Below are 60,948 nucleotides of genomic sequence, written 5' to 3'. Positions count from 1 at the left end.
GGTGCAGGAGTCAGAGGTGTGATCGACTCAGCAGTCGTGTTTTTATGAGAGCAGCCCTCACCGCTCTTTTGGATGAAGCAGCTCCTCGTACTTGACTGGCAGTAAATGACTATCAGGAGCCCAAATCTGATGGCCAGTCAGGCAAACAATGATGTTATGTTGTTGTTGATCTATAATCTGCAACACTTTACAAAAAATGTTAACAAAGAAATTGATGTTACGACTGGCTCCAAGGCTGCAACAAAATATGGATAATTGACGTGGGATGAAAACAAAAGAGCTATGTTTATTGATTATAAACACAAATTAAATGTACCATGGAGTGTGAAAGTGCATATCAGTATTGTAAGAGGGTGCTTGTATGTGGTGTCAAATGTGAGGTGCATGTTGTCCAGTGCAGAAAAGAACAGAACAGAACAGAACAGAACAGAACAAAACAAAACAGCTGCAGCAGCAGCAGCAGGGTGTCAATCCTGAGGAAAGAGAGAGAGAGGACTTAAACCAGCCGGCTTAAATCAGCTGTGGAGCCAGGCCCAGGTGCTCCCAATCAGCCATCCCCTGCAACCTGCCACACACAGACACATCCACTACACACAGGACACAGCCATGGGCTAAGGGCCGTAACAATGTAAAAAATTAACTTTGTCTAAAAATCGAGCTTTGTATTGTCCTCTTCTGAAAATAGTCCCAGTTGGGTTAGTGGTGTCAGTTCTGGTCTTGAATCTCAGTGGAGGATTCTCATCACGTTTCATCAACAGAAGAAGGCCATGGGATACGACCAAAGGCTTTGGCAACAGCTTAACAAGTTATCTTACCCCACGATCATTACTGAATGCTTGAGCAGTGTATTTGCACAACAACAGGTCAGACTCGTGTACCACAGTGTGCTCTGAAAAACCCTCTACATGCTTTATTCTTTAATTCTTCATTGTCAGGTGCAAAAATCTTATCTAGTTTATTAGAAATAATATTAACAATGAATGATGATAAACATCTAGAATAATAAAAGGAAATGAGAAAAGTAACAGGTTAGTATGGTGGTACACATACCTACTGTATATTCATACATATGAAGGATTGATTTATATACATGCCATCTGCACAAACATGAGAAAACAAAGTGAGTCAAACAGTCAGACTCTCGACTGAATGCTTTAGTATTATTAAATTGTGTTCCACATTCATAATCTGCTTATTCCATCTCATCTAATATTACATATTTGAAACAGGTGTGTATTGTTAGCGGTTACTAAAAATATAATTGTTATAATAACAATAAAAAGCATTTGAGTGAACTGAAGATTAAATATAGCTTTAAGAGATGAGGGAGGGCAGCATGCCAGCAGCTTTGACAGAACACTCATGATATGTTTGTTTAAGACTTGTTTTCAGGTATAACATGTTCCTGGTACAGTGGGTGTGTCGACAGCCAAACAGGAGTCACTATATTTTACATTTCATGCTCTCATTCATATGATGTGTTTGCAGAAGCATGCGGTCCACTGCAATAATGATAATTATGGTTTGTTCAGCCGACTAGATCAGAAGTTGACAAGCCAGAAGAATGACATTTGGAAGTATTTTCATGCCTGCGCTCGAGTTGGGAACCCAACATCTTAGAAACACCTCGAGGTAATTTCCTCAAATTGAACTGATTTGACTTTGGTTGTCAGATGTCTTTGTGATGTCAAAAACAGGTTTATAGCAATAACACTTGAAATGCAAATGTCACACTTCCCACAAATGTCTCATAGAATAAAATTATGAAGTGGCGGCATTTTTTTCTAAAAGGTCAACCTCACTGTGACTTTATCTGAATCTGCTAAAATACTATTCTGGCTATTATTCATCCCAGAGGTCGACGGGTTTTTCGGGGCCAGTACGAATTATTGGAAATCAAGAAGACTGAAAACTGATATTTGGGACTAATGTTCTCTGGGATGAAGTACAGTTTCCTCAAATACTGTCCTTAAGTACAATTACAGATACTTTTCTTGAGTATTTCCATTCCATTCTGTCCCTATCCATATTCAGTGCCATAACTCAGGAAAAGAAGGGAGATTGTGTTTCACATTTGATCAGGTACTGAATCAGTGACATTAACCTCGGGTGCCTACCTAGAAATCTTCTGTGCTGTCTGATAGAACATGAAGCTACATATTTAAAATATGGATGTTCCACAGACATTTTCAACGACAGTTAGATTCATCAATTAAAAACAGGATCACACACAAGTATTATTGTTTATTTCTCATAATGAACTTGGTTTTGCTGATCTTGATCTTCAGGTGATTGTTGTTGCACCATGTGGTGAAGCTCTCTATCAGTCCTGTGTAGTCCTCTGTAAAAATGTTGTCCCCGTGCAGACGGCATGTGGCTGACTGGAAGTTATTCCCTGGGATCATTCAGGTCAACACTGCTACTTAACTGGTGCGTGGAGGCATTCAAACGAAAGGTGTTGATTCGTTTGTGAAGATGGTGTTCCCAGAAAGAGCCGACAGGTTGCCCTTGAGGAGCAACCTTTATTTATGTTCTACCTAAATTTATTGATACTAGAATCAAATTTCAGATGAAACACCACGATGTGTATCTGTAGACAGTGTACCGCGACAGTCCACACTATTGTTTTTACGTGTCGAGTGGACCAAACCAAACTGTAACCAAATGTTTTTATAGAATTGTTTAAGGAACACATTTACTCAGGGCTGCGGCAATATGTAAAATAATACTTATTAAGAAAACAGACAGTCTTGTGTTCAGTGGATGACAAACAAGTTAAAGAAATAAGCCGCCAGAATAAAACTATATAAAGGCTGCGTTCCCTTTGCCAAGACATCCTTCAACCTGCTACTGCACGAGCAACTTGAATCTGATCATCATAACGCGGTAAGGTTTTAACTTTGTCTTTCATCACAGCACCAGCTTCACAGAAAAGACTTTTAGAAAAGGATAATAACCCAGTGCTGATTTACAGGTAATCGTAGAAAACCTAAATATATCAGCTGATTGCATCGTGTCTACTTAATGAGGCAATCTCTCTCTAGGTTGTAGGTGTTTACAGTGCTACCTTCCCTTCCAAGAAAGAAGTTTATTTTACTTTTTACTTTTTAATACTAAAAGTATTATTTTTCATGAACTTATCAGAGATACATTTAACAAAACTACATAACTATACACATGTTTGGAAAATATATATTACTTAATATTTTGCTCAAGAATTAGATTCAGAATTTGTATGTGTGTTTAACTTTATTCTTTTATTTTTCATGGATAAGAATGTAAAATTATACATAAATAAAAAACCTGTGATACTTTTACAAAATAACATATACAAATATTAAAAGGGCACTATGTAGTTTCAGAAAAGAAATTTAAACTCAGAATTTTTATGAAGTAATAATACAATCTCAGGAATATTAATTGTTTCCCACTAGTGAATAAACAAGCTGGTCGCAGAGTTTGTAAACCTAGAAAGGTGGCAGGGTCCGCCACATATTAGCAACGGAAAACAGTATAAATTGTGTTATGTATCTTGTACTCATGAAAACAAAAAGAGGTTGATTGTCAGCTTAGGTTTGGCAGTTTTTTCTCTTCTGATTTTTTTCACCAAAACTACAGTTTTCCTTTAACATATGTTGATATTAAAATATTTCAAGTAAACAAGTTTACCTGCAGTATAAACTATTGAACCAGAAGTTTAATGAGAGTACTTTCACAAATAGAAGTATATAACCAAAACCTATAAGTTGCTGTAATTTTTATTGTTAATAGATATCTGAACAACCTAAGTTCTTTAATATAACTTTCTAGAGATGGGGTCGGCTCTTCCTGTCATTGTGCTCCTCTGTTTGGCCATCGGACAGCTGGACGTAAGTGATGATTAAGTTTGTTTTATTTAGACCTACATTAGACCATTTCTACTTTTCTGAAATTATTATTCCATCCTCAGCAGTATGAAATTCACACTTTATTTCCCTTTTTTCTTAACAATAATAATCAGTAAAGATTTTCGTCTACTTCTACTTTTTAATCTAACTACAACAAACCTCTTCTGAGCTGATTTAACAAATATCTTCTTCATGTTCACAGGGGGGACGTATTCACGTAGGAGCTCGTCTTGGTTTGAAACGTAGGTAGCTACAACTTTTAATTCTGTCCAGTGACAGATGTCCATCCTAAACACATCATCTGGTTTGCTCGATTCATTACACACACCACCACCTACTCTGATCAATGCAAAAAATGCTGTTGTCACTCTGGGATGGAGCAATAAAATGACACAATGTCATCAGACTGTTTATATAAACCTCTGACACAAAGTTTGTGAAGTGAGCCCAAGTCATTACAGCATCTTTCAAACAAGTCCGACGGTGGGAGGGTGTTAAAGTCAATTTCTTTTAAAGGGGAGACACCACAGGAGAAGCCATCATATATTCATACATTAATCCATAACATGTCTCTTACAGACTATAGAAAACAACTAAAAACACATTTATGTGTCTATTTCAGTTCAGATTTCTGTTCTAGACATTTAAATGCTAATTATTGTACAGTTTATAGACAGATCCTCATTGGTGATATTATTTCATTAATTGTATTATTTTCCTGTTTAAGCCTACCATTTCTGAAAACTCTGAGGTAATTGACTTAAGGTGCAATATGTAAGATTTTTTCACCAGTTAAATTTATACACAAAACAAATACAGGCAGCCTACAACCAGAGTTAAAAACAAAAATGTAGACATATTTCAATGTTGATGTAAGTGATCAACTGGGGAAGTTTCATGGCGATGTTGATTAGTTAAATTATTTATGTAATTCACCTGTAGTATCTTGCCAGCTCCAATGAATATGATGTAAAACTTCTGACTCAGATTTGAGCTTCATCCTGTTTGTCTGTCTAACATGGAAACTGTGATGCAGTCTGTCCTCGTCCTGTGAATCCTGTTTGGACTCGGTATGGCTCACGCTATTTCATCGTTCAACCCAGAAGACTGACGATGGCTGATGCAGAGGTGCGTAGTTAATCGCTCTTTCATGGCCTTCAGGTAGTCGATGATCAAGTTTTAGCTTTTCAGAACCAGTTTGTATTCTCTCCTCTATCTTGTATCTTCTTTCTCCTGATTTTGTTTCTCTGTTTTCTCCCACTGTCTCCTCCATCAGCTCAACTGCATTCGTCTTGGTGGGAACCTGGCCTCAATCCGCAGCTACAGTGAACATGCCTGGATCAGGGGACTGATCAGAAGAGTCCTTCGCTCTAATAGGGCTACCTGGATCGGGCTGTTTGATGCAATTCAGGTGAGTCCTTTTTATACTTTGACACTGCAGACAAATCTGTAACCTGCAATCAATGCAGCTGTTCAGCAATCAGTTTTCTCTTCCAGGAGCGAAAGTGGATGTGGACTGATGGGTCAAAGGTCCGGTACACTCGCTGGGCTCGCAAGCAGCCTGACAACTATCGTGGAAGAGAAGACTGCACCCAAATCAACTCCGGTGATATGAATATTACTTATAAACTTCCCCGTTTTTTTTTTTTTTTTTAAGAACAAGAAAAAAACATACCAATTGTGTTCATGTTTCATCTTTATTTGTTTGTGGAACAAGTATAATATTTAAATTTACTCTGACTCAAGAAGAAGTAATTAGCTGCAAAGACATTTGTTGTACTCAGTCACTCTTTTCTTTTTACAGGGAACTACTGGAATGATAGACCATGTACCGATAGGGTTCCTTCCGTTTGTGTGAGGAGACGTTGATGCCTCCATCCCCCATCTGCCCTCATGTGTACCGAGATGATGCCACTTCCACCATGACGACTTTACTTTGTGTTTGATCTTACACTTAAATAAGAGTACACTTTCTCTGTTGATTCACTTTTCAATTAATGCTTTAAATCAAAAAATCAAACCAAATCAGTAAATGGCAGCATATGAAATTGCCTTAACATTTTTGATTTTTTTTCTCATTTACTGTCATATATTCACTATCTTTCATTTCAATCACAATCAATACAAAAAACAAAAATACACTGAAATAAAAATATTTTGTGTGTGTGTGTGTGTTAGTTACCAAACTGCCATATTTACTGTCAGAGAGGTGATGACAGACAAAACTAACCGCAGTGATGTAACAAGTACCTTTAACTTAAAGCCCCCTATCCATTGTATTTTGACATTTTTATGATATTTCTCAGTCCTTTCTTGTCAGTGTTGGTGAGGCAAATATTTATAGACAAATAACATAATTTTGTGATCAAAGTAACAGTCCTTCTATCAGGGTAAAAGCCCCTTTGTGTCCTGGTAGTAACTTTCTTAAGATTAATAAAATGTTTGGCCCCAAGGTTCTATTCCAGGGTCATCATTAATATTTTTACGATGTGATCACTGATAAGAAATGAAAGACAGTGTTGTTGTGCACTGCCTCACACGGGGCACCATCATGCAGTGATCATAGAGCATTAAAAGGGAGCTTTGGGTTAAATTTGGTGATCAATAATAATGAATGATTAATGATGAAGATCATCATGGGGGGGGGGGGACAGTCGCCCCCCCTCGTGGCTCAATTGTTGAAAAACGCACGCTAAAGTGCCCTCCTGGGAGCCAAAACGTGTGCTAAAGTGCCCTCTTGGAAGCCAAAAAAGCGTGTCAAAGTGCCCTCTTGATTGGCAAAACACACTAAACTGTCCTCTTGGCTGGTTAAAACATGATAAACTGCCCTCTTGGGAGCCAAAACACGCGCTGAAGTGGCCTCTGTGCGGCAAAAAACACGCGCTAAAGTGCCCTCCTGGGAGCCAAAACGCGAGTGTAGTACATCTATGAACAGTATTTCTACGGGGACTAAAAAGTTGCACCTGCTGATTAAAAACCTTCACAATTGTTTAATAAATGGTTTATACCTGTAGAGCTTTTCATTGTCTGTTAACAGTCAAATAACTATTCAGCATCATTATGTAGAAATTGTCATTTTGTATGATTTGTCGCCCCCCGCAGTTTCTGAGTACAGCACCACTTTGATAAAAACAAATCCCAGGTCTGTAACAATTTGTTAGACATAATGAAGGTGCTAACAACAAACAAAACTTATTACTTCACAACAATTTCATGTGATGAAAATTAGAGATGCACCGATCGATCGGCAACCGATCGCAATCGGCCGATAATGCCCCTATCGGTTTTGATCGGAGTTCTCAAAATAGATCACATCAGGCCGATCAGATGATGTTCAAGTATAAAGACAGTGCATTAACTGCATGCAGGGAGGGAATTTCATGGCCGCTGTTGCCCTGCACTTTGGCCTTGATGCCCCGTGAAAAAAAAACTCATCGACGGCCACAGTGGCCTCTGTGCCCCTGGCCCGGTCAGCGTAGCGAGCTTGACTTTAATTACAACCACCTGAGTGCACAGTAGTCACTCACAGTAACTTCAGTGAGTCCGCGGTTTGCGCAGGTGGAGTCTCATCATCACATCGATGATCTCACGTGAAAGCCTCTCAAACAGCAGCAGCCTCTCGAAACAGAAGTACGAAACTTACAGCACAGCGAGCGAGCGCAGCCGGTTTTGACATGATACGTAACTGACTTATGTGGTAGGATTTAGTTTGGTAAAGTTGGAAATACATTCACAGATTCGAACTTCCCGGATCAATAACTCATAAGTGAAACCTTGTTAAAACACAAACGACAGCTCTTTCCTACCGTAGTGAGGAAGACAACGAGCTACAACCGTATGTTAATCAAAACGAGCGTCTGGACATAAACTCTGGTCTGTATGGTCAGCCAGCTGTGAGACGAGGGCGCAGGGACCGTCTACAAAGTGCAACACCGAAAAGAGAAACTACAAAAAATTCAATAACTTCACTATTATTCAGAGTGTAGTGTCACCAAAATCATTCCACACATCAGTGGTCTCCTGCTGGTTATTCTACTATTTTTAGTTTGGAAAAAATGTGCTTTGCCATAATTTTGGGGAATTTCTATGAGGAGAAATATTCAATAACACTAATATTCAGTGAGGTGTCACAAAACCCACCTCACCCTAACCCTACTTAACAAAAACTACTTTCTAATGTAACTTTAACTTGATTTTGGTATAAAAAAAATTTGTTAATACATAATCCATGTCTTATGATAAATTGGGATGTTATGGTGTCAGTCTGAAAGGTAAATCAACAAATTTTACTCAGTGGCCTTTGTGCCCTGTCATGTGGACTTGGTGCCCCTGAAAAAAAAAAATGAAGGCCAGATGGACTTGCCCCTAAAATGACAAAATTCCCACCCTGACTGCATTCCCACTAGTAAGCTACAGTTACTGTATGTAAGCAGAGTCCAAGTTGTCTCTAAGAGTCTCTAGAGTGTGAAATATTGCACATTGCCTCAGCCTGCAATAAAACGGTGGTCAATTCATGATACTTTCTCATCTCCTAATTTTTATACTTAATAATACAATGTCAATGTTGTGTAAGAAGAATCATTAATTAAATATATGAAAGTTACACAAGACAACAATATAGAAGAATCTATGGATTTGACGCTGTGGTCGGTGATCGGCAATATCGGGATCGGCAGATATTGCTTTCGGTGATCTGTGATCGGCCCCAAAAATCCTGATCGGTGCATCTCTAATGAAAATATGTATGTTGAAGTAAGCATGTATGTTACGCTGTGATTCTCTCAATGAGGTTACATAGTGCAGAAACAAATGACACTGTCAACTCTATAACAAGACACTTCACCATCCAAATGATTCTGAAGCTGTTATTTTTAGGAAAAAAATGCTAAATAATGTTGCTTTAATTAAAGTTTAATCAACTTTGAATCTACCATTCATTCATTAAAAATATCACATAAGTATGTTATATTATATCCTTCCAAGCTGACTTCTGTATTTTGATTTCAGATTATCTTGAATTCAATTACTTTTGATAACAAAGGACAATAAAGACATCCAGCTAACAGCTAAAGGACTCACTTCCTTTCTGAAGTCTTTTTTATTTGCTCAAACATGTGAAGAAATCCCAATAGAAACCTGATGAGGTGTCTTTATAGCCAAACCGCCCTTTATCTTAATAATTCCATTTATACTGTATGATATCAATTCGTTTTGTCATATTTTGGGAAAAATAAAATTTTCGGGGATTCATATCCTGAGTACTGTCTTTATTCAGGTTCGTTCAACAGGTTGGGTGACCTATAGCAACAGCTGTGAGTTCTCTAAACAGAACCACGAAAAGCATAAAGCATGCTTCAACTGATACATTGTCAGTGAAGCCGCCAACACACGTTTATAGAATGCTTATGAAGAGCATTTCCTCATTATGTTGATATGAAACGTGTTTGTGACGTATTTGCTGTTGTAAGTGGAAGTATATAAATCATGATTCACTGTGTGAATAAAAGACCCTGCGAGCTGTTGACAAGCGGAAATATGAAGTCAAAGATAAAATAGTGAAATATCATCAATAAGTTGTGTACTTTAGTAAATATGTACTTAGTTATTTACTACCACTGTAGAACCAGAACAGACCTGGGTACAGAGTCCTGAAGCTGCCACCTGAATATTAATATAAAACATTATAATGATATTTTATTAATCTCATATATGAGTTAACTGACAGAGTTAACTAAAAATGAATTTACCACATGTGAAATTATGCATTAAAATAACCAAAATAACAAAATTATGAATAAATCAATAACTTGTGTTAGTTGTAAGTCATGGGTATGTTGTTTTACTTATTCTGTGTTCAAATTTGACATTTAAACTTAAAAAATGTAATGTATTTTATAATTTAATGAATGAAACTTTCTGCTGTTGTAAAGTTCAATTCTTAAGTAACAGAATAATGACAGAAAATTAGTCATAAAATCTTTTTAAATTTGATGCTTATCATCAATAAATCACTTTCGAATTGTTCAATTTGATTGGTTTATTAATGAGTTGTAATTAAATTAGAAAAAAAATTTGGTTCAGTTTTTTTTTGCTTTCGTAACTTTTTTTGTATTTGTGTGTTCATGTGTTAGTGTATTTACACATCAAGAAAGGTTTGTTGTGGAAAGAGTGGAAAAACAACGACAAACATGAATTATAAAACTAATATTACAAATGTCTGTAAATTAAGGTTCTTAGGTTTTTTTAAGAATGCTCATTAGAACTGACAATGTGCTGTTTTACAACAAATACATGTGATAAGAAAGTCCAAACTATTTAAATGTGAAAACAATCAAATGACACAAAATGAAGGATTATATCATAGTGAAAAAGCAGTAAAATAATAATCAGAATAAACAGAAGATGAAAAAACACTGAATATATGTGAAGTATATATGGATGAAACTAAAGCAAACAATGAAAACAACAATAAGAAAACAGGAATATTAAAACAACACGTTCAGGAGTTGCTCATTATGTAATCTGAGCAGATGTTTCTGTGTGTGCTTCTTGATATTTTCTTCATGACTGACTGTAGGTTTGATCACTGAGCTGCAGTGCGAATGTGACGACACAGCAGTCTGACTTTAAACAGCGAGAGGAGCAACAGGAAGTGAAGATGAACACTTCATTCCTTCTATCAGAATAAAAGCATGTTGGTGTCTCCAGGAGAAGTCATCATCATGTCTGTGCTTTTCCCATGCTACAGTCAAAGGTTTCACAAACGCCACACACAACTGAGAATACTAACAGCATGTCAAGCTAACGTAACCTGAACCATTGACCATAACATCTTGCTTTAACGTGCTGACAGCTGATTATCTTTAGAAATGGGCTTATAGACTAAAAGCTGGTCTGAGACTCGTGTCTCTTGCTTGGTTGCTCTTTCTCTCCTCAGACATTGTCTTCTTTGGTCGTGTTCACCTCTGTCATGTCTGTAGAGGCTGCTGAGCCTGGTTATGTTGCTCATCCTAAGGAGGGTTGGCCCAGTGTAAACAAATGACATTAACCAAATTCAAAACCAGAATAGTAATACAGAATTTCAGCACTAGGTGGCGAACGTTCCTCAGCCTCTTTTGAGAAGACCTTAATGAGTGTCCTGGCACCTCAGTCTGCCTCAGGCATGTTCAATCTGAGAACTGTTAAATCTTTGAGGTACATTTTCTCTGGTTAGGTGGAGGAGTCAGAGGTGTGACCCACTCAGCAGTCGTGTTTTTATGCAGCCCTCGCCTCTCTTTTGGATGAAAACAGCTCCTCGTATTTGACTGGCAGTAAATGACTATCAGGAGCCCAAATCTGATGGCCAGTCAGGCAAACAATGATGTTATGTTGTTGTTGATCTACAATCTGCGACACTTTACAAAAAATGTTAACAAAGAAATTGATGTTACGACAGGCTCCGAGGCCGCAACAAAATATGGATAATTGACGTGGGATAAAAACAAAAGAGCTATGTTTATTGATTATAAACACAAATTAAATATACCATGGAGTGTGGAAGTGTATATCAGTGGTGTAAGAGGGTGCTTGTATGTGGTGTCAAATGTGAGGTGCATGTTGTCCGGTGCAGAAAAGAACAAAACAAAACAGCAGCAGCAGCAGGGTGTCGATCCTGTGGAAAGAGAGAGAGGAGTTAAACCACCCGGCTTAAATCAGCTGCAGAGCCAGGCCCTGGTGCTCCCAATCAGCCATCCCCTGCAACCTGCAACACACAGACACACCCACTACACACAGGACACAGCCATGGGCTAAGGGCCGTAACACCCCCCCCCCCCCCCCCCCCCCCATAAAGTCAGGGTCCCAAACGGAACCCTGGCATCCATATGTCCCCGACTCCATCCTCAGCAACTACCCTTAATGCTATTCAACCATAGCAAAAAACAATAATAGTAATGAGAAAAAGGGAAAAACAAAAACCTCACATCTGTCCCTCATTGGCCCCCCAGCTCCCCTCTCCATCCCCAGCAACTGGTACCAAGAAGCTCATTTAAGCGGAAAGAGGGAGAGCAGAAGGCACCTGGAACAGAGCAGAGATAAATTAATACACACAAACATTGATCACAGGGAGCCCTGTGGCCCCGCCTCACCACCTGTCAAAACCTTCTCAGAGACCGGCGCGATGCACATTGCCGGTTTGGGGGTAAAACTGGGCTCTGTGTGCTCAGACCTAAAGATAGCAATCACGCCTCCAGTGGCCCCGCTTATGACAATAGTTACACACTTTGTCAGACTCAAAAGCACCACGTTCGTTCCCTTGCTGCTCCGGTCTTACCGGGCGCCCAGACCACACTCACCGCCCACTGTGGAATTGTCCCTGTGCCCGCTACCGCGAACAGCAGGACCAACTCGCTCATGCCTCAACACGTAGTCATAAGCTAAAGCGGCCGCCTCAGCTGCTGTCTTAACCTTGCGCTCAGATATAGACGCTGCAATGCGCTCCGAAACCGAGCTCTTTAACTGTTCCAATATAACCAACTCGCGCAGAGCATCATTTGCATCAACCTCAGCAGCCACACACCATTGATCAAAAGAAGTGGATAAGTCCCGTACAAACTCCATATGAGACTTTTCACCCTTCCTCCAAGTCCTAAACCTCTGGCGATAAGCCTCAGGGAACAGCTCAAACGCCTTAAGAATACCTGATTTTACTGATGCATACTTCCTACACTCACTGCTACTCAAGGACGAATAAGCTTCCTGCGCCCTGTCAGTTATCACACACACACTACAACAATAACGTATGCGTGGACTAAGACCGACCCCGAGCGTCCGCCAGACGCTCAAGCATTAAAAAACGTCTCCGGATCTCGCTCATTAAATTTAGGGACAAGCTTCAAATCATTCACAGCAGCAGAATTCACCTGATTTCCCTCAGACACAAAGGGATCATCAGTCAAAACATCAGACATTGCTCTCCCCTCACGAACCAACTGCAACTTTTGTTTCTGCAGCTCCAGTCTTACCAATTCAGTTCCCTGCTTAATTTTCTCCAAAGACAATTCCTTCTCTGTCTCCCATTTCCTGCGTAATTCCAGCAACTCTTTCAGCTGCTCAAAAGATAAACCTGGACCAAAACCAAGACCCGCGACAGGCGGAAATGAATCGTCACTCACCGAAACAGTTTCTTTTACAGTGCTCAAAACCTTTATTTTAGACAGATGCACCTTCAGATTCGCCCTAACGGCCTCCTTAACTCGTCTGTCACCCACATGAACTTTATAATAGTCGAACAACTTCAGTAACTGATCCCTCAAACACTCGTCCAAAAGCTGCTCAGACGGGCTCTCCAAAAATGTCTTAATTTCATCCATACCGATAAGCTTGCGAGAGAAGAACAGAAAAAATACAAAGGGCTAAACCCACCTGTGTGCCTCAGTTGCGTTTCTCCGCTAGCCATCTGCCTGACCAAAACCTAACTAGAATAACTGCCCCCTAGTCTTCATGAGGCGTAGTGGCAGGTTTTTATGCACCTAGAGCCCACTGGCCCGAAAGTAGCATCCAGTAAACTGGCCACCACCTCAAAACCACGGGCAGTGCTCCCGAGCAAAATTGAGGAAAAAGGGAAAGGGATGCTCTCAACCACCGTACCCCAATACTAACAACCCCCCACCGGCGAGTCCCAAAGGGGAGACGCCGCTAAACCTACCGGAAAAAAAACTCATAAAAATCATGCACACACACACTTCAATCAACACTCACCTTCTCCCGCAAGGACCCATTACGCATGAATGAAAACAACCTCAAAACATGCCTGCGCACCAAGGCTTTAGACCTCCTCAAGCACAAAAGCGCCATAAATGGAGACACACATCACCATCCACTAAGGAGACTCCAAGGGAACCCCGCATTCCTGACGACCCTTGCCGCACAAGGTCAATTAACCTCCTTCAGTCACTGCCACACGCCGCCAAATACCCAAATTCAGACGCCAAATTTCCGCGCCAACACAGACTAAATGCGGTCACACCGCGAACGCCCAAGACAAACCAAAGTAGGTTAACCTAAGGAAAAACATCAAAAACCACAAAACGATCAGACAAGCCCCCAACTTTGTTACGACTGGCTCCGAGGCCGCAACAAAATATGGATAATTGACTCGGGATGAAAACAAAAGAGCTATGTCTATTGATTATGAACACAAATTAAATGTACCATGGAGTGTGGAAGTGCATCAGAAGTGTAAGAGGGTGCTTGTATGTGGTGTCAAATGTGAGGTGCATGTTGTCCGGTGCAGAACAGAACAGAACAGAACAGAACAGAACAGAACAGAACAGAACAAAACAAAACAACGCCGCCGCAGCAGCAGGGTGTCGATCCTGAGGAAAGAGAGAGAGAGGACTTAAACCAGCCGGCTTAAATCAGCTGCAGAGCCAGGCCCAGGTGCTCCCAATCAGCCATCCCCTGCAACCTGCAACACACAGACACACCCACTACACACAGGACACAGCCATGGGCTAAGGGCCGTAACAATGAAAAAAATTACCTTGTCTAAAAATCGAGCTTTGTATTGTCCTCTTCTGAAAATAGTCCCAGTTGGGTTAGTGGTGTCAGTTCTGGTCTTGAATCTCAGTGGAGGATTCTCATCACGTTTCATCAACAGAAGAAGCCCATGGGATACGACCAAAAGATTTGGCAACAGCTTAACAAGTTATCTTACCCCACGATCATTATTGAATGCTTGAGCAGTGTATTTGCACAACAACAGGTCGGACTCGTGTACCACAGTGTGCTCTGAAAAACCCTCTACATGCTTTATTCTTTAATTCTTCATTGTCAGGTGCAAAAATCTTATTTAGTTCATTAGAAATAATATTAACAATGAATGATGATAGAAATATAAAATAATGAAAGAGTGAGAAAAGTAACAGGTTAGTATGGTGGTGCACATACCTACTGTATATTCATACATATGAAGGATTGATTTATATACATGCCATCTGCACAAACATGAGAAAACAAAGTGACTCAAACAGTCAGACTCTCGACTGAATGCTTCAGCATTATTAAATTGTGTTCCATATTCACAATCTGCTTATTCTATCTTATCTAATATTCCATATTTGAAACAGGTGTGTATTGTTATCGGTTACTGGAAATATAATTGTTATAATAACAATAAAAAGCATTTGAGTGAACTGAAGATTAAATATGGCTTTAAGAGATGAGGGAGGGCAGCATGCCAGCAGCTTTGACAGAACACTCATGATATGTTTGTTTTAGATTTGTTTTCAGGTAAAACATGTTCCTGGTACAGTACATGTGTCAACAGCCAAACAGTAGTCATGCGCTTCTTTTGTTTGAGTATATTTTACATTTCATGCTCTCATTCATATGATGTGTTTGCAGAAGCATGTAAAGTGAAAGTGAAAGTGTAACAAACAGTGCTCAAACTACTTTATTGAGTTACAATATTCAACATTATGAAAAACATCAAAATGTTCTGATTCCAGTTTCATAATATATTTAGGGTGTACTGCGACAATATTTTTTCTGTAGATGCATGTTTGGATGATTCTGCATAACCACAGCAGACCCTATGATGACGAGCCAGAAGAATGAGATTTGGAAGTATTTTTATGTTCGTGCTGGTGATCCAATTTATCTTCTTCATCTTACGATTCCTTCGAGGTAAGTTTCCTCAAATTTGGCAAAAACATCCACTTGGACCCAGGGATGAACTGATTTTACTTTGGTTGTCAAATGTCTTTGTGATGTCACAAAACAGGTTTTTAGCAATAACACCTGAAATGCAAATTTTGAAAAGATTTCCCATAAACGTCTATTAGAATGAAATTATGAAAAGTGCTGGCATTTTATATCCAGAAGATCAAATTCACTGTGATGTCATAACAATCTGCTAAAATACTATTCTGGCTATCATTCATCTCAGAGGTCGACTGGTTTTTTCAGGGCCAGTACGGATTATTGGAAATCAAGAAGACTGAAAACTGATATTTGGGACCGATATTCGTTGGAACAAAGTACAGTTTACTCAAGAACTGTTTTTAAGTACAATTTTCAGATATTTTACTTGAGTATTTCCATTCCATTCCATCCCTATCCATATTCAATATCATAACTCAGGAAAAGAAGGTGAGATTGTGTTTCACATTTTATCAGGTGACATTGACCTGAATTGAATTTAAAATATTGTCTGTGACCGGGATGGGAAGGGTCGGCCACGATCCTACCTACACGCCTCAGAGCCCAGGAGCTGTGCAGGTCCTGAAGGGATGAAAGGAGAGCAGAGCAGGTCAACACTGCTACTTAACTGGTGCGTGGAGGCATTCAAACTCAAGGTCTTAATTCGTTTGTGAAGATCATATTACCAGAAAGAGGCAACAGGTTGTCCTTGAGGACGAACCTTTATTTATTTTCTACACAAATGTATTGATACTAGAATCAAATTTCAGATGAAACACCCCGATGTGTATCTGTAGACAGTGTACTAAGACAGTTCACACTATTGTTTTTACATGTCAAGTGGAGCTGATGTCTCTCGTAACCAGAATGTTTTTATAGAATTGTTTAAGGAACAAATTTACTCAAGGCTGTGGCAATATGTAAAATAATACTTAGTTAAACAATAGACATCCTTATAGTCAGTGGATGACAAACAAGATAAAGAAACCAGCACCAAGAAAAAACTATATAAAGGCTGTGTTCCCTTTGCCAAGACAGCCTTCAACCTGCTACTGCTCGAGCAACTTGAATTTGATCATCACAAGGCGGTAAGATTTTATCTTTTTCTTTCATCAGAGCACCAGCTTCACAGAAAAGACTTTTAGAAAAGGATAATAACCCAGTGCTGATTTACAGGTAATCGCATAAAAACTAAATATATCAGCTGATTGCATCGTGTCCACTTAATGAGGCAATCTCTCTCTAGGTTGTAGGTATTTACAGTGCAGTGTAAATACAAGTTTATTTTTCATTAACTTATCAGAGATAAACGTAGCAAAACTACATACACAGTTCATGCTGAAAAGTATGTAGAAGAGTTTAAAAATATTTGGATCATATGCATTACATAATATTTTGCTCAAGAATTAGACTAAGAATTTGTACGTGTGTTTCACTGTATCCATATATTTTTTATGTATAAGAATATACAATTATACCTAAATAAAACCCTGTGATACTTTTAAACATACAAATATTAAGGGGGCACTATGTAGTTTCAGAGAAGAAATTCAAACTCAGAATTTTAATATTTACAATATTAATGAAGTAATAATACAATATCAGGAATACTAATTGTTTTCCACAAGTGAATCAACAAGCTGTTCTCAGGGGGAAATAAGGTCCCAGAACACTGTCAGTAAAACTAGAAAGGTGGCAGGGTCCGCCACATATAAACAAAGTTAAACAGTACAAATTGTGTTTGTAGTCATGAAAACAAAGAAAGTTTGATTATCATGTTTGTTTTGGCAGATTTTACTCTATTAAATTTCTTCACCAAAAGTTTTCCTTTAACACATGTTGATATTGGGATATTTCAAGTAAACAAGTTTACCTGCAGTATAAAACTATTGGAACAGAAGTTTAATGAGAGTACTTTCACAAAGAGAAGTATATAACTAATATCTGTAAGTTACTACAACATGTGTTAATTAACATCTGAACAATCTAACTTCTTTAATATAACTCTCTAGAGATGGCGTCAGCTCTTCCTCTTCTTGTGCTCCTTTGTTTGGCCATTGGACAGTTGGACGTAAGTGATGATGCATCTTGCAAGAGTTTTATTAATCATTTGTTAAGACTGACATTATTATTTCATCCTCAGCAGTATGACATTCACACTTTGTAATAATAAGTAATAATTCTTCGTCTTCTTCTACTTTTTAGCTGATTTAATGAATGTCTTCTTCATGTTCACAGGGGCGACGTGTTAAAGGTCTTTCTCGTTATAAAAGTAGGTTTCTGCAACTTTTAACTAAAAATTCATCCCAAACACATTACATCATCTGGTTTGTTTGATTCATTACACAGAGCAGTTCACACCACCACCTACTCTGATCAATCCAAAAAATGCTGTTGTCATTCTGGGATGGAGCGATAAAATTACACATCATCAGACTGTTTATATAAACCTCTGACACAAATTATTTGAAGTGAGCCCAAGTCATTACAGCATCTTTCAAATGGTTCTGATGGTGTGGGAGGGTGTTAAAGTTAATTTGTTTCAAAGGGGAGACACCACAGGAGAAGCCATCATATATTCATACATTAATCCATAACATGTCTTCTTTCAGACTATAGAAAACAACTAAAACACACATTTGTGTGTCTATTTTAGTCGTGATTTCTGTTCTAGACATTTAAAGGCTAATTATTGTATGTGTAATAGATTGATTCTCATTGGTGATATAATTCAATAGTTTTATTATTTGCATATTTAAGCCTACAATTTTTGAAAACTCTGAAATAATTGACTTAAAGGGGCAATATGTAACAATTTTTTACCTGTTTAATTGATACACAAAACAAATACAGGCAGCTTTTAACCAGAGTTACTGCTATTTCACATTCTGTTAATAATTTCAGTTAATATTTTAATGGTTTAAAAACAAAGATTCAGACATATGTCAATGTTAATGTAAGTGATCAACTGGGGAAGTTTCATGGTGATGTTGATTAGTTAAATTATTTACATAATTAACCTGTAGTATCTTGCCAACTCCAGTGAATATGATGTAAAACTTCTGACTTAGATTTGAACTTCATCCTTTTTGTCTGTCTAACATGGAAACTGTGATACAGTCTGTTATTATCGTACTGCTTGGACTCGGCTTGGCTCGCGCTATTTCGTGGTTGAACCCAGAAGTCTGACGATGGCTGATGCAGAGGTGCGTAGTTAATCACTCTTTACTGGCCTTCAGGTAGTTGATGATCACGTTTTAGCTTTTCAGAACTAGGTTGTATTTCTCTCCTCTATCGTATTCTTCTCTGCGTACATGCTCTCAGATGTTCCATATTGATTTTGTATCTCTGTTGTTTCCCACTGTCTCCTCCATCAGCTCAACTGCATTCGTCTTGGTGGGAACCTGGCCTCAATCCGCAGCTACAGGGAACATGTCTGGATCAGGGGACTGATCAGAAGAGTCCTTCGCTCTGATAAGCATGCCTGGATTGGGCTGTTTGATGCAGTTCAGGTGAGTCCTTTTTACACTTTTACACTGCAGACAAATCTGTAAACTGAAATCAATGCAGCTGTTCAGCAATCTGCTCACTCTTCCAGGAGCGAAAGTGGTTGTGGACTGATGGGTCAAAGGTCCGGTACACTCGCTGGGCTCGCAAGCAGCCTGACAACCACCGTGGAAAAGAAGACTGCACCCAAATCAACTCCGGTGATATGAATATTATTTCTAAACTTCCCAATGTTTTTTTTTTTTTAAGAACAAGAAAAAAATATGATAATTTTGTTCATGTTTCATCTTTATTTGTCTGTGGAACAAGTATTATATTTAAATGTACTCTGACTCAAGGAGAAGTAATTAGCTGCAAAGACATTTATTGTACTCAGTCACTCTTTTCCTTTTACAGGGGACTATTGGAATGATAGACCATGTACCGATAGGGTTCCTTCCGTTTGTGTGAGGAGACGTTGATGCCTCCATCCTCCATCTGCCCTCATGTGTACCGAGATGATGCCACTTCCACCATGACGACTTTACTTTGTGTTTGATCTTACACTTAAATAAGAGGAAACGTCCTTTGATGATTCACTTTTCATTTAATGCTTTAAATAAAAAAATCAAACCAAACCAGTAAATGGCAGCATATGAAATTGCCTCATTTAACTATGATTTAACATTTTTAATGTTTTTCTTATTTACTTTCATATATTTACTATCTTTCTTTTCAACCACAATCAATACAAAAAAACAAAAATACATTGAAATAAAAATATTCTTTAAGCATAACATGTTTCTTCAGTTCGGTGTGTGTGTGTGTGTGTGTGTGTGTGTGTGTGTGTGTGTGTGTGTAAGACTTGTATTTGGTGACCAGACTGTCACATTTAATGTCAGAGAGTTATCAGACATACTATGACAGACAAAACTCACCGCAGTGATGTAACAAGTGTTTTTAACTTAAAGCCCCCCTCCAGTGTATTTTGATATTTTTATCAGATTTCTGAGTCCTTATTTGGCAGTGTTGTTGAGGCAAATATTTGTAGACAAATAATAAAATTAAGTGCTCAAAGTAACTTAATTTATGCTGTTGCTATTATGGAATAATGACATATGACTATAGTAGAACCTGTGAGTCATACATCATTCCAACAGGGTTATAAAAGCTGTGCAGCTGATTTACAGAACAGGGCCCGTATTCACAAAGAATCTTAAGGCTAAAAGTAGCTCCTAACAGGCGAATTTAGGAGCAACTCCTAAAAATAATGGGCGTGTCAATCGTAACTTTAGGACTCCTAATTTTTGAAAATAAGAGTTATTCACAAAACATTTTAAGCCTAAAAGTAGCACCTAAGTCTGGGAGACCTTAGAAGTAGTCCAGAGGACTCCTAACTCGCTAAGACCTGGTCACAGCCGAATGTTCTGGAGACGCTAAATGACAGGGAATTATTAAAACGATGTCGGATGGACCGCGAAGGGATTGAAGTTGTGGTTGAGTTGGTGAGGGACGCAATAACAATCCCAACCAACCGAAACAATCCAATAACGCCGCAGTTAAAATGTTTGGCAACACTCCGGTATTTGACTACGGGGAAAATGCAGCTCTTCGCACGGGACTAGTATTACCTGGGGACCTCAAGTGATGTAGAAATTATCCCACCACGTCCGTGTTTCGTGCGGCGCATTCACACAGGATAAGCAAAGTCTGTGTTTTAACTCGAATTTACTGACATTATCCCCCGGGTCGATCGCACCGGAGCCCTTGCTGGAGCAGCACAACAGTTAGATATGGACATTTTTAATATAATAACTGGTGAGCCTGTTGAAAGATGGAAAAATGCGCCTTACCGCATGCTGCCATGCATGTAATCCATCTAATCATCTTTCGAGATTTCACTCTTCTGATGAGCCTCCTGAATTTGCACCCAAAATGCTGTCAAAACTTTCATTTATAATTCCCAACGCAGCCTCCATAATTCTCGACCGGGAAAAAGGCAGAAAAAAGGTGGAAAACACAAAATACCTTAAGAAAAATAAAAAACGACCCCAAATCACAGAGATGCCGATTCGCACAGGACTAATATTATCACAGGAACTCTGTGTTTGGAGAAATATGGGAGGTAATTTGCAGTGGATTTTTTACTTTACAAATAACAGACATGGCAGATTCGCACAGGATTAAGATCACAGACGACCTCCGCAATTATTACAAATTACTGGAGGTCCCCAGGTTATACTAGTCCCGTGCGAATAGGGCTTGCATTCCATCTATACACAAATTGTCTTTGACACACATTACAATATACTGGACATTGTTGTGAAATGGCCCGGATCAACACGCGATTCCCGAATTTTAATGGAGGGTGGTTTGACGCAGCTTTTCGAGCAAATGCCGCTTTTATTTATTGCCGTTTTTTTATTTATCTTGTAATTTGTCATTGTTGTCCGAAGCGTTTTTGTTTGGCGGGGGGGGGGGGCACTTAATTCTCCCCATAAATACATTTATTTATCAAATATCTTTTCATAGGCTTTGTCATGGGCTTGTAGTCAACTTCCTTATTTTCACTTCATGCATTGCGTAGCCTAAATGACTTTTCAATGGGCTGCCCTGTCACTCAACAGCCAATCACCGTTGTCACCGCTTCTAAGTGCGTCCTTATAAAATGACGTCATCCATAGCAACAGAGAGTTACTTCTAGTTTAGGAGTTCACTGTTTTCATAACTAAAAGTAGGTCTCAGCGGCTTTGTGAATTGAACAACTCCCACATAAAAACTTTTAGTCCGATTTAGGAGTACTCCTAACGTTAAGATAAAAGTCTTTGTGAATACGGGCCCAGGGCGGTGAGCAGTGTGTTAGTGGTCAAGCAAGAAGCTGGAGCAGACCGGTGTTAGCAACCGGAGCAGAGGGTGAACTTTTGCCGATAAGTTGTTTAGTAGCAGTAAATGTACAGTACAGGTTATAGTTTAATCATGAACAACTCTGATCAACGAACAGGACTAAAATACTTTATTTCATAAACATTGTTGTAAATTCCCTATTAATACCGTGTGTTTTGTGCAGGAACCATTCAGTGCAGAATTTAGTGTTTTTACATCAGGCACCTCGTTGGGCAGGTAAGGGGTCCTTGGGAACATAATATTGAGCTGTTCACGGTATTCAAGTTCATTCTGCATTGATGCCTGTCTGCGTTTGTGGTGAAGGTGGGTTGTAATGTTCCGTTAACAATCGTTAATTAGTTATTTGATATGCAAATGAAGCGGCGAATTTCAGCGCTAATGTAAGCTAACGTTGCTTGTGTAGCAATGTTTTATTAGATGTTTAATGTGCTAACAGACTGGTAACTGTTGACTAAGTTGAAGCTAATGTGGCAAAGCGGCGAGAGGTCTACGTTTTAAGTTGATTAAGTTAACTTCAAAGTTATTTGAGTCCAACAACACCACCTAGGGGAATTTCGCCCCCAGGAAATAGTTTACGTGGGTACAGCCACTTTGATATAACACAGACAACAAGGTCACAGGTTCGAAATCACTTTTCAGAGACGTGCTTCCAAAAATAGACAAGTTTATGTAATATTTCTTTTGTTTAATGAACACAATTCTTTCAAAAGTATTAGTAAAAGGTCTGGTGAGAGTAATTTTGTGAATTTTATTGCACAGTCACCCTTTTGGCCCAATATTGCACAGTTATTTTTGCCCCAACACCTCCTCTAAAAATGTATACTCAAAATGAAAATTAATACACAGGGCTGTGGGCCTCCCAGCGAAAGTGACTAGCTGAAAGTGGGGAAGGGGTCCAATGAGACACACCAAACATGAAAACCCACACCATCGGATCACACCACGCTGCACGCCACCGAAAAAGGAAGTGAAGGGGACCGCCACCAAAGGAATCAGTGCCACTCGCTCGGGCCCAACAGCTCCTGTTTGATAAAAGAAAGACAACAAACGTTAATAAAATCAAGTCATTAAAGGGGGGGGGGGGGGGGGGCACGGCACAAACCAACACACTGGCTTCAAAGAGCACCAACCCACTCAACATGGCCAAGATGTCAGAACTGGGTTAACTGGCGCATCACAAAGACACCACGACCAATAGGCTAAATGAATAATGAAATAAGGAAAATATAAATGAACTAAACACTGGGGGTTACAACAAAAAGAATGAAAAACAAATGAAATTATGTTATACACAACCCAACGTTCATGATCTATGTAATAAAAATACTAAATGCTCCTTTAATTATGCTCAGTAGAGCAGCGCGGACAGACAATGCAGGCAGAACAGCGCAGACAGAACAGCGGAGATCCCTGGCGAGCAGACGGCTTAGGGTTGGAGATAAACCACCTGCCGATGTGTACTGCTTGGCCTATAAGTGCACAAACACAACTGAATTATAACAAAAATTGCAATTGAAGCCAAAGGAGGAAGGTAAATTCGAGTACCTACCGGAAGGTTTCCCATGCAGCAGCCCCCTCGTGGGAGTGAGAGACACAGGGGATGAAGCGCAGCAGCTATTGCTGCAATCAGAGCCACCAAGTTATTTCATTTGCAGATAACAGACAGCATAAATACAGCAGACAGACAATGAGCAGGCCTACCTCAGCAAAGCAACACCGAGTGCACACGGGCCGTTACGCACAGGCCGTTACGCACGGGCTCTGGGCCACACGTTCCCAACACACACTCTCCAGCCGGCAGACAGGCCAGCTCCACTGCGAAGCAAGAAAACGCATGCCGATATAATGCCAACTACACCGTAAATGTGCCGATGTAACAAAAATGGCAGAGAGGTTTACCTTGAGATTACAGTGAGGACACTCAATCCGTCACACAGTCTCTGAAACAACCACGCCACGCCAGACCACGCCGCCAACACGGAAACCAGGCTCCATATGACAGGGAAGCACACATATCTGATGAGGAAGGTGCGCACCTACATATAGGTCAGCGCAGCACCGCCCCGCAATCAAGGTGATTGAGTTCATGCCTAAAGCCCGATGGCACTTAACTCAGAAAGAAGAGAGGAGATTTATTCTGCAACACCAGAGACCTTATAAGAGGGCATTTAACAAAGGGAGAAAATGACCATTTTGCCACACTAAGTTTGAGCTAACATGTGCTCATTAAGCTAGCGCACCTTCTCATGTATATCATGTTTGTCCATTGCAGATACCAGTACAGAAGAGAGTCAATCAGACCGATGTAAAGCCTCAGACAGTGTAGACAGAGTAAAACTGTAAGCAGTAAACCAGAAACACCGAGCTGTATGTGATTTGGAGTCGTGCTTCATCATTAAAGCTACGTTAACTGTTCTACTGTGTCTGGCTTCACTCTCTAATCGGAGTGTTTGTGTGGATAAGGTGTCCCAGCGAATCCGCCTAAACGAAAATACAGTCCTAGGTCTCCGAAACAAACACAATAATTCTGTACCAATGAGGGCCTAAGGCAGTGCAGTGCAAATTAATAATCCGCCCACTTGGCTTTCTTTTTTGTTACCTAAACAATTCGAAAAAAAACTGACCTGTCTTCAACCAGACTGTTGGCATAGCTTTTGTTGTACACTGCATCACACAAGGCACAATTATGTAGTTCTGATGGGGCATTAAAAGGGAGTTTTAGGTTAAATTTGGCTATCAGTAATGATTATGATTATCAAGGATGATTATGGATTATGATAAATACTATGACACAATTTACATTTGATCACCTCGGGGCACCATTATGGTGCACGCTGCCTCACACGGGGCACCATTGTGTTATATACTGCCTCACATGGGGCATCAATGTCGGGAATCGGTGGAGCATATCATTTGATTATTGATCCCTGGTGCTCCGTGTTCATTAATAAATAATAATAACCTACATCATTCATTGATTAACAATATCAAATTTAATTAATAGCCAATAATCAATTGGCTCCATCGATTTCCAACACTTTCATTATGAACTGGTATGAACCAGCAGAGCTATTCAATGCTATCAGAACAGGGTTATCAGATATGTTGGTGACTGTGAATTATCAAGGAAAAGCCATCAGAAAAAGTACCTACACGTGCTTCCAAGTGATGCAGGAAATAGGTTTTCACACGAAAAGGATTTGATGTGGTGTTTTCGTTCACAATAGATATGGTAATAGAAGGCAGGAAGAAATGCAGCAAAAGATGAGAAACAGAAAAGAAAATTGAGATACAAAAAAGTCTTGCACATGTCCTGACAAAGTCTACAAACACTCCCTTAAGGAAATTTGTGTTTAAAAGAATCCATGAATCATTAAATGTTATTCTCTTGAAAGGTTTTTCTTTGTAGATATCCTTCAAGAGAACGTTGTAAAGCTCTTCCAAGAAGACAATAAAGTAAATCATTATCTTTCTCACAGTCCTCTACACCCAATAAGTCAGACAGTCTGACCTCAATTGTGTGTTTACATTACAACATGTATTGGATAGGCGCCAATACAGTACTTGGCCGAACACAGTAAATACAGGTGTGACTGATCCAGCTGCCATTGTTCTTACTTGCTACTGACCTGCAAACAACACCATGTTCAGCTTTAGGCTTACCGTCATCATACTGTGCAAGTACATTTCAGATTTTTTCTTATATGAGATTAATACTTTCTTGTTGAAGACTATGAATATTTTCATAATATATGATTTAGGATTTTAGTATGCATGATGGAGTCATCATTCCAATTTGAGTCTATAAAGTAAGCATGTTTTTTGTCATTGTGTGGTCTGATGGGATGACCGGTGTCTGTCTCTGTGTGTGAGTGTCTTGCAAAAACGAGATAAACACAGATTGACAGTGGTGATGTTTTCTCACACTAACACTTTGGTGTCTGTTTTTTTTTTTTTTAGATGTTTGCACAAAGACTGCTATCAGCAGTGACAACGGTAGCAGCGTTCAACATTTAAACTGTGGTACGACTCAATGCTAACTCTTTCTGACCACAACCAACAGTACATTTGGTGTTGGACAACCTAAGTAGACCAATCAATCCATGTCGAGGCATGCAGAGACTTGCTACAGGGAACTAGTTGAATATTTCCCAGTGACATTTATTTTCTTGATCACATGTAGGATCAGATCTCTGTGGGTTGGATAAAGGAAGTTGCAGCGTACCAAAGATATTCTTTGAATTTTTTACTTTAATCGTCATAGATCATAGTTTCTTGAATCCACTAATTACTGTCACCCTTTCAGTCTTATTTCTTTTTTTCACTTTATTTCACTCACAACAGCTTACCTGTACAAAGTGCTCTCAGCCGGGCACTGTGGATGTCCTCAGGAGGAGGTATGCACAATAAAGTCCAAAATGTCCTCATGTGGCTGCTGCATTTTTGATTAAAGCAACATTATGTTGTATTTTGTTCCATTTGGTTACAATACACCTGTCATAAAAACAAAGACAGAGAACCAGAAAACAATTTCTCTCGAATTTATAATCCAGCCTCACCAAATGCTGTTATAAACAAGACATAATTTATAAGTGCTTTGATATTTGTTTTAATCCCTTAATATTTATTTTTTCAACATTTTTCCCCACATTAACACCATCGACCTGCAGGACGCTCCGAAATTGGTTTACAGCACTGATAACATCATCACTGTAAAACTGGTGACCTCTGAGCTCCTCCTTTATCTTGGGGAAGATCTTGTAGTCTGATGTTACCAAATCAGATAAACAGGTTGAGTCTTGGAAGAATTCACTTTTTCGCATGACTGAATGGCAGCCATCACCTCAGATTCCAGGCACCCGGAACAGAATTACCATGAAGGTTGTTCCTCTTAGTCTTCCTTCACAATCAGTCAAAGAGTTGGACTGGATGTGCAAACTGAAGGAGAACTATGTAACTCCTCTCCTTTTACCTTTGACTATAAACTTATGAATCACTTCTTGTAGGTACATTTACGTGCTATGTCAGGATTACTCTCTAAGTGCAGCTGGCTAACAGATTTGTTAGTATATTTAAACATGTCCTGTCAAATATGCACCTCGCTGATGGATCTTTATTCTGTCTGTCTCATGTCTGAATACATTAACTTCAGCATGAAGCCAGCACTGTCATGTGTCCCATCTATAAAAAGGGCTTATGACAAGTGGACATTTTGAAATGTTATGATTGATGAAAAGCAATTAAAGTGGTATGTGATGCACTGTTTACTGTAAGACACTTAAAATGTAGATGTTGAAAGGTAAAAGTCTCTGATAGTCGCTAAGGTACAACTGTATTTGATTTGCCATAGTTGTGTTTTGTATTGTCTTCTTGTGTTTTCTGTAGGTGTAATGGCAAGAGAGTGTGTGAACTGAGTACAAATGTCGTCCGTACTTCTGATCCCTGCCGGGGCATCTTTAAATATTTGGAGACCAACTACACCTGATTCCCAGCAAGTCAGTCACATGGCTGCATGAAATTAAATTCAAACACTTGCTCACAACAGCATTTAAAACAGTGAAATCTGTTGATTTCAATAAAATTGCCCTGATAAGTTAAAACGCTAACAAGAGGCTTACAACCTCCGGACAGTCACCAAAATAAATGTTGGCAACGTACATTTCTTCAAGCCCCAGATACATTGAAAGTTTCAGTTTTTTTCTGTATTCTATCTTGTTATAAGGCTGCGGATCTTGTTAAAAGGCTGCGGTCTTGATCTGTTTAGATTTTGTTAGAAAAAACACTTGTTTAGGAAAATACCACTTTTTGTCTTTCCTGTTTCTGTGGCTTAAAACACTGGTGAAAAATGTCTGGAAGTCTCTTTGAAATAATCCAGTGGTCTCATGCCTACAAATGTTGTATTGCCACCTCGAACAGTGGTCTCTGGTTGGCAGCCTCCTCGCCTCGCTGTAAGTATGTCCCTATAAAACCTGTCATATCATGTTCACATTACATGTTTTTGACCTGACTTTCATATTGAGAGGCAGAGGTGATGGCAGTGGAGTAACAGGAGAGAAAGCTGTCAAGTCAGTGACTGCAGTTTGATATTGTTTTTCAACCTTTGAGAAATTATGAAACCAGTGAATCTTTTTAGAGAGACCACAGAAAAGTTTCCAGCCTGTTACTTGGCAACAGAATTGGGTGTCTTTGACCAGGAAGTTGCAGCATTTCCAGCCGGTTTTAGTGGCGACAAGCCTTGCTAGCATTAGCTAATAATCTGGTAGTATGTATGCGTGTTAGTATTATGTGTTAATGTGTGTTTGGTGGTGGTGGTGAGGAGCTGGAGGCAGCATGAAGGAGTAAATGGTGTCTTACTAACCCTGCCAGCGCTGCCCTTGTAGAGGCACTTGGGCCATACTTCTAGGGTTTAGTTAAGCTTTAAACATGTAATGTTATATCAAGCTTATTGTAGAAATGTTGATATAGTGTATAGTATATAGTGGAACATATCAGTGGTTTGCCAACATTTTCTTCCGGGCTGGACCTTTAAAAGAAGGGAGAGATAGGTACCCTAACCCTAACCTTTTTGACAGAAGAGACACAAAAGGGTATATGCTGTGTCTCAATTCAGGGTCTGCATCCTTTGAAGGATCCACCCTTTGCGGTCTTCGAAGGCGAGTCCTTCAGAGAGACCTTGTTAACCGCGTCAGCCATTGTTAAATGGGACGATCTAGTCTTTGGAGCATTTCCTGGTAGCGTCACTAGATGTTTTACCTTTATGTCATGATTTCTGCCACTCAGGCCCGCGAAAGTGACGATCTACGCCATGCGATGTCGCCATTTTCTCTCTTTCTTTCTTCTTTTTCGGGCACGCGAAGAATCTTGGGATATGTGAGGCCACAAAGGATCGTAGCGGTGCATCCTCCAAAAACTGGGAAAAGAAGGAGCATTTGAATTGGGACAGCCTTCACGCGGCGTTGTGACGTTATTGGCCTTCAAATGCTCCTGAGAGGGATGCAGACCCTGAACTGAGACGCAGCAATAGAGTCAAAATCAAAACACAACAGGAAGACACAGATTCATGACGCACATTGAATCGCCCCTGTGTTTGAAAAATGCTGTATAATAAACGTGATTCATAATAAACTTGCTATTTCCCTCCTGTGACCTGGTGTGTGTTTGTGTTTTAATCACTGATCTGCTGGAAAATACAGCATAGACAAAATTTGCATAAACCAGCACCAAAACACAACATATGCTGGTCACCAGCAAGACCAGCATTTGTTGTGTTTTGGTGCTGGTTTTGAAGCTGGTCTGTAGTGGTTTTTCCAGCAGGGTGACGATTTCTGCTGAAATTTGAGGATAATAAATCTTGTTGATTATATAAATGAGAATGTAAACACTGTCTTATACTTAACATTTTGTCAAACAGTCAGACTGTCTGAAACCTGTCCAGGGTTGTAGCCAGGATTCTAGAAACACTAAGGTCACGCTTGAGGAGTTCAGGGGGCTTGTTACTAGTTAAGACTTGGAGTATAATGTCAGTGCCAATACATCGATGAAAATTGGGGGGCTGCCAAATTGTATCAGGGTGGCATGTTGGCACATTGAGGACACTGAGGACATGACCAAGGTGTCCTCAGTGGTAGCTATGGGCTTTAACGTGTTTTATTTGGAAGTCACCTTTGCATACCAGGTAGCTTTTTTTAACATCAGTTATTTTCCTGTTCTAGCACATTGCCAAATGATAATAATCACTTAGATAAGAGACTGTACGTGACATTATCATTGCGTGGACGTGTCTTGTATTTGGATGTGCAAGTGGCTCAAGGAAGTGTAGTTATCATGTTAAGATTCCTTCCTCCTTCTGTTGGTTGCAACTCAAAGGGAACACATTCTGGACACTTCGATAGGAGACTTGATTTGCATAAAGAGAGGCAGTTCTTACCCGAACAGAATAAAAAGCAGCCGCCTGTTTCAAGCACCTCCAACTCTTCACCTTAAAGGTCTGTCACCATGCTCCACTACGGGCTCAGCACCACACTTTGTGAGTACAAACAATGACTGATGGTAAACATGATGATGAGGTCCATTTGAAATCCAGGAAATTTTGATTTTAAGGTTGTAACATTTTTGTTTTCTTACTGAATTTTTTTTCTTATATTTATTGCAATATAGCGATTAAAGAGCTTTCAAGTGTAAGATAGATAAACAAACATTTACTTTTATTTTTCAGTGCTGGCAGCAACATGTTTGACAATGAGAGCAGGTAAATGGATGTTTGAATGTTGTTTAATGATGCTTTAAATGTAAAATTATAAGATAAATAGAAATGATGTAATCCCAGAGAAAATTCTTGTGCCAGAGATCACGACAAAACATTTGCAGCACCATAGAAAAGTCCTTGCCAACGAGTGCCTTTCTGACAGGATGTTTTTAAGAATCTTCATTTTTGTCTTTTTGCTTGCAACTTTTATTCATCAATACACTAATTCTAAAACAAACCTTTTATTCCAGACTTTTCCAGAGCCGAATTACCTGGATCGTACCCTCTGTCTACAGAGAGAGTGATCACCTGTGATGACTACAACAATGCCCACCGCCTGAGCTGTGGTACGACCACAAGCACACACACAGTACAGTCAGCTGTTGTTGTTTTTATATATTATATTATGAGTGCAAAAAGCTAAGAAACATGTCATGAGACATTTTGCACAATTCAGTTCTGTGAATGAAAAGGTGAAATTTAAATGTAAAATTTGTTGGTGGTACAAATGAGTGACAGACATCATTTCTTCAAGTTGTTTGTGAAGGGAACCCTCTGAGTTTCATGCTTGTGGTGACCAAGATGGTGGGCTAAATTCTGCCCCATAGCATTTGACAGGTTGATAATCAACAGTAAACTCAATCCTGCACACACCATCCTGCTGCCACACACTAAGCCCAGTAGCCAGGATAAATGTTTTACAACATGAACAAGCATAAAACTACGGGATATTTTTTGATTAAACATCTGGATTGTTTATGAGGACAAAACTCGGTATTTCCTTCCAAAAACATCTCAATCTCTCTTAACCCTTACCAAATGTTTTTTGTGCTTAAACCTAACCAGACCAAAGCACAGCGTCGTTGCAACATGACATTGAAAATTGAATCTAAGAAAATGTAAAAACTGACAAATCAGCTCTTGTTTGCAGAAACATAAACACATTTAGTGAACATTTTGTAAGAACTACAGTGGTCCTCTGTTTTGACACATTATTTGGCTTTTTATTATTCTAAATAAAAGTGATATATATATATATATATATATATATATATATATATATATATATATATATATATATATATGTATATATATATATATATATATATATATATATATATATATATATATACTGTGATTGTTTTGAAAGATCAACATGTTACCGTGAACATGCTCAGTGGGCACAGATCTGAGAGCCACAAAGAAAGTACAGAAAGACATTGTTTTTCTCTGTTATATTTTGTTCTGTGACACTGTTTGAATTGTTGTGTCCTCTGTGGTGTGTAACAGGCAGCGGAGTGATCCACGTGCAGGCAGCGCTGTATGGACGGGCTGACAGAGAGACCTGCAGTGAGGGCAGACCGGCACAGCAGCTGCACAACACAAAGTGCTCTCAAAAGGGCGTCCTGGAAGTCTTCAAGAAAAAGTACAGTGACATTAGTAAAGCCAGATGCATTTTTTGTTATATTTGCTGAAATTGTTATTATAATCTGACAGTTGAATCACATACAGGTCGGCTGTATGTGGCTCCATCCAGTGGCTGTAATTTGAATTGCAAGAATGCTTCCTCCGGGATCAACTCAGGGCTTATGTTGTTGTGTTATTTTGAATGTGACATCTTGGTTATCTTCCTCTGTTGCCGTGGTTACAAGCCTGCTCCAGGCTGCTCTGTGGGAGGGGCTTAGAAGGCAGCAGAGAAGAAGCAGGACTGACCTGGGAGCTGTATCAGTCAAATGTTCTGGTCCATTTTTTATTTTTTTTTTCTCAGACTCAGACAGACTGCAGCTTTAAAGTACTAGTACATGAAGTTAGCATAATAATAATTAAAAAGTTATGAGTAATAAATAAATAGTTCAAATTGTTTGCTAAAAATACTTGTTCAAATATTTAGCTAAACTAATCTGAACAAAACCGGTCAAAGAGCTAACTAAAGATAAGCAGTAGGCGACTTGTTTAAATAGTCAGCTAAAAGTGAGGAATAATGAATAAATAATTTGGATAATTGGGTGAAAATACGCTACTATTTAGAATAGTTAGCTAAGTAACAACTCATGATTAACGTTTCAAAAAGCATGCTAGCAGTAATGAGGAATAAAACATTCCAATAGTTAGCTTAGAGCAATAGTTCAAGAAGTTGGCTAAAAGGAACTGCAATGAATAATATTTGCTTATGCAGCACACATCCTTTCTTAGGATGAGGTTAATAATTACCTAAAACAAATGAGTAATCATCAAACTCTGCTGAACTGTTCAAATAGCTAGTTACAACTAATAAATGATGGATAACTAGCTCAGACATTCATCAAAAAGTAATTATTAATGTCTAAACTGTTCAAATAGTTAAAGTGATGACCAATTCATAAATAGTTCACATAGTAAAAAATAATGAGTCAGACATTCAGATGATTCAGACTGATCATTCAAATAGTTAGCTAAGAATTGGATAAATGCTAAACGTTATAAACAATGGTTAAAATGGCTGAATGTAACAAATAAACAGTAAAATAGTTAGCCAAAGGTTTATGTATAATAAGTATGTATCAAAACTAGACCAAACCAAGATGAATACTTACAGGTCAATTGCCACTTTGACAAGTATTAGTGATATATAGCATTAAGCTCTATAATTTGTGATTTGCTCAACTCTTGATCTTCTCCCTGCAGCTGTGATGGGAAGAGGGTTTGTGAATTAAGCACAGTTCTTGTCCGTACTTCTGATCCCTGCCATGGCATCTACAAATACGTGGACACCACCTTCCTCTGCATCCCAGCAGGTCAGTAACAGTTCTGTGTGTGCCAAAAAAGAAAAGGACTCCACAAATAAGTTTGATAAGAGCAATATGTTAATGTGAAATGTCTTTGCTTTGACAGTCCACACAGTAGCATGTGAACATTCTTTGGCATTCCTGCAGTGTGGTAAGATCACAAGATCTCTTCTCGTTTACCTTTTTAGTTGTATTTCCTTTGGATTTCGACATTTTTACAACTTACTCTTCCTCCTCCTCTTGTTGTCAGATGAAGGGCAGGTTATATTTGTCCTCGGTGCTGATTATGGGCGCCGTGACAGCAGCACATGCTCCGTCAATCGACCTGCCAATCAGCTCCAAAACACCCACTGCTCAAGGCCCACTACCAAAGTTGCTGAGAGGTATGGGGATAAATACCATACATGTACATCTTTCCAAATGAGGACACCCATATTTCTGTTTCTTCTGCACACATTCAAAACTGAATGCAGTCACAATAATCTGCATCCACAGCTGTAACGGGAAGAGCAGCTGCTCTGTCAAAGCAAGCAACTCTGTGTTTGGAGATCCCTGTGTCGGCACTTACAAGTACCTGGAAGTGGCTTACAGATGTCAATGTAAGTAGCTCATCGGCCATGTCAGGTTGCTTCACTCTACATAACCTCATCTGTGTGTTACGCTCGGCCTAGGGGTGCCAAAGCGTGACATAAAATGAATGATACCAGAGTGTATGTACAACAATAATAATGTATTTACAATGACAAACTGTGAATATATATACAGTGGTACAATGAGCTCAGGCCAAAATAGCAAACAAAACCCAATCTAAACTTCCGATCAGTAATCTGACTAAACCCTATGACAGAAAAGAAACAAACCTGCCTAACCTCACCAAAACCAGGAGAAAAACAGGGAGTAAAAAAAGGCAGCTCACCTTTACTGCTTCGTGCCTATTTCTCAACAGGCTTGCTCTGGACGAAAAAACACAGAGCACGCTAACACTCAACTAATTTCTCAAGTAAACACGCAATTCAACCACGAGCAAGAGGGATGCTGTTTGCTGGTAGTGATCCTCTGCATCTAACCCTAATCCACCTGATCCACCTGATCCACCTGATCCACTTGATCCACTTGATCCAACCATCCACCTAAACACAAATTAAGAGCACAACACAAATGCAAAATACGGCTCCAGCTGTAACATGTGGTCCTGGAAACCAAATTGTATAGTACATAAAATGGAGGAAAATGAATGATGCTGAAGTCCAGTATATCCACATCATGTAGTTAGTTTTGGGGAAGAAATATGATTCTTCCTGGTCAATATGTCTCCAGACAACAGGAGGTCATACGTGTGTCTTGTACAGACGTTAAAGTCTGGATAATGATAGTGATGATTGCTCTATAAAAAATCTCCTCATGGTCTCTGCAACCTAAATACTCAAAGCTACTGTAGATTCGTCTACAGAACAGATGTCTGATGAACCGAGCCAAGGCTAAGCTAACTGTTTGCATAAACCTCGTAAGGAGGCCTTCGATCTATCTATGTTAACAGACTAAGTGTCTCTGACCTATTTTACCTGTTAGTCTTTTGGCTACAGGGGAGAGACTCTGCATCACCTCTCTTGTTGTTAAACAGATAACCATGTATGGAAGCCCTTCCTCCTTAAGAATTTGGTCACTGGGGAAAACTCGTTAGGATTATCATGGCAGCACTCTGTGCAGACAGATGTGATGTTATGTTGCTTCTCCATGATCATGCTTTATAAATTATCTCAACATAAGTCATCAGTGTCTCTGAGTCTTCTTCAGCTCTCCTGAACCGTCAAGTGAGCCGAAATTCCACAACAGTTAGCACACCATGAATTAAACATGAAACAAGGATGTGTCATTCAGGGCACTTCTATTTTACCCTGTTTGAATTCTTGGTTTACAGAGGAACATAAACGGATCCACTGCACAAAGGTTGTGATTGGTATGAGATGTCAACTCAATCGCCAGAGTAAATGTTATAAATCCAGTTGAAATTGAATGTTTCTTTATGTTGCAATTTTATGTTTGTTTAGGTGGAATATGATTTTGCTCCTTTGTGCTCTGTTGAGATTTAGGCACAAAATCCACTTGGATAGGTTTAGGAAAACATCATCGGTTTGGTTAGCGTTATGGGCTGCACAGCACGGAAGATCCGGGTATTTTCATCCCTGAGAAGTCAAGCTTCTTCAGCTTCAAAACACCACTCAGCAGGTTAGGAACGAACACAGCTCCCACTTCCGAGGCTGTGTCTAGAAGTAATATAACGTCCTTGAGTCAGACGGCTCCAGGCACTGTCGGGATGGATTCTGACTGGCCGCGTTCATTCCTATGAAAGCTGCTCAGTGGCGCATGAAGCCACAGACACTTCCTGCCGGGGCCATTTCACAAAGCTTCCGCAGTCTTACGCCGACCGAGCTGGCTAACTTCCTGTTTAGCGCCCAGCTAACTTGAATGAGGATAAAATAATTTAATCGTGCAACCCTTCTTTCAAAATGTTAATACTTTGGGAAAAATCATCTGTCTAAAATCAATATGTTATCTGTTCTGTTGCAGATCCTGAGATTCTCTGAGTCAACAAGGAAGTAACCAAGAAGTTCAGATGAAACATCATCTCATACAGAGCCAGGATGGTGCACTTATAAGCTAAATATAGCATGATTAATTAATAAACAGATGAATCTATATTAAATAATTATTGATTTAATGAACCTTTGATCAATGTTCTGTGCTGCAGTTTTATTTCCTTTTCTGTTTTTTTTATTTTATTTAATTTTACTCTTTTATAATGAATAGTTTCTCTCTTTATTGTGCAACGCAAATAGACTGGCATTGGATGCCCATAAATTCTGTATCATTACACTTAAGTATCAAATAATCTAGGTCATTTATGAAGCTTATTTTTCTGGGTATTTGGTGAGTCTCATTTTTGTTGTATTATCATTAAAACGTATGCACCATTATCTGAACAGGTACAATAATTAACTCTTCTTTACTCGTCCAGGCTGTTTGTTTGGTCTTCTTCTTCTTAATTCTTGATCAAATGTTTATAATAAAATATACATTTTTAAGTGTGATGCTGATCATCAATAAATCACTTTATAATTGTTCAATTTGGTCGGTTTATAAACCGATCTTTTTGCTTTCATTTCATTATAAAAACACTATTGCCAAAAAAAACCACACACAAAAAAACAGACACAATTCATCATCCTCAATCTTTGAAACAAGGCCTTGATGTATTCCATTTTCTGTCATAATCCTTGTCTTTTGCTGTCTATTTACGATTTCACTCAAAATAATGTTTCAAAAAGGAGAGAAAGTTAAACAATGTCAAGAATTATTTTCCTTTCAGTTCAAAAATAAATCTCTTACCCAGTAAAATAACTGTATTTAAAACATTTGGACATCCATTGCTTAATTCCCCAAAGATTATTGTTTTAGGGCACACTGACGAAAAGATGCAAAATATCTTCAATTTCAGTTTTACAGAAACGACAGTTTTAATACTCTTGTAACCTGCAAATGCAAAGCATTTTTATTGTGGGCAAAATTGTATATAGAATTTTAATTTAGTATCTGTAATAGAATTATAAGTTAGATTATACACCTGTCGCCATGGCAAAGGGGTATCAAATATCCCCTCCCAATAAGATTGAAATTTATCTGGCTCCTTATTCAAATTATATGCCCTCAAGAAAAACTTGACTACATGAAGGGGTTCATCTTTTTCCCTTTAAGCCACAGATAATTCTTTATAAGAGGTTTACATACCAACAATTTTCTTTTTGCGTTTTTTCCTTTTTTCCTCCAAACTAAGGGAATTGCAGCTACTAACTGATAATATCTAAATTCCAAACACAATTTAAATCCATTACATCATTTACAAAGACAATGCCTTTTTCAACAAAATGCTCCCACAAAATAGGTCATCTGTTAATCAGTATATTAGAACTAAACCATATAATTTGCCGCAAAATGGCATCCACAGACTCAGGTGGAAAATACTGGAAGTGTAGCCATGCCTGTATCATATCTTTGAAAAAAGGTGATAGGTTTTCAAAAATATTTTGCAGGCACTGAAAGTGGGTATTTGAAATCTGTGCAGACATAAATGAATTGTACTTGAATATTGGGTGTATATTGCACAAGGAGCATGAGGAGCTCCAGTTCGCATTACAATATATTTTCTGTACCCAAGACGCTTTTAAGGACAGATTCAGCGCCTTGAGATTAATTAATTTGACACCTCTTTCATCCAAAGAATTATATAAATATTTTCTCCTAATCTTTTCTGGTTAATTATTCCATATAAAATTAAAGACTAATTCATCATACTTCTTGTAAAAAAACCTCGTCAGGGGATGGAAGAGACATTAACAAATAAGTAAACTGAGAGTTACACAATGAATTAACAAGGGTGACTTTCCCAAATGAAGATAATGTTGTTGATTTCCATGGACATAACACTTCTTTCATTTTTTGAAATTTATTCTCAAAGTAAATTTTTACCAGTTCATCAATCCTTTGTGGAATATGACTATTGGAATACTTCTTTGTATTTGTATGTGTTCATGTGTTAGTGTTAGGGGCGGGCTTTCCTTAGGGAGGTTCAGGAGTATTCCCGAACGGCCGGTCTGTTCCAGGCCAAGTGGTGGGAAAGTTTTTTTACCCCATAAAATGGCTGCAGGTGGCACAGAGTGGAACGTCAGACTGGGTCAATCTAATTTTTTGCATATTAAGGAGGGATGCGAGCGGCCCCTCCCAACTAACGAACCTGTTGTGATGGAACAAATGTTGAAGGAGGTAAATCATGTTGGACCTTTCTAATTTTATACACAAACAGAACAAATTCAAATAGAATCAGACTTTATTGATCCTCCGAGGGAAAACTCAGCAGAACAAGAAATGAAATGAAAATAATATCCAGTTTCTGTTTTTATGAACGTAATGATGAATTAACATTTCATAATGAGTTGAGCTCAATCATTTCTTCACTTATTAAATTGGGTTCATTGATGAACATATTCACCTCCCATAACAGCCTCTGTGATCTGCAGCCTCTTCTAGATTTACAGTCTGCACAGGTGGAATGTAACTGAGTACATTTACTCAACTACTTTACTTGAGTACAAATTAGAGGTACTTGTATTTAATTTGAGTCTTTGCATGTTATGCTACTTTACACTTGTACTCCACTACATCTCAGAAGCAAATACTATCAGCTTTATTTACTTTATTACACACCTGGAAACCTCGTATCTCCAGATGTGCTGCAGGTGAATGTTTGTGATGAACTGAAGGATGAAGTGTTCCTTCATGTGTTCACAGAATTCTCCTCCTTCTTAAACTACATTAACTCTTTAAAAACGCTCTTGGATTAGCTGCTAAATGCTTCGTCACAGCTGAAAACAGGCTGTTTTTCTGCCTTTTTACAGATACGTGGTTCTCACAGGCACGGTACGAGTTATAATCTGAGCTTTTCTCTAAAATAACTAACTGTAACCAAGATAAACAGGCTGACAGCTGACGGCTTCAAGCCTGTCAGTTCACACCTGGCATTAAATGCATCACAGGTGACCTCTTGTGGACAAATCTCACTTCCCCGCTCTGTGAAAAAGTTTCTCCACATCACTGGAACAAATACGTGTTTTGTACACAAAGAAAGAAAAATCTTCATGTATAACATCTGCCAAATGAACTAGTCAGACCAAATAGTGAAGAATGTGTTGTTGACAGCGTTTCACACAGTTTATAAAGTTTCTAAGAACTGAACAAGTCTTAAAATTGGGCATTTATTTAAGGGAGTCTGGTGACTGTGTCCACTTCCAAAGAAGTTGCCTGTTTTGGTAACTGTTGTAGGCACACCAGCACTTATGTTTCCATCACGAGGCTCTGCTTCCTTTCCCCATCCTCTGACCTCTCACCTCTCAACCACAAGACAAGACTAATTTAACAAAGAAAGCATATCTGTTTGACTGAATATTTGCCTCTTCTCCCCCCTCACAAAGAAGATGAAGTCCTTCTTCCTCAGGCCAAACTATGGCCTCTTCTCCCTATAGATTAGGACGGTGTGTTGCTCTTGCTATAAACAGATCATTGGAGACGTTTTCTTATCAATTTTAACGACTTACTACAATAGAGTCCTCTCTCTCCACATCAGATGACAAGAAGTGGGGGTAGATGGTGGTTGGGGTAAAGATGACCCAGTCCTCCCCCCTCACAGGCCAAAGCGTTTTACAACCCTGCCTGTGACATTCCAATCTTTGCTGCATCCCAATCCTATACTCATCCACATTTCAATATGTTCTGAATAACTATTAACTACAATTTCATCTTCTTAATTTTATCAGATTTCCAAATAGCCAAGAAAGTCATACAGTAGATATTTTCCATGTTATTGTCGAGCCCAAATGAAGTTTATTACTTGATGAATTTGGGGCTTGAAAGAAACCAGCCCCCACCTTTGCGATGGGCACAGACTTGCATATCATGATCCTCTTTGTGTGTGATGCTTGTGTTATTTACCAGTTAAATGTCTGATGTTTTCTTAAGATAGAACTACAAGGAATATGTATAAGTCCTTGGTCCTACTGTGTATTGTATGCTTCATGGTTTATGTTGTATACCATTGTTTTATGCCTTAATCGTGTTTTTAATTCTTTCATTCTTGGATCATATTCATGTTACATCTTTTAACGAAGACAAAAATTCGACTTTTAAGATGGTGAAGTTTTTGGGAAGTTAAAACACGATTTCGAAACATTAAGGCAATATAGTTTATTTGAATTAAAGTGTTGTGGGTCACAACTCCCAACACAGAAGGAGCATTGTCAGCCAGCCCCACCCCTGCTCGGTGTGCCTGCTGTAAGGTCATAAAAACAGAGAAGATGCTCTTCTCTCTTCGCTTACTCTTCTCTGGTCTTCTCTCATGCTGAGGCTTTGCTCTCACTTTCGGGTCCTGACTTCGGTCAGGACTTTGGCTCACTCTCTTTCTCCTTTAGGGTCCTGACTTCGGTCATGACTTGGAGTCTTCTCCTCCGGGCTCTCTTGCCCCCTGTTTCTCCTCCTGACTTCTCTTCTCTCTTCTTCTCTTAACTTCTTTATTTTTCATTTATTTTTAAAGTAATCTTTACTTTTATTTTTGCAACAAGCTCTAAGAAAGCGAATTGAACTACTTTAAGTACTCTACTTTTATCCAAGTCTTTAATAGAACAAATTCTTTTCTTTTTGATTTTTGATTTGATTTTAATATAACTTTAAAGTATCACCGCCTGATCCAGAAGAAGTTGAATTAGTGAAAGGATCAGAAATTGAGAACCACCTTGAAACATCAAAGAAAAGTCTTTTTCAAGACTGTGATCATCTGATGAAGAATGTTGCAGTCCATCGTCTGCCTCAGAAGCCGTGCAAGGAGTCTCCACAAAAGAGACTTTGTTCCCAGCCGAGATCGACTCTGCCCCAGCGCTCCCAAGGCGGAAACCCCGCTGGGCCTACGGACCAAGAGTCCTTCAACAGAGTACCGGCCTTCCCTCTGGCTACTGGACCGACGCGCTGTGCCGTGGTCCAACCCAGAACTCTCAAAGAGACCAAGCTTCAATGCCTCCTGACGCCCAGACAAAACAGGCTGAACGTCTTCATACAGTTGGATCCACACACGTGAGAATGAGTGGTGTCTAAAGTTCTGACTCCTGTCTAAAGTTCTGACTTCTGTTTAAGGTTCTGACTTCTGTCTAAAGTTCTGACTTCTATCTTATAAACTTAAGAAAGTTGAGGTTAGGGTCTCGTTAGTATTAAAAGATTACTCCCGTTAAACTTAATATATAAAAACCCGACCCTTTAACTTTACCATCTACCGACGGTCACATAACTTTATTACTTTGCTTATTACATTCTTTACCTTTTCGTTATCTGTTGTTCGTCTAAAATTGTCATGTCATTTATGTTACCCCAAAATTATTTAGTCAATAAACATATATAATCATTTGTTTGTCTGGAACTTAATTTTGATGTGGAGAATCGATGGATACGTGCAAAGAATTCACTGCTTCAGAATATTGAGATTGAATAAATTGATTTGAAATTGATACTCTAACCATCCAAGTCAAACTTGTACAGTTAGATGTTTGGAATAGTTCCCTCCAGCCTATTCTAGTAAATCAAACAATGGAGGTGGTGCCCCTTCTACGAGTGTAAAATTAATCACCAATGATTAATGACCTTGATTATCAAGCAGTGATAGTCCCCTACATTTATATCGATTGTGCCATCCATGGGAGGCCCGCATAGCCTACCTACCTGTCCTACAAATTCGTGGTTCCCCATGTGAGGCATAGTTGATTACCAGTAATTAATTAACTACCAGTAATTAATTATCCCTTTTTATCAAAGTAGTGTCTCCTACACTGTTTACTGGATTTGTGAAAGAAAACTCACATGTTTACCCTCATTATGTTTTATTCTTAAATAAATGTGGTGTTCATGGTGAAATCAGTGAAAACAGTGTGTTCAAACAGCTGCTGGGAGGTAAAACAGTCATGCTGCCACTAACTGACACTTTTTACATAAAGGAAACATCTTAATGTTTTGTATTTCATGTAGAATTTACAAGAAGACTCCAATAATTTAGAATTTACTGTAGCCATTTTTATTTATTTCAACAAGTCTTAAAACCACAGGACTTGACATGACTGCACTCGATTGTGAAGTTTGTCGACGACGCCACCATCATCGGCCGTGTCGTATCTGGAGGAAATCAACAGAGAACAATCTGCTGCTCATCGCCTCTTCTTCCTCAAAGGATCGACTTCATACAGAAACTTAGCACGGCTAAAGTCCAGAGCAAGATTCTGGTTTACAGACGAGCAATCGAATGCATCCTGACCGGAAACCTCACAAACTGTCATGGTTCATCACGACCCAGGACAGGAAGGTTCTACAGAGGTGATTAAAACCACCCAAAACATCACCGGTACCATCCACAGAACATCACTGGTACCATCCACAGAACATCAGTGGTACCATCCACAGAGCATTACTGGTACCATCCACAGAACATCAGTGGTACCATCCACAGAACATCACTGGTACCATCCACAGAACATCACAGGTACTATCCACAGAACATCAGTGACAGTGAAGTGAGACGTCTGCACACTCAGCCACAGTCTGTTCACGCTGCTTCATTCTTCAGGCTGAGAGACTCTTGAACTCATCTTCAACACTCCAAAGAGTGATGAAGCAGGAATCAAGGACTAAACCTAAACACACACACACGTTAGATGTGTGTTTTCATTTTTTGTGTTGAATCAAAGACTATTGAACCTTCTTGCTGTCTGTTTAATATTACAAGAGTGAATGTTGCCGACCTCTAGACTTTCAAGAGCTCCAAAACCCTTCGTCCATCACAGGTGTGATGGTAAATTTAGTTGTAGTTATTGAGTTAATTATTAATCAGAGTTACAAATTAACAGTTAAGTATCTTTTTGTGAGACTGATTTGGTGAATTGGGTCTTTTCCCTTCTTCAAGGGTGATTCCTGTGCATTAAAGTTCATGGACTGCTATCAGGTAATATTCAGAGACTTTTCTTTGATAGAGAGGAGGATTATAATCTGAGGGAAAGTTGAATTTCAAGATTCTAGCTGCCAACTGCAGGATCCCTGCACTCAAAGATCAGTGTGAATGGAGCTAGTGTTTGTTCATTGAATGTATTCTGTAACATGCTTTTAATTTTATTATGCTTATTTGTCTAACTAATTGAACTCTTAGTTTAGTTTAGTTTTCACATGTCCAAAATAAATGTGCATTCATTCATTTTTTCGTGGTAACTGAAAACCAGTCGCGTGTCTAGTGTTACGCCCCTGATCGAGGGGAATCAGAGACATAACATGATGTGCTTCTTCCCATTCTTCCCACTCCCAAGAAGGCCAGTGTCACATGAACTTATAATTAAGGTAGCATTTTTTTTTTTTGCTTCAGAGGGAGAGAAGGCCAAAACAACAAACAAAAGCATCTGTCTCCCTACCTTCCCTATACATATCAAAAGTATTAACAAAAAGACAAAATCTTGCCTAACTCCCTAAATAAGGAAAAACAGGAGAAAAGGGGTTAAAGAAAAGGCTTCTCCCTCCTACTGGGCTACCACACACAATTTTCTAAATGAACAAATTTACAAAAGTCCCAGATTGAAAATAAAATAGGTTTCACAAAACACAAACACAAAATCCCAGTCAAACTAGACACTAGTCCTAGTTGGATGTGGGTGAATGGGTGGAGAGGGAGACTGCATTCAGCCGGTGGTTCAAAAAGGCTCCTCTCCTGCCTCTGACCAATCCTGGAGCAGCAATCAGGCGGCTCCAGCCAATCAGCAGGTCCAACCTGCTAACAATCATTCACACACACACACACGCACACACACGCACACACACACACACACACACACACACACACACTCAGAGTAGACTGCTCACACACTTGGAGGAGGAGGGACAGAGCAGCATCATATATATACACAAAATAATGACCCAGGGTCATAACACTAGTGCAGATGAGAGTTTGACACAATATTCATTTTCCAGAAGTTCTTTAATGTTTGCAAGCAAGAGTCACACATCAGCAGAACAGAGATGATGACTGAAGAGAGGCCGTCTCTCCTCATCCTTTATAACAACTCACAACAATAAAGCATTATTCCAATCATCTTAACATCACCTCATGAAACAAATCAAACTTCTAATACACTTCAACATCAACCAAAGGTCGAAACACTTCTACACAGAAGAGCTTCACCAGCCTTCAGGATCAACTCCTTAACTCAGCTCCTTTGTGTTCATGTTCACTGCACATTATACCATAAACAACACATGATATTCCATTTATACTCTGCAACCACAAAACTCTCACAGACACAGCTCATGTCAGAAGTCAACAGATATAAGATTTCACTTTCATACATAATAATGTTGCATCTACAATTCCATCATATGTGAGAATGGCATATCAAAATAATAAGGGACACAAATTTCCCTCAGACATTCAAAATAAAAATAGAAAAACAAAAGCAACAAAAAAACATTGCAGGCCTGCATCCAATCACAAACGTTACAGCACAGTTTAGAGCTCAGACTGAAATGTGTCACATGGAGTAAAGTGTACGATCACTGCTGACCCAACTTAACTGCAGATCTGCTGACATATCCTCGTTCAAGAGTCGTTCCGCCTGTTTGGAGAAAACACAATTTCAAGAGTTGTTACATGAACACACCGTAATAATATAACACATCATATTAAATATAAATATATGTAATAATATGATATATCATATTAAATATAAACATATATATATATATATATAATATTATAACCAAGTCAAACTTCAAGTGAGAAGTGGGATCGTTTTGTCATATGCTTAAATACAAGCAGACTTCTTGAAACCAGTGGAGTCACGGTGGATTTAGGACATGCTGTACGTAAAAAATAAATAAAATTAAAAAATTAAAAAAACAGACTGATGAAAGTAAAACAGCTCTGTTTTTCTCTCAGGGAGCTGATAAAATGGCCATTGGAGAAAATCTGTTGAAAGCAATGATACTGTGACAAAGTTAAAATGTGAGAGGCGACTTGTTCCGTATCTAGTTTTATTCAGTAAGATGTCACACTGAAGTTTTTGAGGCATCTTAGTCAATGAGAATTTAAAATTGGAAAAAAAAACATTCATCTTATTCATAACAAATGTGTGAAGTCACTGGGGATCATCAGCAAACGATGAAGTTCTGTAAATGTATTTTGTTAATGACTTTATATTATTCCATGATCTATCCCTATTTGATTTATGGTAATATTGTTTGGGCACATTGATCCTCTCCAATCTACATGAACTGTATTTCTTGCAGAAACGTTCTCAAACCCTTTTGAGGCCTCTGCCCCCCTTCTCAGAAAAGGAACATTCTATCAGTATATGACATAACTTCCCAGATTCATTCATATAAAACTAAATATATATATATATATATATATATATATATATATTTGCAAAGATAAAAACAGGAGATTGTAGGAACCAGCCATCGTCCTCTGTTCCTCTCACCACAGGAGGTGTGAGTGGCATGTCAGTGTCCATCTCACCTCTCACCTACTCCCTGCCATATTGTGGTGGCCTGGATACTATACTTCCTTTGCACCCCTTTTCTTTGACACTATACTATTGACAAAAACAGCATGTGATCCAGCTATATGCATTTTCGCCTGAGAGAAAGAACAGTCTGCTGAGTTCTCGAGTGGAATCACCAGATAACCTCCTGATTCTGTTCCTTCCCCCGCCTAGGGAGAGTCCTGACCCCTTTTATTGCCCTCTCTCTCTCTCACTTTGGCCTTATTAGAGGTTTTATAACAAACCTTTGGACAATCAGGCTCAGAAAGGACTCAATCAACATCTGGGTTACATCAATACCTGTCTACTCTTCCACGGACTGTTTACATTCAGTGCCAATTCAATCACTGGAGAACATCAGGTTTATCCTTTGTTACAATTTACTTGTCACCAAATGGCCAGGCCCACATCTGGCATGTACTATTAAGATGTCATCCAATAAGTTATGACGCTCGAACACAGCAGGGTGCCCCCACATTCATTGTAAAGAAACCAAAAGCCTTGATTTCTCCTGTAATACTGAAAGAGCATTGGATTACAAACTCATTTTCTTTTTAACAATATATCTTTAACTAGCTTGATGAGACCTCAAACAAGCTCCGTCTCTCATTTGTGTTAGTTAAAGAAAACTTCTGTCAAGAATCACAGTGTTAATGTCAATATTCTGGTAGAGCTAGAGCTCCACCTCCTGGTAAGTTTTGGTATAATTTCAATGGCCAATACTAACGGAACGTTCTATTCTATGATCTATTTCTAAGTATTTAGACTGTCTTTTTTAAATCTGATACATGTCTGAGAAGTATAAGCTGTCACTGTACAAGATATTCGTAAGCCATTAGTGCCTTTGATGATTATGGGCTTGTGTTTGTGTTTTATTCTAACTAATAGTTTCTCTTTTGCCTATTAGGCAACTTCAGTTGTGTTCTTTTATATTCTTATAACAATTGTTAATGTGAGACCATGGTGGATTTCAGCACATAGTCAGTTGCGATTTAAAACTTTATCAAATCATTAGTTTGATTCAACAAGTAAGAAATCGGTAACATGAGCTGTGACGTCACTGGAGGAAGCAAGTGACCAGGCCGCCTCCAAGTCCGCCTCGGTTGCGCCCTCAGTTTAAACATTAAAAAGCTCATGCATTCCGTTAATCGCTCTTCTTACCCCTTGTTACTCTTCTTTTATGCTTTTTGACTCTTCTCCTGAAAACTCTTCGCACTCTTCGCTTGCTTTTCGTTTGCCACATTCGTACTTACTTTAATTTTTAGTACGCGCAACTTCTTATTTTTCCAAGTTAATTTCCGTACTTTGCCAGATTTTTGAAGCTCTGATACTTAATAATCTCCAGAGATTTGAGCCACTTGCGAGATACCTCTCCCGGTGAAGCTCTTTTATTCTGAAAAGATTTTTTCTGTGAAATTCGAGCAAGAACGAAATTGATTCTTTTATTTTTGTGATATTTTGCTTATTGTTAGAGTATCGTACTTAAAGCCAAAGAAACCATTTTTGTTTTCTTGTATTTAGTAACAGAGAAGGATTGTCCGGCCGGCATTTCTCTCCCAGTTATTTTTACACAAGAAGTCAATTCAATATATATTCGGAGCTCCGTAATCACCAATTCTATCGAGACTCTGATAATTCTTAAGCCATCACGAAGTCGGTGCCGTTAAACTGCTCAAGAAGCCGTGAAGAAACACATCTACAGCAGAACCGCCTGCAGCGATCTCAAGCAAGACACTTCGCTGGGCAGAGGGAGTTCGACCCGAGACGGCATCAAATTCCAGCTGTACGGAAGCCGACAGGCCGCAAAGCGCTCAGACGGAATCCCCGCTGTGCCGGTAACACTACGTCACCAGGGGTTGCCTCGCCATCATCCTGCGGCTGGACGGACGCGGCTTCTGCATCTAAGCTGACCCAGAGAGCTCGGATTCTGGACATTTCCCCTCTTCAAACAAAAGTAGGCTAAGAACTCCACACACGACAAGAGTCACATGTGAATGAAATCAGAGTTGGTGTTTGTGAAAGCTTCGAATATATATATCATAAATCCAAAACATCTCCCATATAATTCCGTTAGAAATTAATCCCGTAGTCGCGAATTAACGGTTCCATGTCAAAATCCACCATTGTCTGAATCCATCCAATCAATAATTCATTCCAGTCTTCACACTTTCTGTTACTTTGTTACCCGTTTGAATTTATCTCATGTCATTAAATCTGCATTTATTTAGTTAATAAACATATTTAATCTTATGTCGTTGTCTGTGCACGTTTAATTTGAAGTAGGAAATCGATGGGATCGTGGAAAGAATTCACTGCTTCAGAATAGGAACAAATAGACACTGAAATTAAACAAGATTCACTTGAGATTGATGATTTATCTGTCTACCAAACTTGGACAGTTGATTTTTTTTAACTAATTACCTCCGAGATTAGTTTAGAATTCAAATATCGGAGGTGGTGCCCTGTAAACGAGTGTAAATTAATCGCCAGTGATTAATTATCAAATATTTATCAAAGTAGTGTCTCCTACAAGATGTTCTCTTCTCATGAAGAAATGCATTTCTTTGCAGTGAACACTAGGTGGTGCATGTTTGTAATTATGGACACAAAACAAAATGAATAATGAATTTAAATGTTAGATTTGATTCACTAACAAACAAACAGCAGAGGTCAGCAGCAGCAGCTCTGACTTTACAACCTGCCACAGAGGGACTGATGCAGTTTGACTGATGCAGTAGAATATTTCTGATTGTTTGAATATAATAATACATTTCTGTGAATTAAAAATGTTTATAATTTGGTTGTTTTTGTCCTTTTCTCAGCAGAGCCATGATGAACTAGATAACTACAACTTCAGACAGACAGGCAGGCAGGCAGACAGGCAGGCAGGCAGACAGGCAGGCAGGCAGACAGACAGGCAGGCAGGCAGGCAGACTGAGAGGCTCACCTCTGTCAACATTGGTTGAAGTTCTATATCCTGCAAACAGTTTCAAACAATGAATCATAGTTTAAAGGGAAAACAAATCTAAATGACATAAAAGTGCAGAATCGGTTGTTTCCTTGTGTTCTGTCTCTGCCAACATCCAACAATTCTCTTTTTATTAACAGTGATTTCTAAATTAAACTGCTTCTCAACACATCATCATCTACTTTTCACAGTTCTTCTCAACATGAAGGAAACTGCTGATAAACAGACTGACGGTCAGCTGAACAGATATTATGGTGAGATTACTAATTACTGACTCATTAACACACAAACACACCTGTGATGCTCCTCCTGATGTTCCTCCTGTTCTTCCTGTTCCTCCTGATGTTCCTCCTGTTCCTCCTCCTGTTCTTCCTGTTCCTCCTGATGTTCCTCCTGTTCCTCCTCCTGTTCTTCCTGATGTTCTTCCTGATGTTCTTCCTGATGTTCTTCCTGATGGTCCTCTTGTTCCTCCTGCTGCTGGAGTGTCGGGCTGATGAAAACAAATGACAAAGACACATGCAGTTTGTATCAGTGGGACAACAACATTATAACCCTCCTATAGTAGCTGAGTCTGTAAGTGTCCTCCAATCAGGAGACAGTAACACTAGAAAACAGGTGTGATGATGAACAAGATCAGCCAATCAGACGCACGATGAGATTCTGTGAATTCTTCCCTTCTTTATCAATCAGTCCAACAAAATCTTAATTATACATTCATCTGATGGTTGAAAATTACAGTTTTAGATTTTTTCACAGAACAGTTTTGTCTGAAACTCTCATCATGGATGGATTTACCTCCAGCTTCTGAACTTCAGCACGAAGTCTTTTCACCTGCAAAGAGTTTCACAGAGTCAGACAGGAAACAAGAACACGTGAAATCACAAGAACATAATCTGAGAAGCTTTGATTGTAAAGATGTAACTTCAACAACAATAGAACAGAAATTCATTGTTCACCAGCTCATTAACACAACAACTAAACAAGAGAGTGTCCAGCAGAGCTGTGATGAACTAGATAGCTTTAAATAGAAAAAACAAGAAAAATACTAAAACTCCAGGTGAAACAGACAGACAGATTTACCTCCAGCCTCAGTTTTTCAAGTTGAAGAGTCTCCTGCAAAGAGTTTCACAGAGTCAGAAAGGAAACGAGAACATGCAAAATTGCAGGAACGTAATCTGAAAACCTTTGATTGTAAATATGTAACTTCAACAATAAAAGAACAGAAATTAATTGTTCACCAGCTCATTAATACAACAACTAAACAAGAGCGCATCAATTAGCAGAGCTGTGATGAACAAGATAACTACAACTTTATTTAAATGGAAAAACTAATGAAACTACTAAAACTAAGACAGACTGTTAATGGTAATCTATCAAATAACAGTCAAGATATTTCAGTGTTGGACCAAAGCTGCTAAATTTCCAGATGAAAGTAACAAAGACATGAAGCTCAACATGGAGGCAGCAGGTGGAGGTTCATTACCTGACTTTCTGCTGCTGCGGGAGGTGGAGTGTCGTTTTTAATCAGTTGTTCAGCCACATCGAAACATTCTGTCCAATTATCACTGTTTAATCTGGCTTTGATTCCTTCAGTCAACTTTTCTTTCGCTGCTGTTGTCAGAATCTCTTTCAGAACATTTTCCTCCTCTTCTAAAATCACTTTGGAATATTCAGTTTCTCTGCAACAATTTGAATTTTTACCACAGCATTTCATCCATTTAACTAAGGCAGCTGTAAGAAGGACACAGAGGATCAGGAGACCAAATACCTGGAAAAGATGCAAAAACATGACGACATCATCAGATGAGAATCAGCTGTGGTTGCATTAACTTAGTTCTGTTACTTTGTTTACTGTCTCAGGAGTCATTGAACATCACATCCTGAGCACATCTGGCATAGCACATCATATTCAACAACAAAATGAGTGGCCGTATATAATCCACCTAATCAAATGTTCTGTAAACACACTGTGTGAACACCTTCCTGTGAAGTTGCTGCTCTGCTCATTAAATGAAGACAAACTGAAAGAAATAAGATGATTGTCTCAGGATGAAAATGTTGATTTTCTCAATCAATCAATTATCACCTGGAGAAAACAAACCTTAGTTTTTTCAATAAAACTCATGATCTCAAGATAATAAACAGAATAGAATGATAACATCATCAGCCAGTAAAGTTATTTTACAGTTTACAGATAATACACAGGCTGATGTGATAAAGTTACAGTAAAACAGCAGAGAAACAGAAACAGTCATGATTTATAGAAGGAAAAACTCACCAAGGATTTGGTTCTAAGTTCAGCGATGAGTTTTCTTTCCTCCAGTGTGATGTCCTTGTTTTTGTCTTTGCAGGCAAAGTCTGGATGTTTTGAAGGCTTTGTAGAGATTTCATCCTTCAGACAGCAAACTAACCAGTCTCCATCAATGAACACGTACACAACCCACAGCAGACCAATGAAAACTGCCTTGATAAAGTGATACAACATAACGCAGCAAAAAACACAGCATTGTCTTGTACATATGTATTTACAGGTTTTCTGAAAGGTATTGTCTGCCCAGAGTTGTAACAAAAAAAGAATGACAACTGGAAGAGCCATGAATAAAATGCACTCCAGCTGCTGGTTTCCACAGGAGCACTCAAAATCATGGTCAAGCACAACATTGTGAACAAAAATCACAATGAATGCGATGTAGGGGCTGAGTTGTTGGAGAGGAAAGCTTTGGAAGACGCCCTTCAGGCTTGGTGCCATGTTTGCATCTGCTGGTTTCTGCTGCTGGTCGCCTCTGAAAAACAGGAAGAGACGCCTTTAGCTGCTGCAACATACCCAGCTTTCATTTCCTCGACACATACATTACAGATTACGACATATAAAAAAAAACTGACACCATCCTTCACAAAGTGGCTGTTGTATATGGATGACCTTTACAGCAGAAATGTAGATATGCTGTAATTTAAAGTTTAAACATTTAGTTGTTTTTATTTTTCCTGAAAATCAAAAACTGACTCATGGTTTGATATGAATGTGAGTCAGAAGAGAAAGATAGACGTTATATCATAACTTCAGTCTTGTTGTGTTCGGCTGCTTCTTGTTGAGGCTTCTGACGGGTGAGACGTTGTTTCCACTAAGGCTAAGAGGAAGACAAATACACTGAAGAAAGTGTGTCAGAGGACCCCGCTCAAACATCACCTACTACCCAGAAACAACATGCAGCGATGGAGGCTGACAGGCTGAAATCAGAAATCCTCTCCTCCCTGCGAGCGGACATAGGCTCGGTAATACGGAAGGAAATAAAGAAACGTACTCTAAAGATTTTAATCACCTGGAAAGTGAGCTACAGGCTGTCAGAGCAGAGCTACGCAGCAGCCGCATGCTCTGAAATGGACCAGATGAAAGCCAACATCAAAGAGGTGGAAGGTGGTTTAACTACATGGTCGGACGAAATGGTCATAATGCAAAACACAATGAGTGAATTTAAAACTCAGGTTGAAGAACTGAAAGAGAAGTGCGACGATTTGGAGGGAAGGATGAGGAGAGGCAACTTTTGAGAGAGGAACCTCAAAGTGGACCGAGCACACCGCAGTCTAGTCTAGTCTAGGTTCGGCATGGCCCCCCTCCCCCCGGAAGAACATTTTGAAAAATAACTCTTTAAATGGTGACTACTGGTGAGATTTTCATGTTCAGAATCTAAGACATGAGACAAAATAGTGTAGAAGTTGATTTTGCTGCTTGAAGCTATTGAGAAAAAAATATAATAATTACTGTATATTAATATTCATATAAAATAGAAGAAGCACTAAAATACAATAAAAAGAGCTGTGTCTCATTTCTCCAGTTTACTAATACAATCTGCTGCTGGTTTGGAGTCACTGGGTCACATGACATGGAAGATATTTTAAAAAACTGCAACTATTTTGTATTAATATATTTATGCTAAGTAATTTAATGACGGTCCCTAAATCAGTCTCCAGTGATTCAGCGAGGCTCTGGGAGGTGATCTGACCGTCCTCCTGCTGCTCACACTGGGAGAACCTCAGTAAAGTCGCAGCTGGACCTGAGTGAATATCTGCTGGATATCCAACCTGAAACTAACTTAGGAGTAACATCAAGACATGAATCAGAGCCAAAAAACGTTGACAGCGGTGAGTGCTCATTATGTTTACCAATACCTGATCTCTAATATCAAAGCAGTGGAGCTGAATAAGGTATAGAAAAATACTTAGCGGAATGTCAAGAACAAGTGAAAAACACAGGCAGACTAACTCCTTTCTAGATGTGGGAGATGTATAACGCTACACTATTTTCAAGTTACATTGGTCAAGTTAATAGAAAAATCATGTTCTTTTACATCCATCTTAAATACTGTTTTTAGTGTCAAATCGCTTTTGTCCGTTATGTTACTGGATTGTCCGCCATATTTCGCCAGCCAACGTTGGCTAGTAAACATTAATAGTAACAACGTTTACCTAGCAAGAGTGCACTAGATGTTGAATCACAACATCATCGAGTCTAACATTAGACTGGCAGAGCCATGAATAAAATGCACTCCAGCTGCTGGTTTCCACAGGAGCACTCAAAATCATGGTCAAGCACAACATTGTGAACAAAAATCACAATGAATGCGATGTAGGGGCTGAGTTGTTGGAGAGGAAAGCTTTGGAAGACGCCCGCCATGTTTGGTGACACGTTTGCATCTGCTGGTTTCTGCTGCTGGTCGCCTCTGAAAAACAGGAAGAGACGCCTTTAGCTGCTGCAACATACCCAGCTTTCATTTCCTCGACACACACATTACACATTACGACATATAAAAAAAAACTGACACCATCCTTCACAAAGTGGCTGTTGTATATGGATGACCTTTACAGCAGAAATGTAGATATGCTGTAATTTAAAGTTTAAACATTTAGTTGTTTTTATTTTTCCCGAAAATCAAAAACTGACTCATGGTTTGATATGAATGTGAGTCAGAAGAGAAAGAAAGACGTTGTATCATAACTTCAGTCTTGTTGTGTTCGGCTGCTTCTTGTTGAGGCTTCTGACGGGTGAGACGTTGTTTCCACTAAGGCTAAGAGGAAGACAAATACACTGAAGAAAGTGTGTCAGAGGACCCCGCTCAAACATCACCTACTACCCAGAAACAACATGCAGCGATGGAGGCTGACAGGCTGAAATCAGAAATCCTCTCCTCCCTGCGAGCGGACATAGGCTCGGTAATACGGAAGGAAATAAAGAAACGTACTCTAAAGATTTTAATCACCTGGAAAGTGAGCTACAGGCTGTCAGAGCAGAGCTACGCAGCAGCCGCATGCTCTGAAATGGACCAGATGAAAGCCAACATCAAAGAGGTGGAAGGTGGTTTAACTACATGGTCGGACGAAATGGTCATAATGCAAAACACAATGAGTGAATTTAAAACTCAGGTTGAAGAACTGAAAGAGAAGTGCGACGATTTGGAGGGAATGATGAGGAGAGGCAACTTTTGAGAGAGGAACCTCAAAGTGGACCGAGCACACCGCAGTCTAGTCTAGTCTAGGTTCGGCATGGCCCCCCTCCCCCCGGAAGAACATTTTGAAAAATAACTCTTTAAATGGTGACTACTGGTGAGATTTTCATGTTCAGAATCTAAGACATGAGACAAAATAGTGTAGAAGTTGATTTTGCTGCTTGAAGCTATTGAGAAAAAAATATAATAATTACTGTATATTAATATTCATATAAAATAGAAGAAGCACTAAAATACAATAAAAAGAGCTGTGTCTCATTTCTCCAGTTTACTAATACAATCTGCTGCTGGTTTGGAGTCACTGGGTCACATGACATGGAAGATATTTTAAAAAACTGCAACTATTTTGTATTAATATATTTATGCTAAGTAATTTAATGACGGTCCCTAAATCAGTCTCCAGTGATTCAGCGAGGCTCTGGGAGGTGATCTGACCGGCCTCCTGCTGCTCACACTGGGAGAACCTCAGTAAAGTCGCAGCTGGACCTGAGTGAATATCTGCCGAATATCCAACCTGAAACTAACTTAGGAGTAACATCAAGACATGAATCAGAGCCAAAAAACGTTGACAGCGGTGAGTGCTCATTATGTTTACCAATACCTGATCTCTAATATGAAAGCAGTGGAGATGAATAAGGTATAGAAAAATACTTAGCTGAATGTCAAGAACAAGTGAAAAACACAGGCAGACTAACTCCTTTCTAGATGTGGGAGATGTATAACGCTACACTATTTTCAAGTTACATTGGTCAAGTTAATAGAAAAATCATGTTCTTTTACATCCATCTTAAATACTGTTTTTAGTGTCAAATCGCTTTTGTCCGTTATGTTACTGGATTGTCCGCCATATTTCGCCAGCCAACGTTGGCTAGTAAACATTAATAGTAACAACGTTTACCTAGCAAGAGTGCACTAGATGTTGAATCACAACATCATCGAGTCTAACATTAGACAGGAAATATAATTATCCTCCTGGACAAAATTATTACCAACTCACATTTCCTTTCTTTCTTTTCTTCCAAATGAGAAAGAAATCACTTAAACTGAGCTGCTGCTGTCTTTCCATCTTAACTTCTGACCTGTTGAAAGCTGCAGACTCCCGCTCCCAAACAGTCTGAGCTGTTGAGGGGGCGGTGACAAGACGCTGTGTTGCGCTAAGTTAAAGATTTTAAAATAAAATATTTTTCTCCTCCGCGGTATAATTTTAGGTGGGACAAATGCGTCTGTCTCCAATATTGGAGGGGACATGTCCCCCCCCCCCCGGTTCCTACGCCCTTGGCTCTGAATGAGGATGACCCAGTCTTTATAAAAAAACATATTTCATTTTCTATCAAAGACCCTGGACAGACAACCAGCTCCAACCCCCTAACCCAATCCCCAAAGTGTTTGGTATAGGCTATAGAGAGAGAGAGAGAGACAGAGAGACAGGAAAGAATATTACAGGAAGACATCTTCTCTCAGTACACTCTTATTTCCTGTGCTGAAACCAAAAACTCCCGAGTGAAGAGGAAATAACAAGAGAAAAAAGTTAACATGAATTTTGCTCTAACACCCAGAGCCCTGGAGCTCTTGACTGACTGGCTGAGCTGGGATCACCCAGTCATATTATCATCCACACAGGCACCAACAGGAGAGAGTGGCAAGCACAGGCCCCACCCAGGCTTTCTACACCTCCAAGACCTCCCATAGCTCCTACACACCACCGGCCCAGTCTAGCAGCAAGGACACCCAGAACACCCCGGCCCTCGCAAGATCACCACCATCACCAACACACCCCGCAACCAAGTCAACACAGGCCCCCACAACCTAGACCCCCTCCCCCCCCGCCTACTTCCAGCAGTACAGCCAGCTCTACAGGCACCCCAGCCTACTGGACAGAACTATGCTGAGGTTGTGAGAGGAGCGGCACCCCCACCCCCCACTGGTGACCTCAGGGAGATACAGTACATGCTACACCTGCTCTGCTCTAACCTCATAGCTAAGTAATAGATGAGCAGAGACAGAATCTTATCGTAAAATGTTTAAGATAGAAATCATATATATATACATACATCATACATTCTAAACTATCCCCCAAAATCTCTAATTTAGTTTAATTTAGCCTAGTTGTTTGTTTCTTGTTTTTATTGTTGTGATTTGTTTTAGTGTTCATCTTATTTTTAAGACAGAACACATTTAAAGATGAAATTGTTTCAAATAACATGTTGGAACATTCAAGGCCTTAGATCATCTGCTTTGGGATTAAAAAGCCAAAATCCAGATTTTATTAGAGAAGTATAAGACTCACTGTCTTACAAGAGACATGGTACAGAGGAGACACTTCCACTGGTTGTCCTTACGGTTTCGTCGAGATTCCATCAATTAAACTCCAAACAGTAACCCAGGGTAGGGACTCAGGAGGCATGATCATTTGGTATAGATCAGAACTAACCCACTCAATTGAAATTATCAAAAAAGTAGATTCCTATATTTGGCTGAAAATTAAGAAATAATAAGTGCAGACCAACATGTCTACCTATGTGTTATTTACGTACCCCCCTCAGAATTTCCATACTATAACGAAGATATTTTTCCACTCTAGAGGGGGAAATAAACCTATTTAAAACTTTAGGAAATGTGCTAGTCTGTGGGGACCTGAATGCTAGAACTGGAGAGAAAGCTGACACTATAAACATCCAGGGAGATCAGCACTTAGGCCTACCTGGAGAAACCTGCTTTCCTCTCCCCGAACTCCCCCCAAGACACAATTTTGATAAAATTACCAACACAAGCGGTACCCAGCTTTTACAGCTCTGCCGCACGCTGGGTCTGTATATAGTCAATGGTAGGTTACGAGGAGACTCTCTGGGCTGTTACACATTTAGTTCAGCTCTTGGCAGTAGAACGGTAGACTATGCAATAACAGATCTGAACCCAATGTCTCTCAGAGCTTTCACAGTCAGCCCGCTCACACCCCTCGGACCACAGCAAGATCACGGTCTATCTGAAGAGGGAACACTGTCAGGGTTCTGAGGAGGACCCAGAAGCAGATCGGACAAAAGGTTGAGTTTAAACAGTTTATTTGACAAAGAGTGAAATGGTGAAGAACTTCACAACGATCCGGTGTTCACTGCATGTGTGGCTGCTCCTTAAGTACTGCAGGGGATGATGAGGAGCAGGTGTGGAGGTGACCTCAGCCAGGTGTGTGAGCAGCCAGAGAAGGATACGCCCCCGAGCACTGTCAGAAAAGTGACAAACACCACAAGACACAACAAAAACACCTAAACAGACCTCATGGCCGGGGATTCGTGACAGTACCCTCCTTCCGACGGGCGCCTCTGGGCGCCCCACCTGGCTTCCCAGGGTGCAGACGGTGGAACTCCCTCACCAGTGTACCATCCAGAATCTGGCGCCGCGGGACCCAGCACCTCTCCTCAGGTCCATACCCCTCCCAATCGACCAGATACTGGTAGCCACGACCCCGGAAACGAGAATCCAGAATCCGACGTACAGTGTAGGCAGGCTCGTTATCGATGACCCGAGGAGGGGGGGGTGGGAGCAGAGGACTGATGAGAAGAGGCTTAATGCGGGAGACGTGAAAAGTTGGATGGACCCAGAGATTGCAGGCTTGAGGCGGACGGCCACCGGGTTTATCGCTTTCTCTATGACAAAAGGGCCGACAAACTTAGGGGACAGCTTCTTAGAGTCCGTCTTGAGTGGCAGATCCTTGGAGCTCAGCCATACCTTATCTCCTATGCTGTATGTAGGTGCAGGAGCACGTCTGCGGTTGGAGTGGAGCTGGTACCGCTCTGAGGCTTTAAGCAGGGTCTTGCGGGCTCGGAGCCAAGTGCGGTGGCACCGCCTGATGTAGGCTTGAACTGAAGGTACAGCAACATCTTTCTCCTGTGAGGGAAATAGGGGAGGCTGATAACCATAAAGACACTGAAACGGGGACAAACCTGTGGCAGAGGTAGGCAAGGTGTTGTGGGCGTATTCGACCCAGGGAAGTTGAGTAGCCCAGGTGGTGGGGTTTGATGAGACCAGGCAACGGAGGGAGCTCTCCATCTTTTGGTTGGCCCGCTCCGCCTGGCCGTTGGACTGGGGATGAAAACCAGATGTTAAACTGACCGAGGCCCCGATAGCAATGCAGAATGCTTTCCATACGGAGGACACGAACTGGGGGCCCCTGTCAGACACCAAGTCACAGGGCAGACCGTGGACGCAAAAAATCTCCCTGACCAGAATATCAGCCATCTCCTTGGCAGAAGGGAGTTTGGGCAGGGGTAGAAACCTAGCAAACTTACTGAATCGGTCGACTACAGTGAGAACCGCCGTCTTACCCTCAGATGGTGGCAGGCCAGTTACAAAGTCTAGAGCAATATGGGACCAAGGACGCCGAGGAATGGGCAGGGGGTGAAGTTATCCAGCGTATTGAAGATTAGAGCCCTTGTTCTGAGCGCAGACGCGACAAGCAGAGACGTAGGACTTGGTGTCAGCCTCCAAAGACGGCCATCAAAACCTTCTGCGGAGGAAAGCTAAGGTGCGAGCAATCCCTGGGTGGCAGGTCAACCTGGAAGCGTGAGCCCACGACAACACAGAGGGTCGGACAGACTGGGGCACAAACAGATGGCCAGGAGGGCCGTTACCTGGATCGGGCTGGGTCACAAGTGCCTCTCTGACCTCCTTCTCTATGTCCCAGGTGATGGCGCCAACAACACAGGAACGAGGAACAATGGTATCAGCCACTTCGTCCGAATCCCCCTCCTTGCAAAACACTCGGGATAAGGCGTCTGGTTTGGTGTTCTGGCATCCAGGCCTGTAGGTCAGAGAGAACTTGAAGCGACCAAAAAACAAAGCCCACCTGGCCTGGCGAGGGTTGAGTCGTCTGGCAGTCTGGATATACTCCAGGTTCTTATGATCTGTCCAAATCCGCTGGGTCTGTCATGGCCGGATCGTACTGTCAGGGTTCTGAGGAGGACCCAGAAGCAGATCGGACAAAAGGTTGAGTTTAAACAGTTTATTTGACAAAGAGTGAAATGGTGAAGAACGGAGAAGCTGGCAGGTGAGGGTCGGATCCCAGAGGTGTGGAAGGTCCAGAGAGTGGCTGGCTCACAGGCGGCGGGGGCTAAGCGGAGTGGGCTCCAGGGCTGACTTCCTGGAATGATTCCTGAGGCAGAGAGACACGGTTAGTTGCAGACACGAACAGATGGCAAGAGACCAGCTCCGGCAGGCTGAGGCAGATAGGCAATCAACAGTAGCAACGACAAAAAACTGGCTGGAAAATGCGGTAGCATACACAATACTTCACAACGATCCGGCGTTCACTGCATGTGTGGCTGCTCCTTAAGTACTGCAGGGGATGATGAGGAGCAGGTGTGGAGGTGACCTCAGCCAGGTGTGTGAGCAGCCAGAGAAGGACACGCCCCCGAGCACTGTCAGAAAAGTGACAAACACCACAAGACACAACAAAAACACCTAAACAGACCTCATGGCCGGGGATTCGTGACAAACACAGTAACTATGAGGCCTCTAAACCCAATGAACTGTACAACACCACACATTCATACACATGGAAATCAGACAGCATGGAGAGCTACCAAAAGGCATTTGAAAATTCAAAAATCCAATACTCAATCGATTTATTTCTTTATAAAATATTTCACCACAATAATGATGGTGTAAACACTGCTGTGGGCAAAATTAACGCAATATATGATAAATAAGTTATCAAACTTGAAAACATCTAATCATAAACCAAAACAAACACACAATTACAAATGGTTTGACAACGACTGCAAAAATATAAGGAAAACTTTAAGAAAGTTATCAAACGAAAAACATAGAGACCCAAATAACCAAAATATACGCCTTCGTTACCACGACACCTTAAAACAATACAAACACACACTGAGAGCTAAGAAAGAACTACAGACCAGAACCCAGCTCTCTGAAATAGAAGAATCTTTAGAGTCAAACCAGTTCTGGCAGAAGTGGAACACCCTAAACAAAACACAACAAGATCAATTGGCAATACAAAATGGCAGCATTTGGATGAATTATTTTACTGAATTATACAGCAATTTTGCAAAGAACAGTGACCAAAACAAAACACACGCCAAGTGGAAAACTTTAGAATTAGTCATTAAAGACAACCAAAACCCTCTAGATGCTTCAATAACAGAGCAGGAACTGACGGAAAGCATCCAATCCCTGAAAGCTAAAAAGGCCTGCGGAGTCGACAGCATCCTAAATGAAATGATCAAATATTCTGATCATAAATTAAAATTGGCTATACTCAAACTTTTTAATATAATTCTAGCAGTTGGCACTTTTCCTGACATATGGAATAAAGGTTTAATAACACCACTTTATAAAAATGGAGATAAATATGACCCTAATAATTACCGTGGAATCTGTGTTAATATATAAATAAATAAATAAATGCCAGATTGGATTCTTACCAAATTTTCGGACAACAGACCACATCTATACCCTCCACACCCTGATCGAGCAAGAATTAGACAAGAAGAAAGGAAAGGCCTACGCATGTTTTGTTGACTTCACAAAGGCCTTTGATTCCATCTGGCATGAGGGTCTTTTCTACAGACTGCTCAACAGTGGCATTGGAGGAAAAACATATGATGTAATAAAATCTATGTACACAAACAGTAAATGTGCAGTTATAATAGGAGACAAACAAACAGCCTTCTTTCCCCAAGGTCGTGGGGTGAGGCAGGGATGCAACCTCAGTCCAATCCTGTTCAATTTATACATCAATGAATTTGCATGTCAATTAGATCAATCCACGTCACCTGGTCTCAATCTGAATGGCACAGAAGTTAAGGGTCTCCTGTACGCAGATGACCTGGTGTTGCTGTCACCAACCAAAGAAGGTCTACAGCAGCACCTCAACCTCCTGCATACATTCTGTCAGTCCTGGGCCCTGACAGTCAACCCAAAGAAAACCAAAATTATGATCTTCCAGAAGCAGTCCAGAAGTCAGGACAACACACACAATTTCTTTTTGGACACGACTAAATTACAGCATACAAAAAACTACACATACCTTGGCCTCAACATAAGCTCCACAGGAAGCTTCAACTTGGCTGTGAAAGATCTGAGAGACAAAGCAAGGAGAGCTTTCTATGCAATTAGAAGAAATATCAAACTGGACATTCCAATTAAAATCTGGCTTAAAATTTTCCAATTTGTATTAGAACCGATAATTCTCTATGGCAGTGAAATTTGGGGACCAAAACTAAACCATGAATTTGACAAATGGGACAAAACAATAATAGAATCTTTCCACACAGAGTTCTGTAAGAACATCATGCACGTCCAGAGAAAGACACCAAACACGCATGTAGAGC

At 39.8% G+C, this 60,948-nt stretch overlaps 3 protein-coding genes and 1 long non-coding RNA gene across 4 annotated transcripts; 3 read left to right on the top strand and 1 right to left on the bottom strand.

The window, feature by feature from the left end:
• Positions 1-3,810: 3,810 nt before the first annotated feature.
• LOC115584947 (galactose-specific lectin nattectin-like) lies at positions 3,811-6,042 on the top strand. Its single transcript, XM_030422915.1, has 6 exons — positions 3,811-3,869; positions 4,090-4,129; positions 4,924-5,015; positions 5,164-5,298; positions 5,385-5,493; positions 5,692-6,042. Exons 1-6 carry the CDS (start codon positions 3,813-3,815, stop codon positions 5,754-5,756), a joined length of 498 nt encoding a protein of 165 aa, XP_030278775.1. The 5' UTR covers positions 3,811-3,812; the 3' UTR covers positions 5,757-6,042.
• Positions 6,043-16,610: 10,568 nt separating this feature from the next.
• On the top strand, positions 16,611-19,716 carry LOC115584948 (galactose-specific lectin nattectin-like). The gene is made up of 7 exons (XM_030422916.1): positions 16,611-16,657; positions 17,582-17,640; positions 17,808-17,841; positions 18,690-18,775; positions 18,947-19,081; positions 19,168-19,276; positions 19,473-19,716. The coding sequence occupies exons 2-7, from the start codon at positions 17,584-17,586 to the stop codon at positions 19,535-19,537; spliced, it is 486 nt and encodes a 161-aa protein (XP_030278776.1). The 5' UTR covers positions 16,611-16,657; positions 17,582-17,583; the 3' UTR covers positions 19,538-19,716.
• Positions 19,717-30,156: 10,440 nt separating this feature from the next.
• LOC115585307 (L-rhamnose-binding lectin SML-like) lies at positions 30,157-35,950 on the top strand. Its single transcript, XM_030423596.1, has 8 exons — positions 30,157-30,207; positions 30,456-30,551; positions 31,495-31,630; positions 32,869-32,978; positions 33,076-33,120; positions 33,220-33,352; positions 33,465-33,568; positions 35,538-35,950. The coding sequence occupies exons 1-8, from the start codon at positions 30,198-30,200 to the stop codon at positions 35,552-35,554; spliced, it is 651 nt and encodes a 216-aa protein (XP_030279456.1). The 5' UTR covers positions 30,157-30,197; the 3' UTR covers positions 35,555-35,950.
• A 7,597-nt stretch (positions 35,951-43,547) lies between these two features.
• LOC115584645 (uncharacterized) lies at positions 43,548-48,442 on the bottom strand. Its single transcript, XR_003984582.1, has 3 exons — positions 48,394-48,442; positions 48,078-48,107; positions 43,548-44,200 (listed from the first exon to the last, which is right to left on the bottom strand). It is a non-coding gene; the product is annotated as an uncharacterized LOC115584645 (long non-coding RNA).
• Between the last annotated feature and the right edge of the window lie 12,506 nt (positions 48,443-60,948).

This window comes from Sparus aurata, chromosome 7 (assembly GCF_900880675.1).
Source record: "Sparus aurata chromosome 7, fSpaAur1.1, whole genome shotgun sequence".
In the NCBI taxonomy this organism is placed as follows: domain Eukaryota; kingdom Metazoa; phylum Chordata; class Actinopteri; order Spariformes; family Sparidae; genus Sparus; species Sparus aurata.
Note: the sequence above shows the minus strand (reverse complement) of the source record. Positions and strands in the feature narration are given on the sequence as shown.

Bases quoted from the DNA above. Each gene is read 5' to 3' on its own strand.
- LOC115584947 (XM_030422915.1), top strand. From the start codon at position 3,813: ATGGGGTCGGCTCTTCCTGTCATTGTGCTCCTCTGTTTGGCCATCGGA. The intron at 3,870-4,089 runs GTAAGTGATGAT...TCATGTTCACAG, and splicing joins TGGCCATCGGACAGCTGGAC to GGGGGACGTATTCACGTAGG. The intron at 5,494-5,691 runs GTGATATGAATA...TTCTTTTTACAG, and splicing joins CTGCACCCAAATCAACTCCG to GGAACTACTGGAATGATAGA.
- LOC115584948 (XM_030422916.1), top strand. From the start codon at position 17,584: ATGGCGTCAGCTCTTCCTCTTCTTGTGCTCCTTTGTTTGGCCATTGGA. The intron at 17,842-18,689 runs GTAGGTTTCTGC...ACTGTGATACAG, and splicing joins AGGTCTTTCTCGTTATAAAA to TCTGTTATTATCGTACTGCT. The intron at 18,776-18,946 runs GTGCGTAGTTAA...CTCCTCCATCAG, and splicing joins TGACGATGGCTGATGCAGAG to CTCAACTGCATTCGTCTTGG.
- LOC115585307 (XM_030423596.1), top strand. The intron at 30,552-31,494 runs GTACGACCACAA...GGTGTGTAACAG, and splicing joins TGCCCACCGCCTGAGCTGTG to GCAGCGGAGTGATCCACGTG. The intron at 32,979-33,075 runs GTCAGTAACAGT...TTGCTTTGACAG, and splicing joins CTTCCTCTGCATCCCAGCAG to TCCACACAGTAGCATGTGAA.